The sequence below is a fragment of the Amblyomma mixtum genome, chromosome 1, assembly GCF_055824585.1.
Source record: "Amblyomma mixtum isolate Tamu chromosome 1, ASM5582458v1, whole genome shotgun sequence".
Classification (NCBI taxonomy): Eukaryota; Metazoa; Arthropoda; class Arachnida; order Ixodida; family Ixodidae; genus Amblyomma; species Amblyomma mixtum.
In genome coordinates, this window is record NC_143012.1 from 99,432,667 (window position 1) to 99,503,935 (window position 71,269).

The 71,269-nt window shown below is 49.7% G+C and overlaps 2 protein-coding genes across 2 annotated transcripts; one reads left to right on the forward strand and one right to left on the reverse strand.

Moving 5' to 3' along the window:
• Positions 1-319: 319 nt before the first annotated feature.
• Positions 320-16,285, reverse strand: LOC149367326 (zinc finger protein 367-like). Its single transcript, XM_089555002.1, has 4 exons — positions 15,092-16,285; positions 11,595-11,714; positions 8,169-8,328; positions 320-3,193 (listed from the first exon to the last, which is right to left on the reverse strand). The coding sequence occupies exons 1-4, from the start codon at positions 15,438-15,440 to the stop codon at positions 2,890-2,892; spliced, it is 933 nt and encodes a 310-aa protein (XP_089411128.1). The 5' UTR covers positions 15,441-16,285; the 3' UTR covers positions 320-2,889.
• On the forward strand, positions 15,810-56,932 carry LOC149367327 (intracellular hyaluronan-binding protein 4.S-like). The gene is made up of 7 exons (XM_089554991.1): positions 15,810-16,196; positions 23,833-23,998; positions 25,531-25,725; positions 28,729-28,800; positions 31,763-31,862; positions 36,056-36,301; positions 54,255-56,932. Exons 1-7 carry the CDS (start codon positions 15,932-15,934, stop codon positions 54,558-54,560), a joined length of 1,350 nt encoding a protein of 449 aa, XP_089411117.1. The 5' UTR covers positions 15,810-15,931; the 3' UTR covers positions 54,561-56,932.
• Positions 56,933-71,269: the final 14,337 nt, after the last annotated feature.

Sequence of the window (71,269 nt, forward strand, 5' to 3'; positions counted from 1 at the left end):
CATGTGTCTGCTTGCATGGCAGGCGGGGACACATGGGGTCCTTGTCAGCTTTCGAAGGCCTTTGGGGTTTCCCGAGGCTAAAAGATTTGAGAAGCCCTGATGTAGTCGTTCCGTGGCGATCTGTATTCAGCTGAAATGAAACCACTCTTTGCAGGTGTGTAGCAACTGTAGTGGTTTCTTTTTGTCCTAAAGTACACAGCTCAAGAGAGCATAAATCTGTTTCGTGTACATTCCTGTTGTGTGAAGAGAGGAAACCATGTGGCAGTTCCTACAGGAAACGAGAAGGCGCATGACATTGTTTCATTTTTATTAACTTGGAAAACAATAAATTTTTGTGCCCACTGGACGGTTTGTTTGTGCATCGTGCAGCACAATACAAAAAGGGCACTGCTGTACGTAGTCGGCTGCAACACCTTGAGATCTCTGTGTCATATATATAACTATGATGATGATGCTTTGTACAATGAAAATGTGAGCCTATGCACAATGCATTGTCAGCAAGGCTTAGTTGAGCACAAGAACAAGCTTGCAAGTCATGCTGACACTTTACAACAAAAAAACAAAAAAATCAGCAAGGTTTCATCCCCGACAGCAGAGAATCTGTTTGGGACAGCCTTGCTGTGTCAAAGGACACTATTTGTTGACAGAATTACGAGGAACTCTACATTTGTGGCAGGGATAGCTAGGTCACTGTGACGGTACTCAAGGGACACCGGGAGGAAATTGAAGTTGGCCTGTATCGATCACTGCCCTCTTTCTAATCACTGAAAATGGGGCTTGGTCAAAATGGGGCTTGGTCAAAATGGGGAAAGGCCGAAAAGATGAATACAGGCTGTTTTCACTAGGAAACTGCCAAACTCTGGACAGAAACTCCCCAGTGTGTCCCTTCATGCCAACAGCGACTAAGCATTGAGCAAAAAATAATGAACAATGGAAAGACTCAAAGATCTCCCAGTATGTGTGAGGCTGAAGCAACAAAAGAAATATGCAACAAATGTGCACAAAAGCAACACAGGCTTTAGGCAACCTTTTCATAACAGGGACAGTGCAGCTTGCTATTCCATTTGCAATTCCAGCATTTGATCCCACCAGCAGCTGCTCTTGCGCTAATCACACACCTTTCTTCTCTGCATGGATGCACTTGACGATTCTCCTAGCGTGTATCCCGTCGTTTAGGCCTGACCGATGTCACTAGCATCATCCCTGCTTTCCCACAATCGCAGCGAGACTTGTCAATGAAACTGCATCTCCTTTCTATATATTACACTGTGTTGAGAGGAATTCACCATTGAGGCCTCTCCCATTCCAGGTGCATCCTGTCAATGATACAGACACTGCACCGATAAGGTTGTGCAACCTGCGAGACGAGACGGCCACTCTGGCCAGACATGCAATGAGATCACAAGGGTGCAATGCACTGCAAGCCCTACAGTTTCACACTGGGAACACCAGAGAGTGACTTGGCACTGCTATTCACCTTTTTCACAAGGCTCCTCTCCTCCTTTTCTGCCTTCTCTCACACTGAAAACAAAGCACAAGCTTTTAGTGCACACGCACAGTCTGCATCTGTGACAGACGTAAGCAGCAGGTGCAAGTGCACACCTACCACTCCGCATGCACAGCTGACGCTCGGTGAAACTGGACTGCACCTGCGGTGTTCGTGTGCACATGCTTTGAGCCAGATTTTTTTTTTTTTTGTAGCAGACGATTTTGGTTTTACGGGGGTTTAATGTCCCAAAGTGACTCACGATATGAGGGACGGCGTAGTGAAGGGCTCCGGAAAATTTGACCACCTGGGGTGCTTTGCTGTGCACTGACATCGAACAGTACACGGACGGGCCTCTAGCATTTTGCCTCCACTGAAATGTGACCGCTGCAGCTGGGATCAAACCTGCGTCTTTCGGGTCAAAGTCTATCACCGGTTCATCATCATCAGCCTGACTACGCCCACTGCAGGGCCTCTCCCATGTCTCTCCATTAACCCTGTCCCTCGCCAGATGTGGCCACCGTATCTGCACAAACTTCTTGATCTCATCCGCCCACCTAACTTCCTGCCGTCCCCTGCTACGCTTGCCTTCTCTTGGAATCCACTCCGTTACCCTTAAGGACCAGCGGTTATCTTGCCTTCGCATTACATGCCCTGCCCAAGCCTATTTCTTCCTCTTGATTTCGACTAGGATGTCATTAACCCGCGTTTGTTGCCTCACCCACTCCGTCCTCTTCCGATCTCTTAACGTTACACCTATCATTTTTCTTTCCATAGTGCACAGCAATGACGCTGTCCTTAAAAACATCCAAATGCCATGGATGCAGAAATTACCATCATTATGGCTTTAGATTCCACGTCTGGTTGATATGGTATGCCCCATAATTAAAAGCCGCCTTTTACCGCATGGCGCACTAAGTCTACACGCATGGTGCGATCGCACCGTTGAATGCAATGCACAGAAACGTGCCAGCCAGCATCAAAACTTGGCCAGGCCGCTGACGATTCACAGATAACCGTGTAGACAGCACGCGACTAGAGCCTGTCTTGTGGTTTTCACATACATTATGAAGTCCAGTTTTAACGAGCATGACGATCAAATTTGTTATAAGCGGGTTCGACTCTACCTGTTGACATTTCATGCCACAGTAGTGTCGCCACCAATTTTGTTCATGAATAGCAGGCAAGTTTGTTCTTTACGGTATTCACTCCCACCCCTTAAAGATGCCCTCCATTTGGGGGTCTTTTCATTAATTAAATGACTATGTTGAACGAGGTGGCACAGTGGCCGCTCCTGCAGACAGTAGCGCCGCATTTCACCCTGGTGTTCTCAGTGTGAAACTCCATGTTGCAAGCCAAGTGCATGGCCCGAAAGCTCTTTCGCACCCTAACCCCGACAGCAGCTAGAGGTCATAGGTGCAGTACCGCGAGGTGGTGAGGTCGAGTGGCCGGTCGTTGTCAATGGGGTAGATGGCGCAGGCGGGGATGGCCTCGACCCTCTTCGGTGCAGAAGGCGCTCGCTCGCTCTGGTGCAGTTCAATGAGCGCCAGGGCGCCCATCATCTCTTGCTGCGTGGAAGAAGGCGGCTTTTTCTTCTGCAGCAGCTCCTCAGAGTCGATCTGAGCTTGGGCGTCCAGTTCGCGCTTCAGCTGCCGAGCTTTGGGCGCCCCGGACGACACTTCGCTGGGGCTCTGCTGCTTCAGGTGGCTGCAGGAGGGAAAAAGAATGGAACGATAAGGCAGTGCGCTTTTATTGATGTTTATTTGCGTGCTTACAGATGAGGGTAGAACGCATGGAACACTTTTTAAAGGTGCACTGAAGAGGAATCTGAACTAGTGTTTTTACTGCTGGAACTCGATCTACACATTCTGAGCGCTGTTAGAAACTTCGAATTACTGCGCTGTGCAGCCGATTTCCCTAATTTAAATCGGATTAACTTCGGGCTCCCGCCTTTTCTTTTTTTGAATTCCCCGCAGACGGTGGGAGGAGTCGACCAACCTTCCACCCAGTCCCGTGGCGGCTTTCCGCTCTGCCATCGGCGGAGTGATACGTGGTGATCGTCGAAAGCAAATAGTCCACGCGTATTTTTATTTCCGTGGGCCTAATTTGCAGCAATGCAGTCTCTATTTATTCACGGAAACCTAAAACAAAAACAAAAAACAAATAAAAGCGAAAGCAAAGCTGCCATGCGAATGCCTGAAAGGCACTCCATGAGTTGTCGACTGCTCCCACCATATGCGGGGAATTAAAAGAAAAAGTGGGAGCTGGATGATAATCCGATTTAGTTAGGGAAATCTGCCCCACCGGGCAATAAATCGAAGTTTCTAACAAGGCTGGGAATGTGTAGATCGAGTTCCCGCAGCAAAAAGACGAGTTCAGATTCCTCCTCAGTGCACCTTTAACAAGAAATGCATAAAGCATACTTGGAAAATAATGTACGGAAAGAGGCAGTTTCAACACGAGCAAACCAGAGACCCCCCTCCTTGAGTTCCACCAACTCAGTTCTACAAGTCTCGGACCAGACCACTGAGGATGATTAGAGCCTGGTCTCTTTACGCCGCTTCCTTGACTTTTGATGCAGGTTTTTCAAGCAAACAACCAGAAATGTTATGGAGGTGTCGATTTCGGTCACAATGGCTGGTTGAACTATGGAGGATATCGAGAGACAGGCACTTGGCACGTTCAGTCCCCACCAAAAGTTGTTCCTACGTTATGTAGACGATAGCTTATGAGTGATAAAAACGTCGCTAGTAGAAATCCTTCTGTCCCATCTCAGTTCCACCTAAACTCCACCACACTGGCCATACAGTATACAGCTGAGTGCAAAGAGCACGGCAGCCTTCCTTTTCTCGACATCAGACTCAACAAGCAATCGTTTTCTAAGGCCAGAGAACTCGAGAAGCAAAAAGAGCACTTTCTAGCCAAACTGCCAAATAAAGGCTCAACTGCAGACAGCCATGTTTTCTATATCAGTTCTGAATCCGACCTATCCATTTGAACCCAAGATTAATCATTCTTTTCGCATTATTCGTATCCATTTTCATGGCCTCACCCTTTCCGCCTAGAGACGTAAAATCTCATCTTTATACTTCTTGCAGATCATTTATTCTAAGCTTAAGAAAACATTCATGTGACATCATTAAACCTACATCAGCTACCGAACATCAATTTTCAGTAATCTGCGTCAGCTAGACTTGACTGCTAGATGCTGATAAAGGACCACACGTTTCCCTCATATCACACTGAACACTGCCATCGTCGAGATAACACTCACGGTGCCGACTCGATCTGGCACTAATGGAAAAAAATGCAACCAAGTATGGAGAGAACCGAATGAATCATTCCTGCAAGATGCATGACTTGCAGGCATGTGCGAATATTCAATAATTTTGAATATTCGGTCGGATGGTTAAAGGTGCAGTGAAGAGGAATCCGAACTCGTCTTTTTACCGCAGGAACTTGATCTACACGTTCCGAGCATTCTTGGAAACTTCGAATTACTGTCCTGTGTGGCCGATTTCCATAATTTAAATCCGATTAAACGTCCCGGCTCCCACCTTTTTTGAACTCACCGCAGACGGTGGGAGTAGTCAACCAACCTTTCACCCAGTCCCGTGGCAGCTTGCCGCTCTGCCATCGGCGGAGTGATACGTAGTGATCGACGAAAACAGAGAGGCCACGTGTATTTTTATTTCCGTGGCTCTAATTTGCAGCTATGTAGTCTCTGACTGGATCTATTTACTCATGGAAACCTAAAAAACAAAATAAAAGCAAAAGCGAAGCTGCCAGGGGACTGCCTGAAAGGCACTCGACGCGTTGGTCGACTCCTCCCACCGTAAGCGGGGAAGTAAAAAAAAGGCGGAAGCCCGACGTTAATCCGATTTAAGTTATGAAAATCGCCCGCACAGGGCAATAATTCGAAGTTTCTAAGAATGCTCGGAATGTGTAGATTGAGTTCCCACCGTAAAAAAACAAGTTTGGGTTCCTCTTAAGTGCACCTTTAAAAGCAGCAGCTATGCAATGACGCAGTCACAATTAAGAGCAGCAGTTAGAGGACCCACATACAGGTCGAGTGATGCGATTGGCCGAAGTCACTTTGGAACAGCTTTTGGAGCATCGCAAAGTGCCTTTTGGTGCAGAAATATGCCATGTTTAACAGTGTATATATAAGTCATTTTTTTTAAAGATTATTTTTCGCCAGTACAACTTATATATGATGAAAAATGACATTCCATCAAACACCATAATTTGCTGTTTCTAGTAACTACCAATGGAAAAAAAAAATCGACAAGTAAAAGTAAAAAAGAGAGTTATTGAAGTTTTAGTGTCGTGCAGTCTGCTACCATGATCCGCTTCCGCGGGGACCGAACTTAGCAGTGGCACGTGTGCACTCTTTAGGGCCATCAGCAGCTCACGGCGGATGTGGTTCATTCCAGTAGAATGCGGATCGCGCTATGCCAAAGCTGTATTTTTAAAATGCTACCCTACGGCTACAATCCCATAATCTCGCAACAACCAGACTGAATATGGCGGCGGCACGAACTGCACGCCGCTGCCACATCCAGTTGTCATAGTCCTGAAAGTTTCGATTTCATAGTCTCTAAAGTTTCGATTCATACGGCTTCACGCATGCCATGCGTCCTCCTTACCCAAAATGACGTCGCCTGCAATTTGAAGAAGCTACGAAGCAAAATTGAAGTGCGCCTTTGAAAATGCGTTGAACAGCATGAACAGCGCAGCAGAGAGACTGTTCGACACGAGTGAAAAAAAAATTATCCGGGGCTATCCGTTTCTTTCAGATAGGGCAACAAAGTGAACGCCAGAACCGATGCCCATTGAGAACTTCACGGTGGTCAACACCTGTGCCATTAGCAAATGTCTGTGGCATGCGTATTTCCCGCGTGCCCTTCAAGCCAAGGGATGACAACACGACCGGCCAGCGTGATGCCTGCCCTCATATATACATTACATAAGATTGAAGTATGCGTGAAATAATTGCGTTCTCCACTAGTGGTGCCCAATGCAGAGCTAATGTAGGATAATGCCTAATGTAATGCCTAATGTAGGATAACAAGCGCTGCCCGAGAATGTTGTTCGAATGAAATCGAAGTTTTAGTGGAGATTACTCGTAATCTGTTGTAACGTAGCAGCATGTACTAGTAGGCTTTGCCTTTTGGCCCAATTTGGTGCAGCCCTCACATCAGTGCAGGTCTCGCATCGCGCAGACACATCGGCTGCCAGTTTTTTTTTCGAGATGTTTATTGTGCCATTCAAACCTTGCGTGCCAGAAGCATTCGAAATATTCACATATATTTCTTCCAACTTAAGGGGGGAAGCTGGTCTTAGAAAAAAATGTTTGTTTGTGAAGTCACAATAACGGAATCTTCAAGAAACATGTATTTTTGCGTGCTGATTCCAAATGCGTAATTCAATTTTATGTAAAATAAGTCTCTGTGCTAATATGTTATGTAACTTTTTGCCGAGAGCTTTCAATAAATTTTGCTGCAGGAAACTTGCTAGGACGCATGCCATTGGCCTCTCTTGACGTCAAACTATGCCATAAGGGCAAAATTATTATCCTGTTTATCATAGAAGTCGAGTTACAGGGTTTTGAATTTGCCACTTCACAAATGGGAAGAAACTGATGATTTCAAAACCCTATAACTCACCTGCTATAACAGGCAGGATGCTAATTTTACCTTTATTGCATAGCTTGATGTCAAAAGAAACCAATGGCATGCGATCTACCAAGTTCCCTGCAGTAGAATTTTTTTCAAACTCTCGACTTCATAGCTGTGACTTCATTAATAAAAATTTATTTCTAAGACCCTTTTACCCCTTAAACACCAATCCCCATCATCATCGGCAGCAGCCACCGTACCCTGTGGATTTCAAAATTTCTTCTCCTTACCAACCACCCATTGTTTGTTGCTGCATAACATTTTTGCAGCGTCCATTCATAGTTAAGCAGCTGCCATTTTACTTGAATGCGAGTTCATTACTAGCACAACAGAAGCGGGGTGCACTCCCCAATGCAGTGTGCCACATAAATAGCCCACCAAAGCTTGGTTAGTTATGTGGCATCATTCTGTGACTGCCCTTTGAAGGCGTGCCCTAAAACTGCTCTTGCCGCTCATCATACACAAGGAAGAGAGCCAGCTAGCGTGGGCACTTGATGTATTATCGGGGACAAAAGTGGTATACTCCACGCGGCGGGAGCCGGAGCAATGAATAACTGCGTCGCAACGCCACCTACAGGCAGCATCTGGGACCAAGACAGCCAATGCGCGACCTTTATTATCAGCAGGCATGTCGCTTGGCTAGTTTCAGTGTTTCGTGCTTTAGCTCGCCGAAATGCTGCAGTTTTCTGCTGCTCCGTCTCCCGCCACGTGGAGTATACCACTTTTGTCCCCGATAGTACATCAACACAACACCAGCCATGAAAGATGTGAATTCAAAATAAATAATAAATGAAACAGGGACCAGTCAGACATAATACCCAGTGGGTACTAAAATTCCCCTGGATGTCCGGTGGACGTTTTGGACGTCCATGTACTGCCTAATGTTCATTGAAACTCCACTGGAGATCCCATGGACGTCCAGCGGAGTTTCGATGAACATTGGGCAGTGCGTTTCTGCACCCCCTTTATGATTCCTGGCGCCTGCAGTTGTGAGCACTCACTTCTTCAGCCACAGTGCCACCGCCTCACTCCGGTTTTCCGAGTCAGCCTCCCCGTCCTCACCGACCTTGGTCACGGCAGTGGCGGCCTCGTCCCTTCGCAGTGCAGCAAACGGGTGGCGGCTGCAGCGGCGGTTTGAGTGGGTGTACCGCTGATTGCACCCTGCACCAAAAGGCAAAAAAAAAAAAAAAAATCAGGGGGGCACTTTGTTGACCTAAAGTGCGGTGAGGCGAAAGCCTTGAGCGCGGTGTTGCTGCTTGTGTCACTGATGTGTTGTTAAGATGTTAAGCTTCGCCTCTGAGAGTGGAACGCGAGAGCGTCTTGCAACGCTGCCAGGGAGTCCAAAGAACGCCATCGCCCGTTTGGCTCTACGCCTGTAGGAAAGGAAATGTATCTCTCTCGCATATCTCGGTGGCCACCTGAACCTCGCGTAAGGGAAGGAAGGAAGATGGGAGTGAACGAAGACACCATGCTCACTAGACGCGACTTTGTTCATTCCAAACCATCGAGCTGGCATGGCGGAGTGGTTAGCGTGCTCGTATCGCACTCCGGTGACCCAGGTTCGATTCCCCAACTCGACCAATTTCCTACTCGGTTTTATTTATTAATCTGGTCTGACTACAAGCGTTAATTATGCTTATTGGGTAATTAAGCAATTAACTAAACTCATTCCCAATTACTTGGAGCATCACTATACCACCCCCTTAATTGGTTGCATGGTTACTAGGCAAAGTACAATTGGCCCCGTTTGAAATTCGCGCACAGTGACGTCACGACCGTTTTGACCAATTGAAACAAGGTCAGCTTAGCTACGGCGTGACGACGGCCACCCAAGGTTTCGCTTTGGCTGTCGGGGTGTTGCTTTCTCAACAAAAGGGCTTTCCAGCCACGGCAGAAACAAGAACATCTGTCCCCCGCAGTTAAGTCTACAATTCGAAAAGGGTGCTTCAGCACAGTGCAGAGCCCTCATGCCGAGATCTCCTTTGTCTCGTGCTCCGTTGTTGGTGCACCAAAGCATACTTTAAGAATGAACTACCAAATGGCCTTCAACACACCACCGCTGAGGCTCATCATCAACTGCAAACATAATGGGTCTCCTTGATTTGGCTGCACTTTAAGCACTAGTTCACAAAGCGTTTATAAGTTTCAGCACTGCAGAAGGCTGTGGTGATCTGAACCAATCAGACGGCTTGCGCTGCAAAACCTGTTCCTCCACTTCCCTCACCCCCGTGACTGGTGGCTCCATCCCTGGGAAGGAAACAGCACCAGTATCCTGTCCTAAAGTTTCATTGCTCTAGTAGTACGCTAAAAACCACTACTGTTGCGTGAACCATACCGGCTATGCATTGCGGGAAATGCTCGAACAATGGGCGCTTTTCACTGGGACCACCTCTACAGATCTGTTGCACTAGAATACGCCTATCGAAATCTTTTCAGGGTCACTTTAAAGATGCGGCGCGATTAAGGTTAATGAGAACGTATATTTACAACTTCAACGTAGATCGAGTGCCAGCTTAAATTGCCATAAAGCAATGTGGCCCAACAATCATCTTTCATTCCTTCCTGCATGAAATAGACCTGTGGGAGAAACTGCCCATACCACTGAGAGATCCAGTGTCTCTGCATTTGTGAATGCACTTGATCACTATTTCTAGACAACTAATCCTCACTGGAACATGTGTTGTGCATACGAGCCACATTATTTTTGACATGAATTAGCTCCACATTGGTGCGCATTTCCCCTGCTGTGTGTGTGGACCTGCATTTCATGTTCAGAATGTATGTGTTTATGTAAATGTAAATTGGTTTTTGAGGAAAGGAAATGGCGCAGTAACTGTCTCACATATCTCGGCGGACACCTGAACCGCGCCGTAAGGGAAGGGAGGAAGGTGGGAGTGAAAGAAGAAAGAGAGAAAGAGGTGCCGTAGTGGAGGTCTCCGGAATAATTTCGACCACCTGGGGATCTTTAACGGCTTATTGTTGCGCATACATTTTCAAAAACTTTCCAGTCTCTGTAATAACCATCAAGTGAAGTTTAACAGCATCAGTAAATGAAGACAGCATTTTTCACGTACACCCCAGAGGACTTGTGACAGCGGTCACAAGTCCTTCATCCTGACATCAGCAATTTGAACCCAATAGAGGGATATAGCGTTCGTTGATTACGAGAAAGCGTTAGATTCAGTAGAAACCTTAGTCCAATATCCCTCAAGAGAAAAGTATACAACAGCTGTATCTTACTGGCGCTCACCTATGGGGCAGAGACATGGAGGCTAACAAAGAGGGTTCAGCTCAAGTTAAGGACAACGCAGCGAGCTATGGAAAGAAAAATGATAGGTGCAACGTTAAAGGTGCACTGAAGAGGATTCTGAACTTGTCTTTTTGCTGCGGGAACTCGATCTACACGTTCCTAGCATTCTTAGAAACTGCAACTTATTGCCCTGTATGGCTGATTTCCCTAATTAAATCGAATTAACGTCCGGCTCCCGCCCTTTTTTTTAAATTCTCCCTCGTACGATGGGCGGAGTCGACCAACGCGCGAAGTTCCTTTCAGCCAGCTCCGTGGAGGCTTTGCTTTCACTTTCTTTTGTTTTTTAGGTTTCCGTGAATAAATAGTTTCATTCGCAGATAACATAGCCGCAAAATAAGCCCGCAGAAGTAAAAATATGCGTGGACTATTTGCTACTACGGACTACTACGTATTACTCCGCCGATGGCAGAGTGGCAAGCCACCACGGGACTGGGTGAAAGGCACTCCACGCGTTGGTCGACTCCGCCCACCGTACGAGGGAGAATAAAAAAAAAAAGGGCGGGAGCCGGACGTTAATTCGATTTAATTTGAGAAATCGGCCATACAGGGCAATAAGTCGCAGTTTCTAAGAATGCTAGGAACGTGTAGATCGAGTTCCCGCGGCAAAAAGACAAGTTCAGATTCCTCTTCAGTGCACCTTTAAGGGATCGGAAACAGGTGGAGTGGGTGTGAGAACAAACGCGCGTTAATGACATCCTAGTTGAAATCAAGAGGAAGAAGTGGGCTTGGGCAGGGCATGTAATGCGAAGGCGAGATAACTGCTGGTCCTTAAGGGTAACGGAGTGGATTCCAAGAGAAAGCAAGCGTAGCAGGGGGCGGCAGAAAGTTAGGTGGGCGGATGATATTAAGAAATTTGCGGGGATATGGTGGCCACAACTGGCGAAGGACAGGATTAGTTGGAGAGGCATGGGAGAGGCCTTTGCCCTGCAGTGGGCGTAGTCAGGCTGATGATGATGATGATGAGAGGGAAAAGTTCGAAATCAACTTCCTGTGCCATAAATGAGACAAACATCAAAGCAGCTGGAAAAAGCCATGCAAGCAATCGCAACAGGGTTCCTTAGTGTCCGCTTAACAATTCACATCCTCTTCAGCTTTTCCATCGACCGACGAAACTCACCTGGTTCGGAGCAGACGAACGGCTTCTCGCCCGTGTGCAGGCGCTGGTGGGTCTTGAGCTGTCCGCTCTGCGCAAACGCTCGGCTGCAGCCGGGGAAGTCACAGGTGTACGGCTTCTCACCTGCACCAAAGATGTGATGGCTTCGTCATCTGTGTTCACACTCCTCTATCTTTCCCGAATATCATCATCATTTTATTCCAACATCAACATTACAGATGCTGAGGACCGTGAACAAAAAGCCTCTAGCTGGGCTTGACGGGGTTCACGGCCCCTAAAAATCATGGCATTGGCAACAAAACTAGAATACAAACACAACGCATCAGACATGGGAGGATGTGGCACAAAATCAAGACATAAGCAAAACAATTACAAGATTAGTAGAGTGTTTAATGAAGTATACAATGTACGGTGCAATACAAAAAAAGGTTATAAAGTGCAATTATTGTGGCTATGATATATTTACAAAAAGAAACAGTATTGTGGCTATGAAACAACTCGTTTGTTTAGAAGCGACGGGAGCATATTAGTGCGTGCTCGAGGTATTTCCCACAGTTCAGTACTGCGGGTATTCCGTGTTTTTCGTTTAGGTGTCAGGTTTGCTATGCTGCCTAGAATGTTTTTATTCTAGGCGGCATAGCATATATGTACCAACAAGCCCAGCTACAAGCACTGCCCATCAGTAAAGCTAGCAAATAAAGAATAACACAAAAAAATATGCAATCCAGCTGGTTGTGCGCGTGGTGCTTCAACAATAAGCGCTCTTCTGAAATTGTCCACGGACGGTACATTAAAGGGCAACTGCGCAGGTTTTACACCCGTGCCACACACGCACAAGAGATGGCGGTAAATGCTTAAGGCCTTAAGTTTGTTAATGCCATTATCGAATGTGAGGATGACAATAACGCTTGCAAGGCAGTCAAAAGTTTCATCTGAATGTAAACAGTGCTAATGAGTGCAATATATCGGGAATGTTGTTCAAATGCAATGTAAAAGTGATTTTCGAGAAAATACTGTTGTTCCTGCTTTACAAGTCAAAAAAGAAGCCATAAACTCGCACGTCGGCATACAAGTCGAGAGTACCTGTCAATAAGGCTGGTTAAAATGGTGCTCTTCGCATAGAAAACGTGGCATAGATACATGCTTCATCTGACAGGTTAGGAATAAACCATTTGCTACTGGTTAGGAAGTTGTGACTCATACTTTTCCACGTGTGGAATGGGAATGAGAGTACGCATTGCACGGGCGAATGAGTTGTGGTGAACTCAGTAGCACGCGAATGGCAGTAAGGCTAATGCCATTAAATTTATGTGTGTGGCACTGCACGAATGCCATTAAATCTTAAGGCAGTAAGCACTCAATGGCATTAAATCTGGCCATGTGGCACGGGTATTAGAAATCAACGAGCTTAAGAGGGTCCTTTTGGGCTAACATTTTGACTGGTGACGTTATCGCTGATTGAAATCCTAATGGCCTTCAAGCTTCCCCGCAGCGCCCAACGCTAAGTGGAGGGCGCACGATATGATGTCATCTAAGGCATCGGTACATTTGCAACACATAAACGCCTGCTTTGAAAGAAAAAACCAACACCACCGAAGGCAATGCCCGTCGAGCGTTGCTTGGCAGCATCCAACGAGGCACGGCAGGGTGTGGTTGACAACAGCGGTAATTTGAGTTCATACCTTCCGTAACGTCACACTGAACTTCCCCACATTCCTGCGGTGCTATGAGGAGAAGTGCAAAATTCAATCCCCGATTACGTCACCAATTTAAACGCTGGTGTCAAAACACTTGGCATGCTTCACCAAGAGCCTGTATAGATATGAATCCTTCAATATCGTGAAATTCTGAAAAAGCGTTGCAGTTGCTCTTTAAGGCAACAGTTTACCAAATCAGAGTGCCCAGTGTTCTGTCCGGAAGGAACGACGTGACTGCTGCTAGGTCCAATCCATACCAGACCTCTCGCTCCTTTTTGGACGAATTTCTAGTGTCATATGTCCCACCAGGTTTTGATCAGGCTAGCATAAGTACATAACGTATCACAGCATGTATACCCTTCGCATCTAAAGCAGTTAGGTTAAGTTTGTTAGGTTAGGTTCGCTGTCACAGAGCTGTTATTTCTGGATATAACTCCAAGAGCGGTTCATTTTTTTTTTTCAGAATTCCTCGCGTTTCACCAGACGGACCACTAGTTATGTCTACACGTACCAGTGCATAGCATCGCAAAATGTTCAAATATTTGCTGCTGAGTGGTTTTAATTTTGGCAAGTTTGGTTCCTTGTTATTGCAAGTTTGGTTCCTTGTTATTAGGAAACTTAAGTGAGAGCCATTATATCGTGTGGACGTAACTGAGAGCGATTTTTGTAACTCCCGGACGGAACTCTAGCCACAGCCTTTTGTAATGCAGTATGTACATACATAGTTCCGGTGCCAGAAATAGGGAAATAAATGGCAACAACATTTGCCCATAACTGCTACCGGTCAGCTGTCAGACCGAAGGCCAGAACCTCGGCAAAGGCCGTGCAGTGAAATGTCGAAGGCCACAAAAACAATGCACGCCCGGTTAAGTTGCCGATGCACACAGTGCTAGCCCTAGCCAGGCTTTTAACACCACAGCATAAGAACGGACAACCGACTGTGCGAAAAGAGGCAAAAAAATTAAACGAAAGCAGAAGGACTATTCACGATGCGAAAACAAGCCCACACTACAACTCGGACATGGCGCGCCTGTTAAAGGGAGCGCGGGGTTTGCCGCGAAAAAAAAAGAAAAAAAAGCGCGCGCTAACAGCAGCCACTATGTGGGTCAAACGCACCATTCTCTTACGTAACGCGCGTAAAAAAACGAGACAGTACCTCTGGCATTTGTCGAGAGCGAAAAGAAAGAAAGCAGTAGTAAAGCGCGCACTGTTTTTTTTAAAACCCCAGTCGTGCGATATGTTTTGGCGGGCATGTGGGGCCGCCTGTTAAAGGGCCGGCAAAACGTGCCCTGACACGCAAAGCGAGCAGGACGCATTTAAACATTCATGCGAGCGGCAAAATTTTCAGCCTTGGGAAAAAGAATTCGCAGAATAACTTAATGAGGTGCGATTCGATGTTCCTGCGCCCGACGATTAAAAGACATGGCTGCATGCAGACTCGAGCGGGTAGCCCTCATCCACAGAGTCGATTGTCCAGCACCCAATGGAACAAAGTAGCGAGAGCTCGTTTCACGCGGGGCTACAGACGAGATGAGCAATGTAAATACTGTGACAACTACGTTCGCGAGTTCATCCTATACGTACGCCAAAACAGCCTGCCACAAACCACGGGACGCGTCCCTCTGCAACACAAGTGATCGAGCATCAATCGCTTTATATGGCCTTCATATACACGATAGGCGGTAAAAACGGATACATTATCGAGAATGCGAAAGAGCGCGTAGCTGTCAGGTGGTTTTCTGGGCTTCGTCACGGCTAAAAGCGGGCGCAGCGCCTGCAGTTAAAGCGCCGCAAGTTGCTTACCCGTGTGCGTTCGCATGTGCGCCTGGAGCGATTTCTCTCGAGGGAACACGCGGTTGCAGACCTTGCACTTGATGCTGCTGGGTGACGACGAGCCTTCCCGAATCAGCGACGTGATCGCGTCGAGCCTTGGGCGTCCGCGGCGCTGCCCGTCGCCGCCGTGCGGAGTCGTCGGCGTGTCCGGCGACGCGGGCCTGCCTCCGGCGGCGGCCGCGCTACCAGCACGCGGGCTCTTGAGGTCGACGGCTTCGGCGACTTCGTGCCAGTTCCACGGATAGAAGGCTTGATCTCTGATCGGCGGGCTACAGGGCGAAGGCGACGAAATAGTCGTCGCGAATGGGGCGCACGACATGATGGTACGGGACGGCGGAGAAGGCGCCAACGCCGTCGGGGCGACAACGCTCGAAGCGACACGGTGCCCAATCAATGTTCTTTGAGCGCGAATGACCGCAAATTTCGCGCCAAATTGCGCTCCGCGCGCGCTTTCTCGCGCTTCCAATGCATCATGGGTAAGCACCGACCGCAAGTGGCGATGCGGCGTGTTACAACACTGTTGTGCTTTGTCTAATCAAGTTTACAACAAAATATTTGTATTACTTTAACCAAAGACAAAATATTAGTGCTACTTGGTTTCTAAAATTTTTTCACTTTAGGAAAAAAGTTGCAGTCAAGATAAGTGGGGGAGAGAAAAGGTGGACGGAAGGGAGAAAAAAAAAAAGTTCCCTTCCCGGCGTGCATCGCGGTTCGTTTACCTCGCCATTTTGCATGAATTCGCGGGAAGAGCAGTAAAATTGGTCAGATTTTAATCCAAAGGCATCCTCCGACCGGAGAGGCCATCTGACCATGGAGAGTTCGTACGGTATCGGCGTGAAGAACAGGTATGAACTCTTCTACGATGACGAGGGGGACCCGACAGAGCTGCTGCGACAGCAGGAAGAAGAGAAGGAACGACGGAAGGCAGAGAAAACCACGGCGAAGGACAAGACCAAAGGACCCGTCGGCGCCCCGCAGAAGGGCGTCAAGGCACCCGTAAGCACGACCGGCAAGAAGACCACCAAGGAAATCTCGGCGAACAAAACCCAGGAGCGGAGCATCGCGCCCAGAGACGGTGAGTCCAGGGCCGCCCGGTCCAAGTGCGTTGTAAGTCGCGCACCGCTGCGCCGTAGGCCTAAGCGGCCGACACGGCCCCGAGAAAAAAAAGCGTGCGTCTTTCACGGGCGTTTGCGTGACAAGGCCGTGGTGTCGGCTGCCGGTTCCGCGACAGCCCCGCGCGTCGATGCCCGTGCGGCGGAGCGGCGTGCACGATTTCGCCCAGACCACGCCGGTGCCGAAACCGGGCCCCGCTCTCTCCAAACATGGCAATGTGTATCGAGTCATAACTAGGTTAGCGCGGTCACGCATGCCGGCGCTTTGATTGGCGTTTTTCTCCGCGGCGCCCGCCAGATAATCGCCCGTAGGCGTCGGCCGTTTTCTTTCCGGCTCGAAGTTGTGCCGGCCGATTTGCAGGCGCGCCGTGTTTTGTCAACCCCGCGATGCCGTGGCTGCCCGCCATTAGCGACCGGCGGCCGGCTGTTGTGCTTCACGCACGTCGAGATCGCGCGCAGCTGGATCGCGTTTTACGGCGCGGCTCGGTTTTTAACGCGCAGCACGTGACTGTTTTCGCTCTAGCGCATCGGTGTGCTGTGGCAATTCGCGGACCCGCGTGCGCCTTGTTCTCGAGGCAGCGCGACGTCGCTCGTCTCACCACGTGCTCGACCGTTGCGTGCGCTGCCGGTCGCCCCCCGACCGACTTCGCACGACGCGTTTTGGTTTGTTTACGCTCGCGACGTGCGGGCAGTGGGAGGAACGGTCTGTCGACGAGCGGGCCGCCTTGAGTTGCGGCCGCGTGACACCCCGGTTAGGCCTGCCCGCCCTAAGCCTCTCCTGCGGTCGCCGGGTTTCGTTTTTGTCATTCGGCGCGCGTCCCACGACTCCTGGCACGCGCGGGGAAAGTCTTGCCGTCGAAGCCGGCTCTGCTCCGTCCTTGGGGCGAGGCTGTCGGTCGCGGCGATCGCGACACGTGATCGCCGCTGGTCACCCGGGCATTGTTCATCGCCTCCGCATCATCCTTCGTTAGAGCCGAAAACAGCCCATGCCGGCTCCAGTTTTCAACCGTGGGAGGCAAAGTGGGGACTGGCACGAGTGCATTGCACCGAAGCAGACATCCGATCTTGTGTTGCAGCGAGGCAGATAGTGGGGCGTGTTGGTGCTTCGATTCAAGTATCTCGGATATGCCCCGTTTGTATTGTCACAAAGAACTAAGCGTTCTGGGTTCCCTTATAAACGTGTTAGCAACCCTTTCCTCGTCGGGTGTATTGCACCGAATTCCATTATATATATATAAAATACACACGATCATGTTTCAGTGATACGTTTCTTGGCGTCAGGCGTTGAGCCAGATGTCAGTTGAATAACACCATCTGCCGGGCTAGTTGGTTGCGATCCATATGTATCAGCAGCGCAAACACAACACAGGAAGGAGAACATAGTACAGAGTGCTGAACTTCCAACTTTTATTTGAACAGAACTGAACCCGCACCAGCGCTCTGTACTATCTCCTTCCTGTGTTGTGTTCGCGCTGCTGATACATATACATACAAATGTCAGTGTAGTTTATAAATTGAGCCACACACATTTGGAAGTGCGCCTGCATTTTGACAAACCATTCTGGTGATCGTGGGAGGAGTTGATGTAGGCGTTCTTTTGTGTCGGTAAAATATCTGCCCTTCAGTGAGTTGTTTGACAGGCTTGACGTGAACGTCACAGGTTGTTTGGTCAGAGCGCTGTTTTAGCTTTCTTTGTATGAATTTCACTTTAGCTCAGTGTTGGCATTGGCACTTGCAATTTGATGGGGTCCGGAGGTCTGTAGATGAAACGCAGATGATGCTCATTCACCCTGAGCTTATCGGACGTCAGCATGTCATAACACGCCGTCCCCTGTGAAAGGTAGTGTTAATACAATGTGGTTGCATGGGGTAACATACTTTACAGTGCACGTGTGCCAAAAGCTATTTCAAATGGGGCCATGACATACGCTATTTACAGAGTTTAGCAAGTACTGCGCTTGCGTACTATGCTAAAACAGCTTTTCCAACATGCCGGCATGCTTCAGAGCAGGGTCTCTCAATTTGTTGTGAATTCGTTGTTGCTGCTAGATTTTTCAGTACCTTCATCAGTTATAAATTTTTACTGGGTTTTTCTTACGTTCACTGGCCATAAATGTGGCATTGGGCTTTCGTTTGTTGCATCTCGCCTGTGGCGAAACTTCTGAGCAATAAATTTGTTTTTTTTTTGTTTCAAGTGACAATTCTGCTGCTGCTAGTCTGAGAAGCGTTCGTTTTTGGACAAAAATGGTTTCAGTTTTAAAAGCCAGATGGCGCTGCTAGGATGCACATAACACCTAGGGTTCAAAACTTGCACCCACTGTTGCGAAAAATGGGATAGCCATATCGTCATCATATCATTGAGTCTGTGGCTGCGTGTGCGATGTTAACATCGCACACAATGCTTGCATTTGGCGGATGCAATCGTGCATGCACTATTCTAAAACTGCCCAATATTCCTTCAGTGTTTGGTATGTACATAGCATCCGTTTATTTACCCTTTTCCAACTGCAGTCTTGCCTCGTTGATATGGACACCTTGGTTCCTGAGCAAAAGTGTCCATAAAATGAGACGTCCGTAGTAAGAAATCGTGATGAAAACCAAAAATAAATATGGATGACAAAAAAAAAACTATGATTTTGGACTGTTTCTCTGTGTAGCGGTGGGCATTGAAGTGTAAACGAGCAAACGTAGAAGCTGCAGGTACATTATTCGTGTCGCCATTATCCTTAAAATCATGCGGTGCAAATTTTAGTGCGTTTGGAGCACCTAGTGGTCAACGAGGCGTGCGATGGTGCCTCTTGAAGTGATTGATTGATCAAATCAATCTTGGAGTGACGAGGTGTCTCCTGCCACGACCGTTCACATCCCAAGAACTCGGTACTGACTCGACTAGCAGCTGCTGAATGAGGTTTTAAACGTAGGACAAAAGGAATTTTTTTAGCAGCTGTTCATGAAATGCGGCAAATGGTGAGGCACGTGGGTATTGTAATTCATGAAACTGTACACATGCAAAGAGGCCTTTATTGGGGCATTCGCATTTTCACACTGCCTTTCGTTTCAGAGGGGTCTTATTTGGTGCTTTAGGGTCTTCGCAACATACTTCAAAGACATTTTACCAAATGCGCCCACAGATTTAAAAAAAAATATGTCTAGGAAGGCCACGCCCCTTTTTCACCCATACAGCCCAATCGCTACCCACAGAAAAAAAAGATAGAAGTGGAATCGCAAGCTTGCAACAACAAAAAAAAAAAAAAAGGTCTGAACAAGTGTAATGTGCTGCAACACATCCCATGTCTACCTCCATTTCACGTCCTCATGAGACAGTTTTCTGTAGTGGCACACAGTAGTCAGATTCCCTAAATTAGAAGGCCATGGAGAATGCAGTATATTGTTTACAAAGCTTAACCCTTTCAGGTGCTTTGTACAGAACTGCGTAAGCGGCAAGCTTGCAGCTTTTTCTGAGAAACTGGAGCACTTAACAGTGATTTCAATATTTCAGACAAATTGAGCCCCCTTCTTGTTGCAAATAAGTTTGTGCCATGTAGCGAATGCAGTAAATAATATTTCACACGAGAGTGAGCTAGGTAGCACTTTTCCCACCCTTTTTGTGCCGATAGATTTTGTCGCAAGTGTTTTTGCTCAGTTTCGAGCGTAATGTGGAATTTATAAACGCAAAGCGATTTCACGATCCCTAGGGTGTTTACCTGACACACGAGAACATTTCGATGTTGCCATTTCTAACAAATCTGACACTTTGTGCGGAATTCTCTGCATCGTTGTAAAACCTTACCTGCTTGTCATTCATGTTTGAAAACTAACAAATTCCCTTTCTTGAGGCCTGAATATACTACTTAGGTGAAAAAATAGGTTTCAGTGAAAACAAAAAATGGCGCCTGGAAGGGTTAAAATCGCAAGAATGGTAGCTGTTAACAGGTACAACGTTTTGTGTGTTTAAATTCTTCTGTCATCAACATCTGGCTCAGTGCAGTGGCTTATTTGTGTTTTGCTTATATTCATTTGCATTGCCAGCATATTTTCTAGAAGTTTTGCTCACATAATGTGTTATATTGATTCAGAAGTGTAACCAATAAGCTACGGTTTGATGTGTTGCAATTAGCAGCTCATTTGGCACTTCTTGAAGAAATAATTTTTATTTTAAAGCAGTAAAAAACTTTCTTTTGCTACCGAAAGGGTTAGACTGCGGGGACACTGGTCTTTGAGACCAAAAAATCAATTTTCAAAAAATGGCATTTGTGGAACCTACAGCTGTTATTTTCCAACTGTACCAATTTTTTCCTTCAAGAAATCAGCATTTTGACCATAGTATTAAGATCATCGTCTGAGCTGAATTTATGCAGGAGCAGGTAATTTAATGGCATGGAAATTTCGGACATCTGGCTTTCATAGTGTGTCGATGTCTCAACATCCAGGACAGACAGATGTCATACTGTTTGCTAAGGGAAGCCGAAGGCACAGTGTGTGCAAAAACGAAGTAGATTTGTTCAACTGCACTTCAAAAATTTATAAGTATATCGGTGTATTAGATTCACACCTTGAACATTGATATTCAAGTGCTATAAAATTACTAATGAGGGTAAAATGAAAAAATGGTTTTGATTATTTACTCACCATACTATGTAGCCATAGATTGGAAATGATTTTTGATTGAGCAGCTTTTTTTTTGCACCGTAATGAATGATAATTAAAATTACCTTGGAGGCCGACTAATTTATGAAAAAGGTAATTTTCATCGTTGAAATCAGTGTAATAAACTGAGCAAGGTGTGTGCAATAAACGAAGTAAGATTTGTTCAATCGCACTTCAAAAATTTATAATTTCGCAAAGTTTATCGGTGCATTACATTCACGCCTTGAACATTGATATTCCAAGTGCTATAAAATTACTAATGAGGATAAAATTCATTAGGATTGGACTGGTCCCCGCCCCCCTACATGAAAACGATGGGTGGCACTTGACAGCAGAACACTAAACAAGAAAAAGCAGATCAGAAGAACAGTCCTTTAAAGTACAAATCCCTATGGTAACAACACATGGCTACAAAACATGATACCAAACGACTCTAAGGAAAGTAAATTTACGCCATCACAAACAATGACGACTCACCATTCGATATAGCAGTGCACTTTCATTTGAACATGGTTACCGAAACAGGAATACATCAGATTTCAGGATTGACAACAACACATCTGTTTATGAATTATACAATATTAACTGCCGTTACATACAGTTTGCGTTTTTTTGAAAAATATTCTTAAGCTGCCTGAAATTCAGTGCTAAAATGTCTACACCTTTAGACAAATAAGAGTTTAAGACCGAAGGAAGGCGGTGTTTTAGGGTTGGTGCAGCGGAATTTGTTCTGCAGGAACCAACTTTCCAGTATTCGGGTTTCCTTGTGAAGTGACCTGACGAGCTTCTAACGGCTAGCTGTGCTAATTTTTTAGGATATTGTTATTTTGCCTCCTTTCTCGAATTAACGCGAGACGTAGGTTGTAATAGGGGACATTCAAAATTCCGCAAGTGTGCTTTCCCGCATAACAATATTTCCCAAAACTTTATGGCTGATCATGCGTTTCCAGCTGAAACAAAGCAAGAAAGATTGGTTTTTTGTTTGATTCTCCCAAAATACGTTTCTTACATTCTATCCACACCTTTAGCTAAGCCTGTCCTGAAGCCCACGTAGTTCCTTTGTAGCGAAGTCGGCCATCTTGTTTGGGGCAACATTGTTATGTGGGAAAGCGCACTTCCGGGATTGTTAATATCCTTTATAATAATAATAATAATAATAATGGTTTTATTTGCACCTAATGAATACATACATACATCTCTTTAATGTGTAATGGGCCAAGCTTGTGGAATAATGGTTGTACATTAGAATCATGTGCAGAGTGTGTAATGATTGAAATGATTGAGTGTGTAATGATTTTGAATATCCCTTATATTAATAGTAATAGTAGTAATAATGGTTTTATTTGGGCCTAATGAATACATACATACATCTCTTTAATGTGTAATGGGCCAAGCTTGTGGAATAATGGTTGTACATTAGAATCATGTGCAGAGTGTGTAATGATTGAAATGATTGTGTAATGAGTGAAAGTCAGCGCTGTGTGTTTCTCGTCTACTTTCCTGTCCCTGTGTCGCCTGCGCTGTTCTGCCTTGTGATGGACCAACTAGCCCACGATGTGTTTATTGAAGTCTCCGAAGGAACCGGGCTTAGCAGAAAGCTACACTGAGGATGAGGGAATACCTTTATTTTCGTGGCTCCGCCCCACGTGTAGGTCCCTGCAGCACAACTAATGGCCCAATATTGGAATCCCATGGTAAAACCGTCAATTTCTAATATTGGGCCAGTTATCTGTGCTGTTTGGGATATGCTCTGGTAGCTGGTGAAGGCAGTTCTTTTGGCAGCCGTTGCGGTTGGGATGCGTGCTTGCAAGCCCTCTCCGAACAGAAAGGTGTGGGCCAAATGCTTGGGCCCAGGCCTGAAACACGGGGAGCACATTGAAGGCCAGCCGGTCTAAGGAGGCGTTGGACGCACTGAGCCCCGCCTCCTAAGCGGTATGTGGCGACACAGTACCCTGCAGAAAGAAGCGCTTGATTGCATCAAGGGTCCAAAATACAGGGCGGCACTTTGTTGACCTAAAGTGTGGTGAGGCGACAGCCTTGAGTGCGGTGTTGCTGCTTGTGTCACTGATGTGTGGTTAAGGTGTTAAGCTTCACCTCCGAGACCGGAACGCGACAGTGACTTGCAACGCTGCCAGGGAGTCCATAGAACGCCAGCGCCCGTTCGGTTGTACGTCTTGCTCGTGGGTAAATTGGTTTTTGAGGAAAGGAAATGTATCTGCCTCTCATATCTCGGTGGACACCTAAACCTCGCCATAACAGGAAGGGAGGAGGATGGGAGTGAGTGAAGACACCATATTCACTAGACGCGCCTTTGTTCATTCCAAACCATCAAGCTGGCATGGTGGTGTGGTAGCGTGTGCATCTCGCACTCGCACACCAGAGACCGGGATTCGATTCCCGAGCTCGGCCAATTTCCTACTCGGTTTTATTTATTTATCTGGTCTGACTAGAAAGGTTAAAATTAGACTAATTGGTTAAGTAAGCAATTAACTAAACTCAGTCCCACTTACTTGGAGCATCACTATATGATCCCTTCAATTGCTTGCATGGTTACTAGCCAAAGTACAATTGGCCCCTTTTGAAATTCGCGCACTGTGACGTCACGACCATTTCGACCAATTGAAACGCGTGCGTGACATTTCTGTCGACAACTCCTGCTTACAACGATGAGGCACTAAAAGCTTCTGCCTTAATAGAAAAAAAAAGCTGGCGTAGACGAACAGAATTGAATGACAGTATTTTTTTGACCAAAGTAGCAATTTGTCATTCCACTCCTGCCTTCAGAGAGACTCCTCTCACTGTGTTCAGAAAGTGTTGATATTTTTTTTCCTGGTACTGCAATAAATAAATGCAAGGCATGCTTTATAAAAAAAGTAATGATGGCATTAGATCTCCTGTTGTCCCCCATGGTTAGTGTTAGTCACCTGCCTCTCTGTCGTCTCCCTGGTGCAGACAACAAGCAGCAGCTGCAGCGGACGGCCAGGCCTGACCGGGCGGTGAAGTTTGCGCCGCCCAGTGGCCGGGAGAACCAGCAGGACTTCGAGGAGCGCAAGAACAGGCGGAACAGGGACGAGCGCATTCCGACGGGAGGCTCGGAGACCAGGTTTGACTACGGCAGGTGAGGAGGAGCAACTTTGCGTTTGGGGGGGGGGGGGGGGGGGGGACATTTCTGTGAGGAGTAAGTCGTGACACAGGGATTAATTAGGCGGTCTTCAGAGGGTCCTCCCTAACGCTTCCAACGAATGCCTCTCTACGGCAAAGTGGTGTTTTCAGATCTAGTGTATATAATGTTCCGAGCAGCCAGGCAATCTCGCTTTTGATTTGTGCAGCAAAGGCAAGATAACCGCTGGTCCTTAACGATAACTGAGTGGATTCCAAGGGAATGCAAACATAGCAGGGGCTGGCAGAAAGTAAGGTGGGAGGATGAGACTAAAAAGTTTGCAGGGATACGGTGGCCGCAGCTGGCGCAGGACAGGGTTAATTGGAGAGAAATGGGAGAGGTCTTTGCCCTGCAGTGGGTGTAGTCAGGCTGAGGATGATACAAAACTGGGCACTTCGGGAGCTCACAGGGTTTACAATCTTTTTTTTTCCGAGTTGTTGATGCTCCATGAAGATTGACGCAAACACGATGCCCTGCTTTCCCTCATCGCACAGGACACGGGCCTCTAGAATGTCGCCTCTATCGAAATGCTAGAGGCCCGTGTGCTGTGCGATGTCAGTGCACGTTGAAGAACCCCAGGTGGTCGAAATAGCCGTAGCCCTTCACTACGGCGTCCCTCATAACCTGAGTCGCTTTGGGACGTTGAATTAAACGAAACCTCTGTGCTCTTGCCGTGGCTTTGCTGAACCTGCAAGGGATGCGGCAGTTGTGGAGTGTTGGATGTGTGCATGTATGTAAAGAGGCAGTGTTGGGTGGGGGGGGGGGGGGATCCCTCCTGAAGCACACTGTGAGGTCTGGCTGGTCCGTGTCCTGACCCCTGACCTGTGCATCTGCGGGAGTACACTGAGTAGGAGCCTGCTAGTGTAGGGAGGCGACCGCACACCTTGGTGGCCTCCCAAGGGAAACGCAGGTACAAGGGGTGTGAAATGAAAACAACGCAGCTGGGCTGTGCACACACACTTGACTCCGCAATAAGTGAGTAATCACTCACTGACATCCACCTGAGTGCAGCCATACGGCTACAAAGAAAAGCTGTACAGCTTTCTCAGAAACTTAGCAGTCAAAGAAAAATTTGTCCTGGTCCGGGGTTCGAACCCGGGACCACCGCTTCACCGGAGCAGTCGCTCCACCAATTGAGCTGTCCGGGACGGCCAGCTTATGATGAAGCGGTGGTGAAGTGGTGGTCCTGGGTTCCAACTCTGGACCAGGACGAATTTTTCTCTAACTGTGAAGTTTCTGAGAAAGCTGTATAGCTCTCCTCTGTAGCCGTATGGCTGCGCTCGGGTGGATGCCAATGAGGAATTACTCCCTCATTAAAAATCTACTCTACCTTGGGGGATTCTCCTAAACTTCTGACCAACACTTGACTCCGTGTTTAGTGTCACTGCTTCTTTCTCCCGCGAGTTTTTCAGTGTGCCACTGCCTTTCAGGGGAGAGCGGCTGTGTCCTAGTGATCAACTCTGATATACTTTTGGCCGGTCTCTTTGCAGCAGGGACCGTGGAGACGGCGAGGTGAGGAGAGGCGGTCGCGGAGGGGGCCTTGGGGGCCGGGGTGGCTTCCGTGGCCGGGGCCGTGGGGGCTTTGCTGGCGGTCCCGAGGGGGGACGGCCCGGATTCGCCAGTCGGGGAGGCTACGACGGACGCGGCAAGCGGGAATTTGAGCGGCAGAGCGGCAGCGATCGGAGGTGGGTCTGTGCAGGCTTTGTTGCGCAGAGTTTGCTGCTCACCTTGGGAGTTGGCTAGCTGTGTGTGTTCACGATGTAACAATAGCGCAAAAGGAAACGACGCAGACAGGCGCTAGATAGATATCGTATTTACTCGCATAATAGGCGCACCCCTAGTTTGGTCGCGAAAAATCAGATTTTTTTATTTCCGCGCATAATAGGCGCACCTCGAACTTTGCACTGTGATCAATACTGTATTTACACGATTTCACGCCGATGCCTCGCCGCCCCCCGCTTCCCAATCTTTATTTTAACAAAGTTTTCGCTGAACTGACTACTAGTCCTCACTAGTGCTGCTGCGGACCCACAGCACGTACAACGACATCGCGTAGAACAGCCGCACACAGTTTTCAGGGATGCTCACTTTAAACGTCTGTTTGGAAAGCTTCATCTCCAGCTGGAAACGTTCCCGACTTAGGCCCGCGAAAACCTCTGCGCTTGGAGTGCGTACGAAAATTTAGGGACGCCTCAGTCGCAACTGCCGCACTTCTCGGTAACGTCGTATTTTCCAACCTGCCGCACGCTAGCCGTGTTCGAGAGCAAACTCCCAGCCGTGTAGCTGTTAAGGTGCTTGCCCGTCGAGCTAAAACAGCAACGCTCCGCGGCAAAGCCATAATCCCATAAACCACGATGAACTATCGCGCTACCGCAGATGCCACCGGCACTTGACAGCAACAAAAAACAAAACAAAAAAAAAAAACGAGCTGGAGATGCTGATGGCGATATAGATAGCGAAAGCTCGCGGCGGAGGAACACGATGATGATGACCTTGGCCTTGGGCGCCCTCCGTGGGCGGCGTCTGGAAGCTCCTGTGTGCGTGTGTGGCCTCCGCGATCAAGCGCCCGTTGCGCGCAGCCGGAGCCGATCGCGGAGGCCTCGGCGCATGCATTTCGAAGGCGATTCCCGCGTGGGTCGTGGAAAGTTTCGGAGCGGCCCTTACACGGATCTTTTTTTTTTAATATTTTCTTCCGGAAAACGGGATGCGGCCCGTACACGAGTGCGTTTATGCGGTATGTTCAATTTTGCGCGTCGAAAAATTTCCGGAAATTTTACCCCGCGTAATAGGCGCACCCCGAACTTTGAGCCGGATTTTCTGGAAAAAAAGTGCGCCTATTATACGAGTAAATACGGTACAGAGAGGGGGAAAGGCAGGGATGTTAAGAGGGATGAGGGTCTTGAAAACGTTTTTTTTATTTGTGAACATATCTTTCTGAAACTTAGCACCTGGGTGTATCATTGAATGCTGATTTCGAATATGCATTTAGATTTCAAATATCTCAGCTGGAAGGAAATATATGGCAAAATAAAATATCCTAATTAGGTAATTTCTTACGGGCTTTTATAGTAATTTATCAGTTAAAGAATGTTTTTTTAAGAATAAGCAGACATTTGCAAAGGCCCAAAGCACATCCTAAAGCTAACAGAATGTCTACAAACTAATTTTGTTGATCATAAATAAACAACAAAGTTGGAAAGAAAATGACGTGGCAGTAATTAGCCCACACTTGGCCTAATTGCTCATATATCATGTTTAAAGGAAAAAAGAAAGCTTTAGGATGTGCTTTGGGCCTTTGCAAATGTCTGCTTATTCTTAAAAAATCATTCTTTAACTGATAAATCACTATAAAAGCCCGTAAGAAATTACCTAATTTGAATGTTATTTTGCGATAAATTTTCTTCCAGCTGAGATATTTGAAATCTAAATGCATATTTGAAATCAGCCTTCTATGATACACCTGTGTGCTAAATTTGAACAAGTTATGTCGAAAAATAAAAAACAAGTTTTCAAGACCCTCATCCCCCCTTAACCAGAAAGGATTCCGGTTGGCTATCCTGCACAGGGGAAGGGAAAAAGGGGAATTAAAGAGGGAAGAGAGAAGGAACAGGAAACACAGTCACAATCTGTCAATCAAGGCAAGTCTCTCTCAAAAAACAAAACAGTGCCTTGTAAGCCTTGGAGGCAGTCGACTGTTGTGGCCGCGGACCGAGGATCCTGGCCTCTGTGAAAGGGCGAGGATCAAGGCGACCCAGAGCACAGCGCAGCCTAGACAGCCGCGAACTTGCAACTGGGGCTTATTCCTGAAACACGCAATTTCTAGAAGTCACTTTAAAAATGCAACAAACTTAAAACACGCAGACCCCTCGTCCAATAAACCCCAGTTGCGAGTTGGCGCTTGTCTGCGTCGTTTCCTTTCTGTCCCTCGTGTTCCCTGTGCGCTATTGTTGCATCATGAACGTATATCCAAGTTGCCCAACTTTCGGCTTTGCTTAGCTGTGTGCATCTTTTTCTTTCTTTCAAGAGGGGACACTGCTCTTTGAGACCAAAAAGTGACCGAAAAATCGGTTTTCAAACAGTGACATTTGTGGAATCGCCAGCTATTATTTTCCAACTGTACCAATTTTTTCCTTCGAGAAAACATTTTGACCATAATATTAAATTCAGATCATTGTGTGGGCTGAATTTATGCAGGAGCAGATAATGGCATGAAAATTTTGGACATCTCGCTGTCTTAGTATGTCGATATCTCAACATCGAGGAGACAGAGATGTCATACTGCTTGCTAAGGGAAGCTGAAGGTACAGTGTGGGCAGTAATCAAAGCAGATTTGTTCAATCCCACTTCAAAAATTTAAAATTTTCACAAAGTTTATCAATCCATTACATTCACACTTTACTCATTATACTATGTAAATGTGGATTAAAAGTGATTTTTTATTGAGCAGTTTTTTTTGCACCAAGGTAGTAATGAATGACTAATTAAGATTATCTTGGGAACCGGCTAATTCATGAGACAGGTAATTTCATTGTTGAAATCGGTATAAAAAAAACTGAGCAACATTTTCATTAGGATTGGACTGAAAATAAGGAAAATATAGGTCTAAGGCCAGTGTCCCCCCTTAAGGCCAGCAGTTTCTTGTGTCCCAGCAAAGTGCGCTCACTGGTGTGTCCCCTGTGGTGTTCCAGCGGAGTCAAGCCTGTGGACAAGAAGGGTGGCGAAGGGGCCTACAACTGGGGCACTGTCAACGACGACTTGGAGTGAGTGTGTCTGATGTCCCCTTCCGGGCAGGTGATCTGAACACTGTGAAATCCTTGCGTGTGGCGAGGAATAACAGCAAAGCGTGACGGCAGAGACAGCACGCACCAGTCCGCGCGCAAATGTGGCTTGTCACACTCGCAACTCAAAAAAAGCAGCTGCAGCGTCAGTGTAGACATGGCGGCAGTTACAGCACGCACCAGAAGTCGAACGCAACGGGCAGCCATCTTCTGTTTCGGGCGGCGATTCAAACGTGGCCAGGAATGACTTCGACGCAACCAACTAACACATACAACCAAATCCGTTGGCAGAACTTATGGGGGTCTATTCTTGTAGTAACGCTCAAAGGGCTAGAAGCAGTTGTCGTTCTCTAGCACCAGCGTGCCAGCCCTAGCAGTCAGAGCTGTGACCCCCAACCCGCGGTGCGGTGAGTCGCAACCACGGCGGGTTTGGGCCAGAGGGGACAAACACGAGTATGCTACTCGGATGAGCGTTTATTGCTCCCGAGCAATACAATGCAGCAGCAACAATACAACCGCCGTAACGAGGGAGAGAGTTCTGCTCGCGTATGGGGGTGAAAAGCACAAAGGGCAGAACGCACGCAAAAATGTGGGGGAAGAAGGTTCCGCTCACCTCGCGTGGTTCCTCGCTCACTGCCCGCGGCGGTCAAGTCACACGCGGTGGTCGGGCGATAAGGGCAGCGGTCTCCGTGGATCTCTGATCCGTGCGTGTGCATGGCTCCCGCCAGAAGACAAGTGAGCCTCGGGAGAAGCGCGCCTTCTCCCGGGCTGTGGAGAGGAGGTCTCTCCGTTGTGAAAGGGGAAAGAGGGAAGTGTCGCGGCGGGGCGAGGAAGGAAGCGGGGGCGGCGAGAGTGCCCATCCTCGCAACCTCCCGAATGGCGCGCGCATAACATCGCGTGATAATTACGCGCGGCCGTTACAATGGGGCAGGGGATTCATGTGTATCCCCACAAACTGCACAGAACGAGGGGCGAGCGAGCAGCAGGCTGCAGCATTGTCCGCGTGTTCGCCAGGTTCATTCGTGTTTCGGAGGGTGGAGCGGTGTAGAGCTATGGACGCAGCCCATTTGTGTTCGGAGGGTTGGAAGGGTGGCGCGCGAGGCTGCCGATGCAAAGAAGGCTGGAAAGCAGGTTCTATTGATGAGCGCGCTCCGGGGAGGGTGCAGCGGCTGGAATTTTTCTTTTCAAGGATTTCGCATCCCACTACCTTTTGGCACGAGCGTTCAGGAGCCAGACTTCATCGTTATAACCGATAATGCGGCATGGGGGCATTGTAGTAAGCGGGTTATTTTACCAGAGAAAACACACGAAAGTGGACAGTGCAGTAGCTTTTCATTGTTGTAACTGGCATATTGTTAAAACCGGTATCGTTATAAGTGGGTGCGACTGTAGTTATTACTAGGCACAAGTCATGACTAAGTAATCATTAACCTCTTGTCAACTAATTAGTCATGACTAGTTATTAACCAGTCATGATTAGGCAGTCATTTGCCATGACTAGCCAATCCAAGTTGCTGTAGCAGCCAAAGTTGCGTGGAACCTGTCATGACTAGGTAGTCATTTGCCATGACTAATTAGTCATGACTAGCCAGTCCAAGTTGCTGTAGCAGCCAAAGTTGCGTGGAACCTATCATGACTAGGTAGTCATTTGTCATGACTAATTAGTCATGACTAGCCAGTCCAAGTTGCAGTAGCAGCCAAAGTTGAAATTTTATTTGTCGCTCTTAGTGGTACAAGTATCACTGAGAGAGAGAGGACTCAGTGAAAAAAGCTGCCTGAATGCAGCTTGAGAGGCACCCTGCGCCCACACTGCTGAGGCAACGTATGGCCGCAGTTGTTAGTTTGCAAGACAGCTACTGGTGAGGCACTCGAAAAAAACTAAACAAAGTATCAACATGAATGGAATATTTGCGTTGCGTGGAAAGGCCCTTGCGCACTTCAGATCGTCAAAGTGCCTCCTGAATTTTTTCTGCCTGTGCTTTTTGCTGTTGCAAGAGTTTCCTCTGGTGTTCCATCAGGACTGACTTAAACAGGATGCCCTGCTTTCTGCCTGTGCCCTTACCGTGGCACTCTTGAGGGATGCTGCCTTTTTGGTGGAGGGTTGGGTGTGTGCATGTATGTAAAGGGGCAGTGTGGGGGGGGGGGACCCTCCCGAAGCACACTGTGAGGTCTGGCTGGTCCGTCGCTTGACCCCTGACCTGTGCATCTGCGGGAGCACACTGAGTAGGAGCCTGCTAGTGTAGGGAGGCGACCACACACCTTGGTGACCTCCCAAGGGAAACGCAGGTACAAGGGGTGTCTCAGTGGTTACGGCGCTCGGCTGCTGACACGAAAGACGCGGGTGCGATCCCGGCCGCGGTGGCCGAATTTCGATGGAGGAGAAATTCTAGAGGCCCGTGTACTGTGCGATGTCAGTGCACGTTGAAGAGCCCCAGGTGGTCGAAATTTCCGGAGCCCTCCACTACGGCGTCTCTCATAGCCTTAGTCGCTTTGGGGACTTCAAGCCCCCATAAACCAAACCAAGGGGTGTTCGGAGCAAACGAGAAATGTGAGGCGACTGTGGCTGCTGCTGCTGTCAGTATGATGCTATGAAACGTGTTTCCGCATTCATGTCTTCAAGTAACACGGCGGCTTGTAGTGGAAATTCTCAGGGTTATATTGTCTACATTTATTATAGTCACTCGCGTAATTTGCATAGTTTTTCTTTAAATTAAGGGGTCAGAAGAGGGTGGGGCGTGGGCAAATTACACTCGCGATTGATGTCTCATTAGCAAGAGTAAACCTAATTGTCATCATCACGTCCAAGCTCGCAAATGTTTAAAATGGCAGCCAAGTGAATGCATAAAACGTGTAGTGACATGGTTTTGCAGGCATTGTGAAGCGGAGTGCCTTGGCATGTGTCTGGTTGGTCCTGACTGTTCTCCTGTCCTCTTCCTCCTCGCAGAGTCCAGCTGAGTCCCTTTGGTGAAGAGAACGCGACAGAGACAGCGGACAAGAGCGGAGACGAAACGGCGGCCGGGGAGAATGCAGCGGACACAAGGCAGGTCCCCTCTCTCGCACTGGGGGGGGGTCGTGTTATCTAGGCTCCCTTTCATACATAGCAGGCAACGCCGCGGAGGCTGCTGAAGTGGAGCGTCCGGGAAACCATAGTAATCCGCCACGTATATCATTCGTTCTTATCGAAACTCCGGTCATTGATTGGACGAATACAGAGAGCGGTATAAAACGATGTGGCAGCATTGACAATGACGGTCGGAGCTGTCAGGCGCTCACGTGTTCAGGCTCTCTCTGGCCATAATTTTCACGGAGGGTGAACTACTTTTTGGACGCGGATTGAGTGGGAGCGATTTACGGTACCAACTGTGTATCATACCGCCACGTGAACTTTTGGCTTCTCGAAATCCTGACGAGCCACAGGTGAAAATATGCCAAGCGGTAAAATGAAGTTCGGGACTTGCCAGTCACGGCACTTAAGATTTGTCGCTACGAAATATGTTTGTGTTCGGTTTGGTTGTGTGGCGAACTACTTTTTGCGCGCTGACTTAGCCTGCGCAAACAGTCGTTCTAGCTTTGGCAGCGTCGCCTGCTATGTATGTAACGGAGTATAGGCTCGAGAAATTGTTGAAAAGAAAGTAACTGATTTGTTAGAAAAAGATGTAGGTGGCCATGCATGACAATGAATAGGGGAGGACATTTTCTCACAGGGTGCAGTTAATCTTAGTGTTCTGTGGCACACCGCTGTTGGTGGTTGTAAGCTGCACCCACAGAAAAAAAAAAAGGGGCGGTTGTTTGGAGGAATGAAAATTTTTCCGATGAGTGACACTCTGTTCTCTGAAACTCTGTTAGCTGCAGTAGTTGCTCCTTTTCACTGCTGCGTGCAGGCTCCGTTTGCAGGGGAATCTCAATTAGATGAGTGTCATGGGATCGCAGTGGTATTTGCATAATCCCGAGCAAACAGAATTCGTAAACAGAAGCACGGGAAATGCAGTTGTGCAGGTCTGTTTGCAGCTGACGGGGTTTATGTATGACCTCGTGCCACCATTCACTGCTGGTGTTTGTTGTGTTACCGTGAACACGATTTGCAGCCCATCCTTGGCGCTTGCGGTTTGTGGTATGGCTGCAACTCGTGCTCATGTCATCAGTGCATGGAAGGGCATTGAGAGCACCCATGTCTGCAGTGGACTCTGGCCGAGGAATTTTCTCATTTTGTATCAGCTGCGTTCATTTTCACTGAGGTTCTGCTCTCTCTCACAGAGTGTAGGCTCGTGCCGTGCTGTGCCCTGGGGGCTGGTTGGTTTGCTGTCGAGTGCGGGCAGTTCGTAGCCAGTGAAGGCAAAGCAACAATGAGTCGCATTCGTGTCCTGGTGTTCTTCTCACCAGTGGCAATGGTTTCATCCAGGCTGTGTAAACCGGTCCCTGGGCTCCACAAGGTCTCTCTGGATGGTCTTGTGTGTCCCCAAGGTGTGGGCCGGACATTGATGCAGGCACATAGTGCCCCAGTGTCTTTCGTTCCTTGACACTGGTGGTCTCCTCGCTTGCTACACGAGAGTTCAGCTCAAGTTTTGTTTTAAGGGGGGACATGGGTCTTAAAACATTTTTATTTACAGACCAAATGCAATGAAACTGCACAGCCTTATTCAGTTTCTTCTGCTGATTTCAAATATGCAATTTGTTTATTTCTAGGCCAATTAGTTTCTGAGATATTAATATATATCATGCCATTGTCTGCTCAAACAATAGAAAAAAAATGGGCCACCAGAAATTTAATTTTAATATGTGGGTAGATACTACAATGTGTGAAGAATGCAACGCTGGAAGCAGTATTCAGTTTTTTGTCCGTGTGGACAAATGGGCTTAATGGTTAGTTTTCAAGTGAGTTAACCAGACATACAGTGCCAGAAAACACGACACACATGAAACTAACTATTAAGCCCATTTGTCCACACGGACAAAAAACTGAAAACTGCTTCCAGCGTTGCATTCCTCACACACTGTAGTATCTACCCCACATATTAAAATTAAATTTCTGGTGGCCCATTTTTCTTCTATTGTTTGAGCACACAATGGCATGATATATATTAATATCTCAGGAACTAAATTGGCCTAGAAATAAACGAATTGCATATTTGAAATCAGCAGAAAACACTGAATAAGTCTGTGCAGTTTCATTGCATTTGGTCTGTAAATAAAAAAAAATGTTCTAAGACCCATGTCCCCCCTTAATGGCCATGATGTTGTGCCTTGCTCTGTTGCGCACTGGCTGGGAGCTGTACAGTGTGCCTGCTTTGCTGGGGGAGCCTGGTCTTTGGCCAAAAAATAAGCAGATTTTTAAATGAAGTCAGAGCTATGAAATCTCAAGGGAGCTTGTGTGCCGATTCCAAATGCCGTATATACAGTTATACACTAGGATATAATGAAATTGAGACAAGTCCGTGATTTTTCGTTACATCCAGGTTTTCGTTATGTGCCGTTTTCGCGAGAAGAGTCGAAATTACCTTGCAAAATGCATGCCTGATATAAGAAATGAATGTAGGTGGAGTCACCTTAAAAATGCTTATAGAAAACTCCGTTACTGGAATGTAATAAATGTGGAGGAACGCTTGGTGATTGCGCTGATAGACTTGCCACCCCCACCGCCGCGGCTTGTGCAACGTCCGGTAGTAGGCATTCCTTTCATGCCAGTTCATGCTTTAGAGTCGTGAAACTTTTCTGCCATATTTCGTAACTCTGTGTAAGCTAGCAGATATTTGGCGTAGCACGATATCAAGGTCAACCACCGCAATACCTTTGTTACATGATGGTCTCAAATACACGCGCTTCAGTGGGGAATTTGTAGCATTGAGGAATTCGCTGCGTAAAGTTTCGTTGCATCCAGGTTTAGGCTGCACTTGTGTGAGGGCCTCGATTCTGAGGAAGCACAGAAGTGAATTCCTTTGCATTCCTTTGCTTTCCTTTGAATTCCTTTGCTTTCCTTTGAATTCCTTTGCATTCCTTTGAAATGCATTTTTTTTTTCAATGCGAAATACACTGGACAAAGAAAGGAGCACGCGGGACGGAACGCTGAATTCCTTGGCAGCGAGGGGAAGCTCACAGCCTTATTTAGCTTATCAATCAATCAATCAATCAATTTTATTTTCACCAAAATAAGATGTACATGGCGAAAAAGGGGGGTAGGAGAAAAAGCTGCACAATAGCAGCTTGACAAAGCTCGAACCACCCTGGCAACAATGTCAGCTCTGGAACAGCTTAATTTCTGTTCATTTCACAAGGAAAAAAAGATCACAACGAAAAGGAAAGTATCTAAGAATAGCGTCTAGTTACACTAATGGTCGCTAACAAACAACTGCATTGTGTCGTTTTTGTTAAGTGCCGTAATGTCTATATCTTGCTTCGCGAAGTCATTGAGTGTGTGGGGGAGTGTGTGTATTCAATGCGTTGGCGGCCATAACTTGTGTGTGTGACAGGCACTTTCCAAGGCAGTTTATGGCGATGAGGGTATACGTATTCTTGTTTGTGGAGATTAGCGAGTGAGAGGAGTGTATCTAACCTGCCCTGTATCGCTCTAGTGTAACTTTTTATTAGTTACACTGCCAGACATGTACAGACAGGCATTATTTGTTACGTATGTCGTCCGGATCATGAGAGGGAAATAACTAGAAGAATAAGAATGGGGTGGAGCGCATATGGCAGGTTCTGTCAGATAATGAATGGTAGCTTACCAATATCCCTGAAGAGAAAAGTATACAACAGCTGTATCCTACCGGTACTCACCTATGGGGCAGAAACGTGGAGGCTAACAAAGAGGGTTCAGCTTAAGTTCAGGACAACGAAGCGAGCCATGGAAAGGAAAATGATAGGTGCAACGTTAAGAGATCGGAAGCGGGTGGAGTGGGTGAGGGAACAAACGAGGGTCAATGACATCCTAGTCGAAACCAAGAGGAACAAGTGGGCTTGGGCAGGGCATGTAATGCGAAGGCAAGATAACCGCTGGTCCTTAAGGGTAACGGAGTGGATTCCAAGAGAAGGCAAGCGTAGCAGGGGACGGCAGAGAGTTAGATGGGCGGATGACATTAAGAAATTTGTGGGGATACAGTGGCCGCAACTGGCGAAGGACAGGGTTAATCGGAGAGACATGGGAAAAGAGGCCCTTGCCCTGCAGTGGGCGTAGTCAGGCTGGTGGTGATGAAGTGATTTCTGGCCAGTGCTGTGAATTTCGCCCCCTCTCCCTTGCAGCAAGGACAGCAGTGGTGCAGCCGGTGAGGAGGGGGCAGCGGCGGCGGCGGAGAGTGCGGAGGCGGACGCCCGGGAGATGACCCTGGACGAGTACAAACGGGAGCAGGAGCAGAAGCGGTCGCGCGCCAGCTTCAACATCCGCAAGCCCGGTGAGGGGGGCGAGGAGAAGGCCGAGTGGAAGAAGATGTACGTCCTCAAGAAGAAGGTCACCGACGAGGAGGGCGACGAGGAAGAGGAGGAGGAGAGCGAGGTGGGTCTGGTTCCCAAGGGAGCGTTGGAGGCGGCATGGCCAACAGGGGGCTCTGTGCGTCCCTGGTTGTCTCCAGAGCAGTCCCGGTTATCGGCCAGACACGAACCTGCAGGCACATAGTGCCCCAGTGGCCCCTTCCTGTGGCCCTGGCGGTCTCCTCGCTTGCCACAGGCCTGGCGGGGTGAAACCTTGCGGCCAATAGGGGATATTCAATATTCCGCAAGTGCGCTTTCCTGCATAACAATGTTGCCCCAAACAAGATGGCTGACCATGCGTTTCCAGCTGAAACAAAGCAAGAAGGACTGGTTTTTTTGTTTGATTCTTCCAAAATACGTTTCTTACATTCTATCCACACCTTTAGCGCCTGTCCTGTAGCCCACGTAGTTCCTTTATAGCGAAGTCGGCCATCTTGTTTGGGGCAACATTGCTATGCGGGAAAGCGCACTTGCGGAATTTTGAATATCCCCTATTGTAGTTGTGTGAAGGGGCGGGGATCCGCCGTTTCCACCGCTGGTCCTCTCGTCACCTGGTGTGTGAAGCTTACGGACAAGGCTGCTGGCCCGCTGTGATTGTCTCAGTGGCAGCTTGGTGCTGAGCTGCTGTTTCCAAGGCCACGGGATTGAATCGGAGCAAAACCGTGACCTGAGCTAGTTGGTACATCTTCACAGCTTCACCAGCGCTGCGACGAGGAACAAGGACAGAGGAGGAAGGACAAGCCGTCTTTTTGTCAACCAGGTTCCGCAGAGCAGTCCCCATTCGCTTATGGACATGGTTGATACAATCTTTCTTTTCAACCTTTATGAAGCCATACACTTCTGCTTCTGATAAAGCATGAAAAGTCCGGCTGTCTCCATCAGAGAGGACGGTCGTGTAGCGCAGACCATGCTTAGCTAGAGACCTCTGAAACATGGTCAGCGCAGCCTCCACTTCCATGCGGCCAGAGTTACAGTCAATGTTTCGCTGGCACTCGTGGGTGGTGAGCCAGTCACAGTACCCATCATCTTGTGGCTGTGGTCCCACGGCACATCCGAGACAAAAGTTGGAATAAACAACGTGGTCGATCACCAGACCAGTGTAGAGCTCAACAATGCAGCCCACACTTATGTGAGAGCTACGACCTCGGGTCATCCACGAACCATCAAAAATAACGTCAATATTCCCAACTGGGTTCAAGAAATCTCTGTACAGATCCTTGATGACTGCCACACTGGCAGCTTCACTTGCAGTCGCTGTGCTCTCGCAGGCTTTCATCAAAGTTTTCAGGTGTCCCTGAAAGGTCTTGTGGTGCAGACCTCGGTGCGACAGGTTCATAGAGGCGCAATAGTCGGCAAGGGCAGTCACGCCTTTGCCTATCGTCTTTATGCCCTTCATGGCCCTCATGTTGACTTCGAAGGGAGTAATGTTGGCAGTTCCACTTACTCGTGGGGAAGAAAACTGCTTCTTCTCGAAGTTGCAACTGCCGCAGACGAGCTGGAGCTTTACAGCTAAGCCGTACTCCTTGTCTGCTGCCTTGCTCAAAGTCAAACTTCCAGTGCCGCAGGTTCCGCACTTCGATTGCGCGAAAAAGTTGTTCAAAACTTTCATATCCACAATCACAAACTCAGTACCAGCATCACCGGTCTGGCACTCCGCGCTGACGCCAAGAAGTTCGAACTTTCGCTGGGTCGCTGACTTTTCCGACAGTGCAGACTTCGCGTGCGCCTGCTCCGCCGCTGAGTAGTACGTGGCATCAACACGAACTGTACCGTGATCCAGGATGCAGTTCGTGGTGGAACTTGGTCCCGCGGTGTCATCAGCGAGCAGCATGGCTGACGTTCCCGGCAGATCCAGCGAGTCCGGCACCGGCTCCAACGCAGTTCCCGACGGCGCACATGTGGCCGACGCCTTCGGCTTTTTGTTCCACGCTCGCTTCTTACGGCTTCCAAAAGCTCGTTGCGTGCACGGTTTAAGTCTGCTGTCTCCCGTCATCTCGATCGCATGGAAAAACTCCAGGCACAAAGCAGAAATGCGGCGCGAAGAGAAAAAACAAGCGCAAAAGCAGACGCGCACGAAGCGGCAGCCACGGCAGCGAACGCAAAAGAGAAAGCAAAAAAATGACACGCTGGTCACGCCAGCCAATGGCAGGCGCGGAACGGCGCGCTTTTCAAGCGCGCCGTGCGCGAGCCAATCAGCGACCCGGAAACGGCCTTCGGAAAACCGGCCAGGGCAGCCGTTTCGCTTGAGCGACGCCATTTTGAGAAGTCGCGAATTGCGCACAAAGAAAACAGCTTCAAATCAAGCCCAAGATGGTGGCGATCGGCCGGCTGCAGCGTCCGTGGTGCGCGCGGGAAGTTCGAACAAATTTCGCCCTTTTGAGGGCATTTCGTGGCTGCCTTGGTATATTGAAAGCACATTTTATCGCATTTCCCGACCGAATTTAGCGTTAATAATTTGAGAATAGGGGCTCGAAAGGTCAAACTTTCCGAAAACGAGTTTTGCTGAAAATCGATTTTTTGACCATTTTTGACTGTTCTAAGACCCGCGTCTCCCCTTAAAATACGTTGCAGGCAGGGTGTCGAACCGGCATATTTTCGGGTTCGGTTCGGGTTCGGGTTCACGCCTTTCGGGTTCAGTTCCGGGTTCGGCTCCAGAGGGCCATTTCGTTCCGGTTCGAACCGGTTCGGACCATCTCGAACCGGTTCAAACGGGTTCAAACGGGTTCAGGACAAAAAAAAAATTATAACGCCGAGGGGTTTCAGTCAACCTTGCTATGCGTTTTCTTTTTTCTTGCACATCACGGTACAAAATAAAAAATCCAAAGATTTGTTTACAAGAACATAAAACTGGGCTAGTTTTTAAGGGTTCATGAAAAAGGACAAAAGGAAGTCTGGAGACTACACAGACGCTGACTAACAACTGGTGATTACATTCTCGGAAACATATATGAAGGCGCAGGACACCGTGAACAATCCAAAAAACAGAAGAGCAAAGATTAAAACTAAAGAAACCATACTGCGCATGCACATCATAGTCGAGTCATGACATCTTTTTCAACAAAATTCGAAGACTATATTCTATAGTAGACGGCGCTCCCCTATCTCCTAGAGCTCACGCAGTTGCCAAGAAAGCCTGGCTCCTTATCAATGAAATTGATGTATGGTTAAGCAACACGCTCATCTGCTTCCTTCCTGATCATAAAGGCCTCGACCATCTCCCTACAAATTCGATCAGGGTGATTAAACAGGAGACTTGTCTTCCTAATTGGGGAAGCAATGAGCAATTGTTCGAACATCACAGATGGGTGAAAAAAGTAGCGGTGTCTACAACTTGGCTTTGCATTGCAGCGAGTGCAACGATTGCTTCCCCCAGTAGATAAGACAAGTGTCCTGTTTAATAACCCCGTTACATTTGTAAGAGTTGGTCGAGGCCAATGGGATCTGGAAGGAAGCCGATGAGTGTGTTGCTTCACCATCTATCAATTTGGTAGATAAGGAGTCAGGCTTTCTTGGTGTTGTGTGAGGTCCAGGATATAGGGGAGTGCCGTCTGCTGTGGAAGATACTCTTCGAATTTCGTTAAAAAGACGTCAGGGTGTGATGTGCATGCGCCACATGGTTTTTAAGTTTTAACCTTTGTTCTGTTTTTTTGGGGTTGTTTCCAGTGTCCTGCGCGTTTATATACTTTTCCCAGAATAAAATAACCAGTTGTTAGTCTGCGCTCGTGTCGTCTCCCGTCTTCCTTTTGTCGTGTTTACTGCGTTACTTGAGCATGAAAAAATTGTTTAATGTGAGATGTTCTCACTTTACCTATTTTATTTATTGTCCGCGGCAAAAAGACGAGTTTACGGCAAGAGCCGCAAAATGAAATGAACTCGAAATTAATGGAAATCGGCTATGTATATACGCTATAATCCACCTTATGAGGTGTAGGACGAAAAGCCGATGGATTTTGCATCTACAAGACCCTCCTGTTGGGAGACCCCGTAGCGCGAGTAATAGGTCTCCCTTGAAGCTTTAGTCAGTTGGTACTGTCTCGTACGCAGTGTACTTACGGGGCACCAGAATTTCCGCCGCACGTGCCCTCTACGTTCCCGCGCACTACTGAGAAACGAAACTGTCATGTGTTGGCACGTATACATATACAGGCAGATACCATTCCGTCACCCCGAAACCGACTTCCCAGTCCCCCCCTCCTTTACTACATGGTAAGAATATGTTCGAGAATCCCTCCACCGCCCATCCCCCACCCAACGAGAGCCTCGTGGGAGCACTGGCTCTCCCTAACATGCAGAACTTACCAAACATATTCTATTTAAATCACCTACTCGTCATCGCCTTTGTGGCTCACATTATATATTCTGAGCCCCTATAGCGCAGTATCTTCTAAAACTCAGTTAATCGTGTCTTCTCGCTATTGTAAAGTAAGAAATTTGTTTGTGATAGAATGTTTGTTACTTTTCCTGGGGCGCTATCAAATGCAACCTTTGCGTCCACACAATTTTTTCCGCCACTTATAGACTGAGACGGAGGGGTTAATCTGGCATGCACCATTTGCCCACCAACTTGTTTCAGGCATTTATTTCCAAAGCCACAAACAACCCCTTTCTGGCAGCTATGCTTAATAGGTGACTAAGTGCTCGCCTGTCTTTTCTGGACATGCTCGCGAGTGTTGATTCATTCGGTTTTCTCACTCTTCGCTTTTACTTACCTGTACGGCCTCTCCACAAGGCAGATGACAAATGTTGCGATCGGGCATTACTTCCTCTACCCATACATATACAGCCTTACCTAGACTTTCTTGATACTGGTGTATTAAAACAAAGTCAGCGGATGTACAGTGGAGCCCACTTTAATGGCCGCAGATATAACGAACGCTCGCTTATTGCGAGCGGGTGTGGTGCCACTATGAAAATATGCATAAGGGCAACGGAAATCCGTCGCACATACAGCGAGCAACTCTGGCCACACCACTCGGTTATAGCGAACGAGGTGGCGCGGTGAACTACCCCGAGGTTGTAGAGGTCGTCCTTCCGCTAAGCACGCAAATGAAATAGCGCCCCTCAACCTTCACGACGCCGCCCCGGAAAGAACATGTCAACCCAGAAATGGAATTAAAAGGCGGCACTGCTGTGCGCAGCGCTAACCGCTAAGTCCGGCGTCCGGTAACACTGTAAACGCTAAAAAAGGCACGGTTAAAATAGTAAGTAACCGCCGGCCAAACCCGCGTCGATGGCCAACGAGGGCAATCATTGCGTACGTGTTCGCCGGCTCGGCAAAGCATCCCGAATGGAAGAAGCGCGGTGCGCGTGAGAAAGGGGCATCGTCAAAAGCGAAGCTACTGACCATTGTCGCGGATCAACTCACAACAGCGATTCGATAATTCTGAAATCCTTGCTGGCCATGCTAGTCGCGTGGTATGCATTGTGGGGACGCCTTCGTCCCCTGCGTTCACTTTCCCGCACTGCACCCCACTGTTGTTAGCTGCCCCCGAAAAGCACTCCCTTTAGTTTGGTTACTCTAGCTAACAGGGGAGGGCGCTCGCGTCGCAGCGACAGCAGCGCCACGGATGGCGTGTTTGGTCGCTCGCGCGCAGGGGAAGGCAACGTTAATGGAACTAAACTAAGTTGCCAAACTCTCCGCCTTCTCCATGCGGCTGAAGCGGCCCGCAAATTTTAGCGCGAGGGGGCGCTGTCGTCGAAACAGGCTCCCGCTGGCCGCCGCTAGCAGACGCCGCAGGCCCGGCCGCCCAGCGTCGTAGCATGCAGCCTTCGGGAATGTCGAGCAACTGGCGTCCAAAATATCGCACTTACCGATGTTTATCGTAATAACACCAGTCAGTTCTGAACCTTGTGCGGCGAGTATGCCACAAATCTTTGCTGCAGCAACTCGAGTGATAGATCATCGCTGCCTATAGCCAATGCTATACCGTTGGCCGAAATTGCGGGCGGTCATGATTTTTGAAAGGAGCGTGGTTATAAGAGTTTCTTCACCAAAGTAGCATATTAGACATCTACTTTAAAGGTGGAGATCAGATGATCGCAAGGCTAATCGTAAGTTCACTTACCAGCTTATCTAAACGCGAATGTCTGCCTGCTACTGTGCGTGCATGTCGTAGAGTGCTTTCGCGACGCGATTGCTGCTCTGATCGTTGTCTTTGGGCTACGTGCGCTTGCATGCAGAGCTTCAGGTGTTGTATCTGCCATGCCGACGTGCTGTGTGCCGGGCTCCACGAGCGGCTACAGAAACAACAAGACTGCGAGGCATTTTTTCGCGGCTCATCGTTACGCGGATATCCGTGCGGCATGGGATCGAGCCATTCGCCGTGTTGACAGAAAACTCTACGACAAATCACGTGTGTGCGATCTTCATTTTCACGAAGAAGACATACTGAAGACGTACACCCATGTTATTAATGGGGAAGAAGCAAAAAACGAGAGGGGTAAGTGGAGCCTCGTCGAGGGATGCATGCGCAAAATGTGTTGTGAATAAAATGTAAAAGTATCTCTGTATTTCTGTCCAGCAGTAGTGCACTGCGTGAAGGATCGAAAAATATTGTTGGAACGGCAGCGCACGCTAGGATCAATACACTGAGAGCGGTAAACTCAAAATACTGAAAATTCTTGTCTGGAATTGGCGTCAGACATCCTCGCTGTTGCAGGGAAAGAGAAACTGACGACACAGGAACCCGAGGAAGTTCACTGCCTTCGCAGCTCGGGTTGTGAGCAGCGCGCGGAATCATTCACGACGCTGTGCGTAAAATCTGCTTATTTCGGAAAACTGCACCACAGAAATCGTAGGTACTTGTGGTCTGCTTTTGAGTGCCATAAATGCGGGACTTTGCGCTCTGAAGCTATTGCTAATTTATGTTTAAAACACACTGCACCAATGCCAGCCAGACATTCGCGTTTAGATAAGCTGGTAAGAGCGATGATCTGATCTCCACCTTTCAAGTAGATGTCTAATATGCTACTTTGGTGAAGAAACTCTTATAACCACCCTCCTTTCAAAATGGAAATGAAGATCGCACACACGTGATTCGTCGGAGAGTTTTCTGTCAACACGGGGAATGGCTTGATCCCATGCCGTGCGGAGATCCGCGTCACGAGGAGCCGCGAAAAAATGCCTCGCAGTCTTGTTTTTGTAACCGCTCGTGCATCCCGGCACACAGCACGTAGGCATGACAGATACAACACCTGAAACTCTGCATGCAAGTGAACGGTAACACAAAGACAACGATCACAGCAGCAATCGCGTCGCGGAAACACTCTACGACATGCGCGCACGTACAGCAACTGATCGGACCGGCTGAAGCCTGGTACGACTGCAGCGCCACTCAAAGCAGCCAGTGGTGGCGGCGCCGCGAAACCGCTCTGGGTTTGGCAACTGAGTTTAGTTCTATTAACGTTGGGGGAAGGCTAGCTCTCTTCTCTCTGGGATCGGGAAGCGAGCAGACGTTTCGCTCTTCGTCGACGGGCGCCTCTCGGTCGGAACTTACTCCCGCCGAGCCCGTCCCGCTCGACCTCGGAGTTCCCTTTGCCCTACCGTGGGCGGACGTTCGCTCGTAGCCGTGCTGGTGAGTCGGACATCCTAGATTCCTCAGTGTATTTTGTTGCTAGCTGGCGTTATTGTTGCTATAGCAATAAATGCCTTGTTTGTGTCAGCCAGTGTGTCGTTCCTTTGTTCCCGCAGAGCAAGGCCCGCCGTGGTCGGCGTGCGCTCAGTAGCGTACGCGACCACGGGGTGGGGTCAGCGCGGTTTTGAACTGTGTCAGCCGCGCTTAAACGGGGAATACATGTTTATCTCCCCCTTTTAACCCCATAGCATATGCATAGCATGTGCGGGCGGAGACAGGGAGTTATGGTGGCATGCCTTATGCCGAGATCGCTGAAATCGACACGGTCAAGTAAGGCATGAGGAGGGTCAGAGAGGTTCCAAATATTCCATGCAACAACCATAAAAAAAGCCTACAAGATAGCCGAATAGCTTAAAGCATCTGTAAACAAAGTTTTCTGTTGCGCCGCCATTAGTACGAACCCCGCTCGGAGTCAGAGGTTAGACTATGCATACTCTTTTAGTTATTCATTTTACTCCGTTAGCAGTATAGCCTGCTTTCCCAAAAATAACTTCGCTGCGTACGTGTAGCCTCCATCCTTGATTCACACTCCGGTGGGCGTACATCAGAGCATTCACTGGTAAAAATGCACCTTAAAAAACTCACCCATCTCTCCACCCACCTGTACCCGATATAGCCGAGGCAGATTGTTGCGAAGGCTCAACGTATTCAGTCGCCCAAGCGTTGAACGCAAAAAACTCCAAAAAAGCATAAGCCTGTCGTGTCAGACACTAAGAACGGCAAATATGACTGCGAGAAGTAGATATAAGTCGCCAGACAGAGAATTCAAGATCGAGCAGTGCGAGAACAGCGGATGGAGCCGCGCGCTGGCGACTGGCAGCAATTCTTAAAAGCAGAACGATTTCAGCGAATCGGCATAACGAAATCACTTCATCGTAGTTGCATTTCATCGCAGTAGCATCTTTCTGGGCGGAATAACTATCGCATGCCAGCGAGCGCATGTATTTCCGCATTGTCCTTTGGTGTAATCGGTATTTATTTTTTTTTCATTAGTACATCTCCACCGTTGCCAAGAGCCCGCCTTTCGTTGCTTATTTCCGTCGCGTGCAAACAAGAATATGCGGATTCTAAAAGAAAAAGAAGCTGCACCAATTTATACATCCTTCTTTTGGTAATACTAGTAGTAATATCTCGGGTTTAACGTGTCGAGGAGACATTGGGGCTACATGATTGACGGTGTAGTGGAGGGCTCCAGATTAACTAAGACCAGCTGTGGATTTTCGACGTCACGCTGGTTTTTGTATTTTTGGAATCAGCAGCCGAGCTCCACAGCCATTGAGCCATTTTTTTTTCTTTATTGCCCTACAGACCCATCGTGAGGGGTTTTATTCAGGACTTGCTGTCTCAGACAATGAGCGCCCACAAAAGTAAATGTTGCACTATCCACTGCGGTTGCTCAGTGGTTAGGGCGCTCGGTGTACCCGGGCTCGAACTCGGCTCCGGCGACCACGTTTTGTTGAAGGCGAAACGCAAAAGGCACCGTGGGCTGCGCGATGCCAGTGCACGTTAAAGGGCAACTGCGCCACTTTTCGAGAATTTCGCGATACTCAAGGATTCAAATCTATATAGGCTGTAGGTAAAGCATGCTAAGTTTTTTTGCACTACCATTTAAAATAGTGACGTAATCGACGAATAAATTTTGCACTTCTCAAAGCAACAGTGGAGTGCGGCGAAGTTCAATGTGACGTCACGCAAGCTATGATTTCAAATTACTGCTGCCTTCAGCCACGCCCTGCCGTGCCTCGTTGAACGCTGCCAAACAACGTTCGGCGGGCTTTGACTTCGGTGGCGTTGGTTTTTTTTCTTTCAAAGGCGTTTTTGCGTTGGAAATCTACGGATACTTTCGATGACGTCATCATGCGCCCCCCCCCCCCCCCCTTAGCGTTGTGCGCTGCGGAGAAGCTTGAAGGCCGTCGCAATTTTAATTGATGATTACGTCACCGTTTCGAATTCTAGGCCAAAAGTACTTCGCATACTTTACCTGGAAGTTTCACAAATTGACCCTTTTAATCTCGTCGATTTCTATAACCTATGCAGTTGCCCTTTAAGGATTCGCAGCTGGTAGACATTATTCCGGAGCACACCCCTACTGCGCCTGTTTCTCTTCTTTCTTTCATCCCCACCTTCCTCCCTCTCTTACGGCGCGGTTAAGGGGTCCATCAAGAAGTGAGACAGACTGCGCCATTTCCTTTTCTCAAAAACCACCATCACAACATTGCACCATCACAACATTGTTGGGTCCTCACGCTAATATTTCGTCTATTTGTGGGAAATGACGCAAAGAAAAGGAAGGCATTCTCAATCGGTACTAAAATGCCTATAGACACCCAGTTTATTGCGTGTTTTCTCCTTTCAAACGACGCCATAGATATTAGAATGCATGGATCACCGTGTGGTATTCGGCTACTGCCGGTAAATTATTTAGAAATGAATTTATTCTTCCGTGATGTTTCGGTTTCATCAACCGAATGATGGCTGTTACGTGAGTTCAACATTAGGTCACGTGAGGCACGGGAAAACTAATACAAACGCTGATGCGTTGTTTTGACTCACTGTAGCACTTAAATCAGCCGGCTTCAAGACCTATCATTACAACGAACGACGTATCAGCAGTTACATTGCCGTTTTATAGCCCCTCACGTGACCTAATTTCCACTACACGTCACACCCATCGTTATGTTGGTGAAACCGAAACAGGGTCAAGAAGAAATTCAAATATAAATTATTTATTATGTGTTGGTGAACACCACGCGGTGCTCTATGTACCCCAATGCCTAACGCATTGTTTGAAAGAAGAAAGCACGCAATCAAAAGTTTGGTGTCTATAGTACTTTATTGATTGGTTTATGGTTTATGGGGTTTAACGTCCCAAAGCGACTAAGGCTATGAGGGACGCCGTAGTGGAGGGCTCCGGAAATTTCGACCACCTGGGGTTCTTTAACGTGCACTGACATCGCACAGTACACGGGCCTCTAGAATTTCTCCTCCAAAGAAATTCAACCGCCGCGGCCGGGATCGAACCCGCGTCTCTTGGGTCAGCAGCCGAGCACCATAACCACTGAGCCACCGCGGCGGCAGTAGTACTTTATTGAGTTAGAGCAGTCCTAACAATTTGATTAAAGATTGACGCAAATATGTAAAAGGGGAGGAATACTAACTCAAGATTTCACATAAACCTGACGTACAGTACGGTCCATTGTTAAAGGGTACATGCGATCGCGTGTTCTCTGCGCTTCAGGAAGCCCTGCCGCCTGGATGCGGCGAGAATAGGCGGCATCAGGCGCATGCACGGAGTGACCAGCCGTCATGCTTACTGCACATGCGTCTTGTGCCGACAATTCCCACAAGTTCTCGGCGGCAGCGCCCCGCGAAGCGCGGAGGCCACGCGATCGCATGTTCCCTTTAACAGTGGACCGTACTCTATAAGTGTTTAGAATTGGCGGTAGTACATTACAGAAGGGTCAATTAGGCTTCTTCCCAGGCACCACATCTCCTGTAAGTTTGCTGTCGCATATACTGGGTACAATTTTCTCACTTCCCAGCGCAGACAGCTACGGGTGGGTAAATCTATGCCATAGATCATCTCATTTTGTCGGAAAACAAGACGTAGGCCGGGATGCAAAAAAACTGGGGCTGAACCGGGTCCCGAACCGGTTCGGAACGGTTCCTTTGAATCGTTCCGGTTCGGGTTCAGTTCCAAGATGGCGAAAAAATTATGGGTTCGGTTCGGTTCCGGTTCCGGGCGAAAATTCGGGTTCGGTTCCGGTTTCGGGTTCGGGTGCAGTTCCGGTTCGACACCCTGGTTGCAGGGCTCATAAGCAGCGAGGCGCCTCGGAAGCTCACTCCTCCAATCTTTCTCCATGCTTGCATCCACTGCGGAAGACCAAATTATGCCTCTTCTTGAAGCGGTCAAAACACCCTTCTGATGCACTGAAACCTCCAATGTCCATCATTAGGGCGTATTTTTCTGCTTGTGCACAGATGAGAGGTCCGCTCAACGGCAGCTGCGAGTTTCGCGCGTACGCAATCCATCGAAGCAGTGCTTCTTCCAGCTTCGGATGTGCTGCCGTTCGGAGTCTCTTCTGCTTGTCTGAGAACTGCTGCCCATCGTAAGCTTGCAAAATCTGAGCTTCATTCTTGACGTACGAGCTCAGCGTGCTCCTCTTCAAGTCAAACCTTGCCATGATGGCTTGTCGCGGAATTCCCTCCTTCACAGCCTTCAATATTTCGACTTTCTGTGCCAAGTCCTTCGCCACATACTTCAGCTGCTTCGCTGGGGCCTCGGTAGCCATTGCAGGAGCCGAAAAGCGCAGCGTTATCAAGATTGTAGCGGAGAAAAACGCTGAGCACGCACACACCTCGCTCCATGGCGCATACACAAAGGAAAAATGGCGAGACGCAGCGGCGCGGCAGGGCAACAACAAAAAAGAAAAAAAAAAACAAGAAAACCCATCCTCTGCCTTCTTGGGTGATGTCTACAGCGATGCGGATGGCGCCTCTACATTTCGGTTTAACACCAGTGCCGCTCTCGCTGTCATCATCATCTCACCTCCACTGCGCTCATGGCCTCCCTGTACACATGCAAGCTCCGCCGCCTGTCCGAATTGACCGAAGGACGGCCAAACTTGTCCAAATTGACGGGAGTAAATTAACGGGAGTAACCGTAAACCATATGTGCTTTACGGGACCGGATGGGCTGTACGAATTATCCGATTTTCCGTATTAACGAGGGTCGAATTAACGAGGTGTTACTGTAGCTGCTTATCAGCTGCCGCAGGCAGGCGTGCCTGTGGCTGCCTGTGTTAGGACGCATGATACAAAATTTCGACCCCCCCCCCCCCCCCCCCCAAAAATAAAAACATTTTCTCCGTGTAACAAACCCTTACATCAAATTGATGTGAACTTTTTGGGGGAAAAAAGTCGGTTCCTTACACAGGTATATATTGATACGTGGCGGCTAGAAGCAGTAATGGAAACAGCAGAGGTAATCTGCTACGCAAGGGACCGACGGCTTGGAGTAGTCTCACAGCACACAAGCTCGCACCTCAGCGTCGTCTTCTTAACAAAACCACTTCGTCGTCCTCCCAGCGTCCGTAGCATGACCCCCCTCGCGGCAAAAGCACCGTCCCGGTGCGCACTACACAGGCCAGCTAGACGGCGAGTTGTAAGGTTTGAGGCGGGACACATGGACGATGTCGGTGCGGGGAGCAGCGGCCGAGGATGGCGGATGTAGCGGGGTGATCTCGTACGTCACCGCGGTCACCGGACGTACGACCCGATAAGGGCCTGTATATCGGGGAAGCAGTTTTTCACAAAGGCCCACACGGCGGGAAGGGACCCAGAGTAAAACGAGAGCCAGGAGAGTAGGTGACTTCACGACGGCGACAGTCATGACGTCGTTTCTGATTGACTTGGGAGGCTGACAGCCGCTGGCGGGCGACAAGACGGGCAGCGTCGGCGCGAGCGATGGCGTCCCGAGCGTAAGGACTCGTGGAGGCGGTGGCGGGCAGCACACTGTCGAAGGGCAGCAAAGGATCGCGGCCAAAGAGCAGATAAAAAGGGGAGAAACCGGCTGTATCGTGACGCGTAGAATTGTAGGCGAATGTAACAAATGGGAGGCTAATATCCCAGTCGCGGTGATGGTCGGAGACGTACATGGAAATCATGTTGGTGAGGGTACGGTTCAGACGTTCAGTGAGCCCGTTCGTCTGCGGATGGTAGGCCGTGGCGAATTGATGACGGACGGAGCAGAAGCGGAGCAGTTCGGCGACCACTTTGGAAAGAAAGCAGCGGCCGCGATCGGTGAGCAGGTGACGGGGAGCACCGTGGTGGAGTATGACGTCGTGCAGGAGAAAGTCAGCGACATCAGTTGCGCAGCTGGTTGGGATCGCTCGGGTAATAGCGTAGCGCGTGGAGTAGTCCGTCGCGACCGCGATCCATTTGTTTCCCATAGCAGACACCGGAAAAGGGCCGAGCAGGTCGAGGCCGACACGGGAAAACGGGTCTTCGGGGATGGGAATCGGCTGAAGGTGTCCGGGAGGGAGAACCGAGGGCGTCTTCCGTCGTTGGCACAGCTCGCAAGCGGCCACATAACGGCGGACAGAACGGTATAGACCGGGCCAAAAGAAGCGGCGGCGCACGCTGTCGTAGGTGCGGGAGACTCCAAGATGACCGGCCGTGGGAACGTCATGAAGCTGCTCAAGGACGCTGCGACGCAGGTGTTGCGGGACCACGAGCAAGAGGTCAGCGCCGTCAGGCCGCATATTGCGCCGGTAGAGGACGTTCTCATGGAGCACAAACGGGGCAAGGGACGCATCACAGCGGTTGGCAGTGAGGCGGTCGATGAGGGAACATAGCGAAGAATCCAAGCGCTGTTCTTGCGCAATGTTGCGGAAGGCTGAGATGGATAAGACGCAGGCGTCAGCCTCGCATTCGTTGGAGGTAGGCGCATCGACAGGGTAACGGGACAAGCAATCCGCGTCCTGGTGCAAGCGGCCGGACTTGTGGACGACACAAAATGTGTACTCTTGAAGGCGAAGAGCCCAGCGCCCCAGCCGGCCTGTAGGGTCTTTGAGCGAAGAAAGCCAGCATAAGGCGTGGTGATCCGTGATAACAGAGAAAGGGTGCCCAAACAAGTAAGGGCGGAATTTGGCAATAGCCCAAACCAGGGCGAGGCATTCCCGCTCGGTGATAGAATAGTTGCGCTCTGACACAGAAAGGAGACGGCTGGCGTACGCAATAACGCGAAGCTTGTTGCGTTGCCGCTGAGCAAGTAGGGCACCAATGCCATGGCCGCTCGCATCGGTCCGAAGTTCCGTAGGGGCTGAAGGATCAAAGTGAGCCAACACAGGCGGAGCAGTGAGGGCATTGATAAGGGCTCTGAAGGCGTCAGCTTGGGGGGGTCCCCAAGAGAACGGGATGTCCTTCTTGAGGAGCGTGGTAAGAGGTCGGGCTATTTCCGCAAAGTTCTGGATGAACCGGCGGAAATAGGAACATAGGCCGAGAAAGCTGCGCACATCACCGGAGGAGCGCGGAGTGGGAAATGAACGCACGGCGCGGACCTTGTCGGGGTCGGGTTGGATCCCAGCAGAATCGACCAAGTGGCCAAGGACCTTGAGCTGTCGGCGGCCGAAGGTACATTTCTTCGAGTTCAGCTGAAGACCAGCGCGGCGGAAGACGGCAAGGATGGCTGAAAGGCGATGCAGATGGCTTTGGAATGTGGACGAAAAAACAATCACGTCATCTAAGTAGCAGAGGCATGTCGTCCACTTAAAACCGCGCAGGAGGGAGTCCATCATGCGCTCGAAGGTGGCAGGGGCATTGCACAGGCCAAAAGGCATGACTTTAAACTGGTACAGGCCGTCCGGGGTGACAAAGGCGGTTTTCTCCCGATCCCGTTCATCGACAGCGATCTGCCAGTAACCTGAGCGAAGATCGATGGAGGAAAAGTAACTGGCGCCGTGCAAGCAGTCGAGAGCGTCGTCAATTCGGGGCAAAGGGTAGACGTCTTTCTTCGTGACGGCATTCAGATGGCGGTAATCGACGCAGAATCGCCAAGTTTGATCTTTCTTTTTAACAAGCACGACAGGGGACGCCCAAGGACTAGTCGAAGGCGCGATGATGTTGCGGGCCAGCATCTTGTCCACTTCTGCCTGAATAACACGGCGCTCTGCGAGGGAGACCCTATAGGGCCGTCTGTGAATAGGGCGGGCCTCGCCGGTGTCAATGTGGTGGGCGACAACAGAGGTTTGACCCAAGGGACGGTCCCCAAAATCAAAAATATCACTGTAGGAGGACAAGAGGCTGTGAAGAGCTGAAGAATCAGCAGAGGGTAGATCGGCCGCTATCATCTGGGAAATAGAATCCTCACTGGAGGGCTGCGATGTAGGGACATTGGATACGGCAGTCGTTGGGTCAGGAGCCAGGACAGAGACTGTGCAATCGGTCAATGGGGACAGATCAGCAAGTGAAATGCCGGTCGGAAGTACCTGAGGGGACAGGCTGAAGTTGAGGACAGGGAGGCAGGTGCAGTTTTTGGTGATGTGGACAATGGTGTGGGGAAAGAGGACGTGACGATTCAGAATCACAGCGGTGATAGGGCAGGCGACGTAGTCTCCATCAGGGACGGGAGGAGAAGGCGACATAGGGATGTAGACAGCAGCTTGTGGCGGGAGACGAGCAAACTCGGTGGATTGAAGGCGAGGTGAGCTGGTGGAGTCGTCATTGCACAGGGGCAGATCCAATCGGAGAAGGCCTGAGGAACAGTCAATAAGAGCTGAATGGGCGGTTAAAAAGTCAAGGCCAAGGATTATGTCCTGAGGGCACCTGGTCAGGACGGTGAACAGAACGGGTATATGACGTCCGGCAATGCTGACTCTCGCAGTGCACATTCCAATCACGGCAGCGGGGCTGCCATCGGCGACGCGAACCATGGACATGGCGGCAGGCGTTAAAACTTTCTTCAGACGGCGGCGCAAAGAAGAGCTCAGGACAGACACTTGGGCGCCAGTATCAATGAGGGCAAGGACCGGGACACCATCCACGAGAACATTCAAGAGATTACGTTGGGCAGCGGGGGTCAAGAGAGGATTTTCAGGCCGGGTCAATGATGCAGCGTCACCTCCGGGGGCTGCATCGGCTAGTTTTCCGAGAAGTGGCGGGAGGTCGAAGGAGAAGGGCTGCGGCGTGTGGTAGGAGAACGGGAGCGGCGGCCTAATGGGGAAGGTGAGCGGCTGGACCCACGAGCTTGCGGAGCGGGCTCGTCACGGAGCGGATCGGGACGTGGGGTGAAGCGGCGCGGGCCGTAGTCGTTGCGGCGATCGACGAAGGAGTAGGGGCGAGGTGGCGGGGACCAACGGCTGCGGCAGTGACGGGAGATGTGTCCGACGCGAGAGCAGGTAAAACAGATCGGCCTGTCATCAGAGGTACGCCATTCGGCTGGATTGCGATATCGGTACCGAGGCGAGAAGCTGCGACTGTAAGTGGCAGCTGCGATCACTGGAGGGTCCGGGCTGGCATGAGCGTTGTCCACGACGCGAGAAGGGACGGCCATGTTCGCAACCTCCTGTCGAACGACGGCTTGGATGAGGGCCAAGGGGTTGTCCGGCAGTGGCAAGGAAGAAACAGCGGGCGTCATCGCCTCCAGTTCGCGGCGCACGATACGGGTTAAGTTAGCAGGGTCGGAAGGCTGCCGCAATGTTGGAAGATCTTCACACGAGGAGCTAGCAGCAGTGTTCGGCAGCCGGTCAAAACGGTGAGAAATGCGCCGGTGTTTGGCTTGCTCGAAACGCCGGCACACCTCAAGAACAGAGGCGACCGTGGAACAGTCTTTGCATAGAAGCAGGTTAAAGGCATCGTCGGCAATGCCTTTCAGTATGTGGCCAACTCGATCTGCCTCGGACATGTCTTTATCCACTTTACGGCACAAGGCGAGGACGTCTTGGATGTACGCTATGTATGGCTCGGAGGATGTTTGGGCGCGTGACGCGAGGGCCTTCTTGGCGGCGAGTTGGCGGCCGATGGGTTTTCCGAAGAGGTCGCGGAGCTTCTGTTTACAGATGTCCCATGAGGTCAAGTCCTCTTCGTGGGTTTCGAACCACACTCTCGCAGTGCCGGTCAGATAAAATATGACATTAGCGAGCATCAGCGTTGGATCCCACCTGTTGTGCGTGCTGACGCGTTCGTAAAGGGCCAGCCAGTCGTCCACATCAACGTCGTCGGTACCGCAGAACGTGCCCGGTTCGCGGTGGTGGGCGACGACGACCGCTGGCGGTGTTGACGGAGAGGGAGATGGCTCGGACTCGTTAGACATGGTGGCGAGACGGCGGCCACGGCGGAGAGCCAGCTTGAGGTCGGGGATCGAATTTAGCAACCTCCACCAAATGATACGTGGCGGCTAGAAGCAGTAATGGAAACAGCAGAGGTAATCTGCTACGCAAGGGACCGACGGCTTGGAGTAGTCTCACAGCACACAAGCTCGCACCTCAGCGTCGTCTTCTTAACAAAACCACTTCGTCGTCCTCCCAGCGTCCGTAGCAATATGATATGTGGCCAGACTATTTTTTGAGGGCCCTTGGCCTAGCGTCACACTGGCCGTTGCGTGCAAGTCAAAAGTGTGTTTAGGGCACCATACCATGCAAGTCTGCCGGGGGGGATGGTATGGCAGTCTCTTCCTTTTTGGTGGTCACACCGGCCCCTGTCCATTTTATGCACTTGCAGATTCGCATGTCATTTCTGGGTCATTAAACTCTTGTGTACCATCTTGTGGGGGCTGCAGCCTCATTAGGAGAGGGATCCTTCCTTCTCATACGTTGTGCTGAGCCTGTGCCCTGTCCCATGTCGCAGGAAGAGGACGAGTACATGCGCCGTGGCCGCCAGCGCCAGGTGGTGGACATCGAGATCAACTTCGCCGACCAGCGGCGGGGCCGGGGTGGACGTGGCGGCCGCGGCATCGGTCGCGGTGGACCCGGCCGAGGCGGCGGCTTCGGCGGGCCCCGCGGACCTCCGCGCGAGGGCGACCGGGCCGGAGATCGGCCCCCCCGCGGCGGCGGCTACGGGCCCCGCGGTGGTGGCGGCGGCGCCGAGCCGCCCAAGCAGTCGGCGCCCAAGGTGGACGACTGGAACGACTTCCCTTCACTCGTGGCCGCCTAAGCGGACAACCGCTACCACCGGCCGCCGCTGCCTGGCGCGGCCGCGGGAGTCTTCTGGTTTTTCGTTTCTTCCGTGTGGCTACTACCGACATCCCGGGTTTCCCCCACCCCCTCTCCCCCGCCTTGTTTTGGAGTGTGCTGTGTGCTGCGAGACGGATTCTTCTTCCTCTCCCCCTCTTTGCCTGGCCTGCTCGACTGACCAACACCGCCGCCAACCGGAGAGGAAGAGAACACGGTGTGACAGTTACGCGCGGCCTCGTTGCTTCCTCCCCACCAGGAGGACACTGGACACGTGTGCGAGTGAGAGGCAGATTGGTTGCCGCAGGTGTGCCCCCCCCCCCCCCCTCCTTCATCCACCTCCTCCTCCTGCCCTGCTTTCCCTTTGAGGCCCTCTTTGCTTATCGTGTGGCTCCCCTCGTACATCCATTTGCTTCCTTAGCACCTTCTTCCCTGGTTTTGTTTTTTTTTCTTTTGCATTCATGTATGTGGCCTCATCTCGTCTTGTTGTGTGCATCTGGCGAGCGACTCTGCCTGATCGCAGCATTCGCACAAATTTTTTGTCTGCGCTCACAGAGCCGGTTGCATGCACCGGGAGCCAACACGGGGCCTCTTGTACCCCCGCCTGTTATATGACTACAGCTTGAGTCATGCCTTTCATTTCCTCGCTGGAGTTGTCGTCCGGTGTGGATCACTTTCCCCCCTACCGCTGCCTTTTTAGCAGTGCTTTCCCCCCTCATTTTTTTTCTTTCTGTTTTGGTTGTGCAGAGTGTGGTTTTGTGTGTGCGTGCGTGCATGTATGCGTGTGTGTGTGTGCGCATTTCACTTGAGCGTGAGTGACGGGCGCCTTTGCCCATTGTACAACTGTTCTACAGGTGTTGGCAGGGGGGGGCGCCGGCGGGCACGTCTTTTCCTTGCCATCGGCCGCCTCTCCTGTGTGGCATCCATTTAGGAAGATTTTGCTAGTTGTTTTTTTTTTTGTAATTTGTGGCACGTCAGGTTCAGTTTTAAATTAATTGTGCTGTGAGAGGCTCTCGTTCTGTGTTGAGATGGTGTCGATGACAGTTTCGTGGTGCGTTTTGCACCTCACGTCAAATTTGCCGCTTGCACTTTTGTCTATCGGTTGATGTGGTGGTCGATCACGCACAGTGACATCGGTGGCAGCTGCGCGGCGTGTACGTGATGTCACACCATTGGCAGTCTCCCGAGGCATGGAATCTGTGTAATAGGTGCAAGATATTGGCTGTGCATCAAGCCCGAATGGCACAATGGGTTTGGCCGATCTGTGCAGTTCAGGGATTGCCAGCGATTGAATCGGAGTGGATGGATTGAGCACCCCTGCTTGGGCTGCTCTGTGATTTTGCGTATGTGTATTGCATTTGGCAAAGCATGGATCTCGGTTGCTCGATTCGTCCTCTGGTGTTCACCGAAATGTCTGCTGCTCGAGTGTGACCTACCCTGCCCAGTGTTTGTCATTTAGGCGGTCCGTCCCGCAGCGTCCCGTGGCAAATTGCTTCCTTTTCTTCATTGTGGCGATTTGGGTGCAAAGCTTTGGGTATCTGGCCACCCACCTTATTGACGGCCGAGAATCGTTCCTCAAAAGCAGGTGTAGTGACTGGAATCGCACTGTCCTGTTTCACCGCCCTGTGCTTTCGGTTGAAAACAATGCCCGTGTTTGTGTTGCTGGCTGTGGCGTGCAACGCCGATATACACATGGACTTCTCTTCACACTGGTCGCGTGTGTGCGTGCGTGCGTGTTGTGCGGTTTGTGAGTGGCAGGCAAAGTGTCATTCTGTTTGGCTCGCAGTTGTTCCCACTGCGAGGGCAAATCATGGAGCCAGAGTCGCGGACGGGCTGCGTTGCTGTCAAATGGCTGGCACGTGCTCGTTTGGTGGATTCTGCTTTTCATACTGCGAGCTTTTTTTTGCTCTTTTTTTTATTTCCTTGTGTGCCTGTCGCGCTCTTATGGGCGCGAGGTGTCCGGGTCGTCATGCGTTTCTAGCTTTGCGACTTTGTTTTTTTTGCCGCGGCCTTAGAGCGTCTTGTAAATGCCACACGTGTAGCAAACGAGGCCCCTTCCTACCTCGGGCCACGTGGGGAGGGAGCTGGTGAGGAAGTAATGTAAACACACATAAAGCGCCCACACATACACAAAAATGATTGCACGTGTGTTTTTTTGGCACGACGTGAAGAAGCTATGGCAACATGAAAAACGGGGAAAATAAAAGGCATGGCGTGTGCGTGATGTCTTTCCGATTGCCATGTAGCCTTGTATTTTTGTGGGGGTGCTTGAGGGGTTTTTTTTTCTCGCTCCCCAACAGGGTTGCAAACTGTGGGGGAGTAATGTCGTTAAATAAACGTCATAGACAGTTACAAGTGCTGCCGTTGTGGTTATCTTTGTGTGTTGTGGGAACAAGCCATGCAAGAGGCCTGTGGTTCCTTGCTGCACCGATGGGACCACGAGGAGAGCCAGTGGTGGAGGTTGTTGGTGCTTTTTTTGAGCCTAGGGTGCTCTCAACTGCGTGCTAAGTGCTTCTGTAGCATGCTTGGCGTGCAGAGCAATCCTGCGTGGAGTGGTAATAAGGTTCTCATGGCCTTACATGCACCTGTAAAACAGTAGCGGGTTAGGTCCTCTCGTTTTACTGAAACACTGTCAAGCACACCTGCGAGTGCTCACTTGGGCTCATTCACAAAGCTTTGGTCAACCTGTGGGCTCACTTAGACTTGCACTCGCAGAGGCCTGGGCTCTTTTGAACTCGTGAACTCAAAAACACTCGCGATTCACTCAGGCTCGCGACTCGTGCAGACTCCAGGCCCATACTGCTCCCTACCGTGTTCTTCATGCCATCCACTCCGATCAGCTTCGCTTCTCCTGTAAGCTCTGCGGGAAACCGGGAGACTTTATTCACATCCTCCTCAAATGCCCTAATTTCCCACACCTTCCAACCCCAACCATGGTGGAGTCATACTGGGCAGCTCTCCTGGCCAGCTCCGCTGCTGCTGACCAGTGCCACTCATTTCAACTCGCGTCTTATTTGGTCTCGTTCACTCATTTTAACTCGCGACTCATGTGGACTCATCTAAGCGCAATAAGTATTGTGAGTGCACAAGAAACTACCGGACTGACGACGATTAATTATAATCAATATGAGCCCGGACTCGCCACGACTCGGATGGCGATCTGAATGTTAGCCCGTACTCTACTCGGATCATTACCTGAATGTGTGTCCGAACTCAACTTGGATCATGATCTGAATGAGAGTCCAAACTCATCATGACCTGTACTTGAGTCCGGACTCAATCATGACTGATGAAGATCCACAGTGAGCGTGAGTCCTCTCATGTACGAGTTGGACGACCTATGCGTTCGAGGGAAACGTGTGTAGAAGCCAGCATAAATTATGGGTCGATGGTAGCTACGAGCACTGGTGGTATCTGTGCACGAGTTACATGCTTGTGCCTTTCTAATAGCGGGCTGGCAGGTTTTGTGGAGCGGGACCTGCTGATTATGAGCATCACTATATTCAGCCAGTGTACGTGTAAAACGAACACCGTGGGCTGTGCGGGCTCTTGAGATTTACCGGGCTCGGTTACCGTTTACCGGGCTCGGCTGGCGACATCTGCGCATGCGCGCCCATTACCGGGCCGGTAACACTTTACGGAAACTCTTTAGCATTGCGGAGAGAGTTAGCGTTCGCTTGTAAACAAACATGGCGGCGCCCTGCTCGCCCGCTTCGGAATAAATGCATGTCACCGCTGGATTATAGTGCCTAGAATACAGGCACTATAGCTGGATTCTTTGATGCGACAGCTCACTCAAATGGTAGCGGTTCGCTTTTATTTCGCATAATCTCACCCATACGTCGAGGTTAAGTGACAACTAGCCCATGTTGAAATAATTCTGCGATTTTCGAGCACTTAAGCCTAACTATCCGCGTCGCAAATTTTCCTTCCTCCAAGCGCGTAGCCAAGGAAGCAACAACAGTGTAGCTTTTATGCCAGCTTTAACATTTTTCTCTCTATTTTCATAGTTTTCTTCCTGGAAAAACAAACACATTCTGGTAATGCTTGTCATATTCACCACTAAATTCAGAAAAAAAAAAAGTTTCTCCAGTCCAGAGTTCAAGCGCTTTGACTTACTGTCACCAGATGGCGCCACTACGTTTACGTCCAGCCAGGGCACCTTTGGTAGGCGCCCGCCCGTTACAAAGGGAAGGCTACATCATCATCATCAGCACCAAGTCGTGCATCCAAACCATGGAGGAAAAAAAACAGGAGGGAGCGTCCGGCGAGAACCTTGAAGCCTAGTCTTAACAAGTAAAGATATAGCAAAAAAAAAAGTGTGTCCCCCCGTGATCGCACCACGTGATAGCGTGCGGTAAAGTCTAGCCCCGCTGCGCGCGCGCATGCGCTGATTAGCGCGGCAGACTAACTGTAGATCAACTTCCTTGCTGTAGACGCCCGCGCCGCGGGTCGCGCATACGCGCGCACTAAAACGTACCGGAATCAAAACAAAGGACCGGCTCGGAGAGGGAAAAACTGAGGGAGAAAACCATGGAGGAAAAAAAACTAAGGAGGGAGCGTCCGGCGGCAACCTTGAAGCCTAGTCTAAACAAGTAAAGATATAGCAAAAAAAAGAGAGTGTGTCCCCCCGTGATCGCACCACGTGATAGCGTGCGGTAAAGTCTAGCCCCGCTGAGCGCGCGCATGCGCCGATTAGCGCGGCAGACTAACTGTAGATCAACTTCCTTGCTGTAGACGCCGGCGCCGCGGGTCGCGCATACGCGCGCACTAAAACATACCAGAACCAAAACATAAAGGACTGCCTCGGAGAGCGAAAAACTGAGGGAGAAAACTACTTCAAAACAACTCGGCTTGCGAACGCTGGCCGCGTGACGTCACGCTCCCTCCTCAGTTTTTTTTCCTCCATGGAGAAAACGACTTCAAAACACTCGGCTTGCGAACGCTGGCCGCGTGACGTCACGCTCCCTCCTCAGTTTTTTTTCCTCCATGGAGAAAACTACTTCAAAACAACTCGGCTTGCGAACGCTGGCCGCGTGACGTCACGCTCCCTCCTCAGTTTTTTTTCCTCCATGGAGAAAACGACTTCAAAACACTCGGCTTGCGAACGCTGGCCGCGTGACGTCATGCTCCCTCCTCAGTATTTTTTCTCCATGATCCAAACATCCAGAGAAGCGACGCTGCGCGCGGCAAACAGAAGGTGTTGTAGCTGCGTTTTTACAGCATTGGCAACGCAGTAAGCGCAGCGTACACAAGCTTAGTGCGTTCTGTGTAGTAAACTTGTCTACTGGCCAGGGTACTTTTGAAGCCACTGAGCCAGCCGTTAGCAGAATAGTGAGCACGTCTTTATATACAGAGAAAAAGATGATTAAAGAGCATGTAGCACCTCACTGCAAAGAAATGTTTTCAGTGCATGCGTATTTCTGTTTGTAATTAATGCTGGGGCATCTACCATCATCATCATTCGTTTTCGACTTACGGTAACTTGTTACGGGAGAGACGGTATGCTAAAACGTCTTCTAGCGTGCGCAGCGCTAACCGGAAACTCCGGCGTCCGGTAACACGGTAAACGGTAACGTAAACACGGTAACGATATGCTATAACTCTCTTATATCTCTCTAACATAGACTTACCGTAACGACCCCGTAACATCTTTTGGTGGAGGTCGCGGGTTCGAGCCGACGGGCCGAACCGGCGAGATGACTACCGACCCGGCCCCTCCGTCTGCGCCTGCCACGCCAACTGTCGTCGTAGCCCACCCTCGCGACCCGGGCACATTCCGCGGTACAGATGGCGTGGACGTCGAGGACTGGCTCTCGCTTTATGAGCGTGTTAGCCAGCACAACAGGTGGGACGCCACGCTGATGCTGGCCAATGTGATATTTTATCTCGCCGGCACCGCACGCGTCTGGTTCGAAACCCACGAAGAAGAGATTGCCACGTGGGATGTCTGCAAGCAGAAGCTCCGCGACCTGTTTGGGAAACCAGTTGGCCGCCAGCTTGCTGCCAAAAAAGAACTTGCAGCTCGCGCCTAAACGGCCACTGAATCATATATTACATACATCCAAGACGTCTTGGCACTGTGCCGAAAGGTCGATCCCAACATGACCGAAGACGATAAGGTAGGCCACATCTCTTGCCACTGCCGCAGCCGTTGGTCCGCACCTCCCCGACCTTTGTCCTACGTTGACCGCCGTTATGACTATGGACGGGACAAAAGAAAGGCACGAAAACACACACACTTTTGTCCCGTCGTCTTCGAACACTTTTGTGTGTGTGTGTGTGTGTGTGTGTGTGTGTGTGTGTGTGTGTGTGTGTGTGTGTGTGAAGAACAAAAGTGTTTGAACGAGTTTTGTTTCGCTCTAACTATGAAATGACTATGGACCCCGTCGCTTCACGCCTCGGAATGACCCACCCAGCGCCGAGTCCCCCCCGCCTATATCATCCGCCAACAGAACACTAGGATTCTTAAAGCGTCACCTACGCTCTGCACCTCAGCATGTCAAGCTCCTCGCATACAAATCATTAGTCAGATCAAAATTAGAATACGCATCTCCCATCTGGTCTCCAAAGCAAGCATATCTCTGTAATTCAATTGAAGCAGTTCAAAACCGAGCAACTAGATTCATTCATTCATCGTATTCTTTTGATATCAGCATATCATCCCTCAAATCACAGTCCAGCCTACCTACCCTTGCTCATCGCCGCTGCATTGCTAGTTTATGTTTGTTTCACAAGTTTTTTTACTCTGAGCTACGACAGGAACCCTACATCTGCGCACCACCACCACGCATCTCCCTCCGCACCGGCCATCAGCAGCATGTGTCACGACCTCGCGCCCGCACCACTACATTTTCTTCATCATTCTTCCCCCGGACCGCGAACGACTGGAACGGCCTTCCCCGAGAACTTGCTGCTATCACATGCCAATCATTGTTCATCGAAGAAATCACGCGTGTACTTGCTCAGTGATAATCTTATATTTGTATAACTTTCAACTTATTTGTTAGTCATTCTGTTTTTCATTTCTGTGTGCCCCACCCCTTATGTAATACCCTCTAACGAGGGTCTTTAAGGTATTAAAGTGAAGTGAAGTGAAGTGAAGCCTCCTCATAGAACCAGCCGCTCTCTCTCCCCGACAGCCCACCGTTCCCGCTCACCTCTTCCGCACCGCAGTTACTCACCGTCCTGTGCAGGCCGCCTCGCGGGAAACTAACCAGTGCAGCTCCCGGAGGTGATGCTGCATTGGTGCCCCGGCCTGAAAATCCTCTACTGACCCAGCCTTCGCCCTGTAATCTGTTCGATGTCTTTGTGGACGGTGTTCCTGTTTCTGCCCTCATTGACACTGGTGCCCAAGTCTCGGTTCTGAGCTCATCCTTTTGCCGTCGCCTCAAAAAAGTCCAGACCCCTGCCGCTTCGCCCACCGTTCGCGTTGCCAATGGCAGCACTGCTGCCGTCACTGGCCTGTGCACTGCCCGCGTCATTGTTGCCGATCATCACATCCCAGTTTTGTTCACCGTCCTAGAACACTGCCCTCACAATGTGATCTTTGGTCTTGACTTTCTAACCGCTCCCTCTGCCCTTGTCGACTGCTCCAGCGGCCTTCTACGATTGGACCTGCCTCTCAGCTCAGCCGACACACCCTCAAGCTCCAAGCCCCGCCTTCGCTCCACCGAGTACGCTCGCCTGCCCCCGACTCTGCCGTTTATCTGCCTGTGTCACCATTTCCTGCGGTTCCTGATGGGGATTATCTCACCTGCCCACTCGCCGATGTCATCCTCTCCCGCAATGTTGTTCTTCCGCACCTCATCGTGAGCGTCACCAAGAATAGCACCTACCTTCCTGTTCTCAACTTCAGCTTGTCAACACAAGTTCTTCCTGCTGGCATATCGCTTGCTACTTTGTCTTCTCTCACCGACTGTACCGTCACTGCTCTCTCACCTGGACCGCCTTCTACTGTCTCTCAAGCGCCCGACATCCCGGCCAACGTTCCGCAATCCATTTCTGCGATGATTGCTTCTGACCTGAGCCCCGAGCATGCACAGGATCTTCACAACCTTTTGGTGTCCTACACCGACATTTTTGACTTCGCTTCTGTTCCTTTGGGTCAAATCGGTAGTGACACATCGCATTGACACCGGCGATGTAAGACATACACCGGAGGCCTTATCGTGTGTAGCTACCAGAGCGCCAGGTCATCCAGCGCGAGGTCGACCAAGATGTTGGCCAACGATATCATCGAGCCTTCCAACAGCCCTTGGGCCTCTCCTGTCGTGCTCGCGAAAAAGACCAAAGTTGGCGGTTTTGCGTCGACTATCGTCATCTCAACAAGGTCACGAAGAAAGACGTCTATCCCCTTCCGCGCATAGATGATGCCCTGGACTGTTTACATGGCGCCCGCTACTTTTCTTCCATCGACCTCCGTAGCGGGTATTGGCAAATCTCTGTTGACGCAAGAGACCGCGAGAAAACAGCTTTCGTCACCCCTGATGGCCTTTACCAATTTAAGGTCATGTCCTTCGGCCTTTGTAACGCCCCTGCCACATTTGAACGGATGATGGACTCGTTACTCCGCGGCTTCAAGTGGACGACCTGTCTTTGTTACTTAGATGATGTAATTGTTTTCTCGCCCTCGTTTGAAACCCACCTGCTTCGCCTTTCGTCCATCTTGGCACTTTTCCGCCGCGCAGGTCTTCAACTCAACTAAAAAAAATGTACTTTTGGCCGCCGCGAACTCAAAGTCCTCGGCCATTTGGTGAATGCGAGTGGCATACAACCTGACCCTGATAAAGTTCGTGCCGTCAGTGCTTTTCCCTGTCCCCGCTCGCCCAGCGATGTCCGCAGCTTCATCGGTCTCTGTTCCTACTTTCGCCGGTTCGTCCCGAACTTCGCAGCCGTCGCTCGCCCTCTCACCAATCTGTTGCAGAAAGGCGTTCCTTTTTCCTGGGGACCAGAGCAGGCTACTGCATTCTCGTACCTTAACGCCGTCCTCACCAACCCTCCTGTATTGGCCCATTTCGACCCGTCTGCCCCGACTGAACTTCGCACCGATGCAAGTGGTCACGGAATTGGCGCCATCCTTGCTCAGCGACAACGCGGCCAGCACTGCGTGATTGCGTACGCAAGCCGTCTTCTTACTTCCGCCGAAAAGAAACCAATCTGTTGCAGAAAGGCGTTCCTTTTTCCTGGGGACCAGAGCAGGCTACTGCATTCTCGTACCTTAACGCCGTCCTCACCAACCCTCCTGTATTGGCCCATTTCGACCCGTCTGCCCCGACTGAACTTCGCACCGATGCAAGTGGTCACGGAATTGGCGCCATCCTTGCTCAGCGACAACGCGGCCAGCACTGCGTGATTGCGTACGCAAGCCGTCTTCTTTCTTCCGCCGAAAAGAAACCAATCTGTTGCAGAAAGGCGTTCCTTTTTCCTGGGGACCAGAGCAGGCTACTGCATTCTCGTACCTTAACGCCGTCCTCACCAACCCTCCTGTATTGGCCCATTTCGACCCGTCTGCCCCGACTGAACTTCGCACCGATGCAAGTGGTCACGGAATTGGCGCCATCCTTGCTCAGCGACAACGCGGCCAGCACTGCGTGATTGCGTACGCAAGCCGTCTTCTTTCTTCCGCCGAAAAGAATTACTCCATCACAGAACGCGAGTGCCATTGGAAAATTCCGCACATACTTGTTCGGCCGACCATTCACTGTTATAACCGACCACCACCTCCTGTGTTGGCTCTCCTCTCTCAAGGACCTTACTGGCCGTCTTGGCCGGTGGGCACTGCGATTGCAAGAATACACCTTTTCCGTGGTTCACAAGTCCGGTCGCCTCCATCAAGATGCAGACTGCCTGTCACGCTATCCCGTCGATCCTCCTCCTACAGACTGTGAGTCGGATGCCTGTGTCCTCTCCATCTCCGACCTCTCCCACATTGCCGACGAACAGCGCTTGGATCCCACCCTCACCTCTCTCATCGACCGCCTCAGCACAGACCGGCGCGACACTTCTCTGGCCCGGTTTTTGCTGGACCGGAACACGGTGTACCGCCGCAACATGCGACCTGATGGCGCTAAGCACTTGCTAGTTGTTCCCCGACACCTACGCTCCACTATCCTCGAACAACTGCATGACGCACCTACGGCTGGTCATCTTGGTGTCTCCTGTACGTACGACCGCATGCGCCGGCGTTTCTTCTGGCCTGGTCTGTACCGCTCCGTCCAACGCTCCGTGGCCGCTTGCGACCTCTGTCAGCGCCGAAAGAAGCCCGCTGTCCTGCCGTCTGGACACCTGCAGCCAATTCCCATCCCGACCGACCCGTTTTCTCGTGTTGGGCTTGATTTACTTGGGCCCTTCCCGGAGTCCTCCTCGGGGAACAAGTGGATTGCCGTCGCCACCGATTATGCCACGCGGTACGTGATCACTCGCGCCATTCCAACCAGCTGCGCCACTGACGTCGCTGACTTCCTTCTGCACGACGTCATATTACACCATTGCGCTCCCCGTCAACTCCTTACCGACCGTGGCCGCTGCTTCCTCTCCCGAGTTGTTGACAAAATCCTTCGTTCGGGCTCTGTTCGTCACAAGTTCACCACGGCTTATCATCCTCAGACGAACGGCCTTACGGAGCGTCTCAACCGCACTCTGACAGACATGCTCGCCATGTATGTATCCGACGACCACCGGGACTGGGACATCAGCTTGCCTTTTGTCACCTTCGCCTACAACTCTTCGCGCCATGATACCGCTGGTTACTCGCCCTTCTATCTTCTCTTTGGACGAGACCCCTTACTGCCCTTCGACACTCTGCTGCCCACAGCCGGCCCTGCCACTACATATGCGCGTGACGCTATTGCCCGAGCAGACGCCGCCCGCCAGGTTGCTCGTCACAAGCTCTCCGCCTCCCAAGAGGCTCAAAAACACCGCTACGATGGCCTGCACCGTGATGTGCGCTACCCTCCCGGGTCTCTCGTCGTGCTGTGGCTCCCATCCCGTCGTGTGGGGTTATGTGAAAAACTTCTGCCGCGCTACACAGGTCCTTATCGTGTATTTCGGGCAGTGACCGACGTAACGTATGAAATCACGCCGCTGCACCCAAAGTCGACGTCCGCTCCACTGACATCCGAAGTCGTTCATGTGGCTCGCCTCAAGCCCTATCACCCGCCCTCGACATCGCACGCCTAACACGCACCGGGACGTTGCCTTCAGCCGAGGGGGATAGTGTTACCGGTGAACTGGTTACTAAATAAGTGAACGAATCGTGAACGAAGAAGTGGCGGTGCGCTGGACGACGACGACGTTGACAGTGGGTAGCTGGGGCAAGCGCCAAGGGATATGCCCTGAAACCAGTGTTCGATTCTATTCACAATTACATAATTTCATCTGGTAGATTCCTCTGCTAGAATGTGAATTCACAACTTTTCTTTCTCAGTATTTTTTGTATTGTACAAATTCTAGCTCTGTGTCCCAAATTTTAGATTTAATTATACTCCATTCCCTGTACATGAGTGCGTTTGTATCTGCTATGCACCCTGGCCAATCCCCCGCTGTGGGTATGTGCCATTCAGCCCGAGGACATCATCATCATCATCATCAGCTGGGCTCTGGAGTCTGAGCTGAGTGCTGGCCATCTCAGAGCAGCCGCCAATATAGACTTACCGTAACGGTATTACCGTAACATCCCCGTAACAATATAGTCAAACACTAGAAAGCTGATTTACTTTACTGCTGCGATTGGGAAGCGTAGTAATGGTGACATGACCATTCATCGCCGGCCTTCGGGCCTGCTCGTTTCGACGGCTGTCGGCGCGCTGGTGCCCGGCTGCAAGACTTCTCCGGCTCTCACTGTGGATAACGAGCTGCCGGACGGCGCAAAATATTCGTGTGAGTCCGCGTAGAACGTGTTGGTGCTGAAAAATGTTTTCTTCAACCAGCTCATCTACTCGTCTCCTTCAGACTGCCCGCATCGGCTCGAATGTGTCAACAGACCGCGGTCAGCTGCCTATTCACTTTCTAACGCTATTGGTGAACTGCATAACTTGTTTTCGAACTGCAGATGAAAAGCGGGCCAATGCCTGAAAGCGTGCTTTTTAGAGCTCGATATTTTTACCGGATGGAGGAATATGTGTTCACAGCTATCAAGAACGTTCGCTGCTCAGCACTGTGCACGCAACTTACAGCCGAACGGCTGCGTGCGTGTGATCGCCGCCGATTGTCCAGATATTTACTTATAATCCGTTAACATTCCGGCTTCCAAAGGAAGAGTATGGATGTTTTTCAAGGACCGCTTCAGAAGCAGAGCTACGTTCGACCGTGCTCTCTTGCTAAGTAAAATTGAAAACTGCTTTGGAGTTCAGCCCCCGCAGATGTAGTAGCCGGAGATAGCGGAAAAATACAAAGTCCTGTCATGATAAATTTCACCGCTGCTCCATGCATTAGCGCACTTTTGTAGACCTTTGCACTGGGCGACAGAATTGCATGTTGAAGCGCCTCCTTTGAGGACTTTTGCAAACGCTGAGTTGCTGCTTCCACCGTACTAGCGTTATGTACGCACGGCAGTTTAGTGAGCGCTGGGCCGACGCTAAGGAAGCACTTATTGCAAAGGTCTAAAAAAGCACTGATCATCGATGTATTGGATCAGTGTTTGTCGAATGTCAGAAAGGTTACAGCATGTATGCTCGTTCCGCTATTCACGCAGCTACTGCTGGCGTTGAAATAAGCTGGCGCGCGGCGTTTGTGATATGTTTATTTTTTTCGTGGAACAACACATTAACGTTCTGTTCTGCTTGGAAGCAGCATGAACTCGCAAGACAGCTCCTCCAAAAATGGCGGTAATTGTTTTGGCAGTTTCCTTTATGTAACAAGCGCGTCTATTTTTCCGACACTACACCACAGGGATATTAGATCTAAGTATTAATTCAACAAACAGCTAAATTCATTCACAGCTAAATTAATTCAACAATACGCATGACATCCGTATCACAGCTGGCTTGTTTAAGAGTCACTTGACGTTCGTACACAAGCTGCGCAACGGCATTTCGCACAGCGCGGCGATGCTGCTAACGCCGGCTTTGAAGGCCAGAAGTGGCGGACTGGATATATGCTACCAAAGGTAGTATATGCTACGTTTGGTAGCATATACTACCAAACGTACAGAGCAGAGCAAACTGGACGGACAGAGCAAACTGCTCTCTGTAAACAGTCTAGAGAGGCATCTGGCAAGTATTGATGCAGCGCTGTTGGTCAGTGCAATACTTCCGTGGTGAAATGACATGTGAGCGCTTGCTGCAAGCCAGTATACCACACTTGTAGGTCCAGGAATAGGAGTCCTTGTGTGCTGTGGTGCTGGCAACCTCGTCACAGGACTACAGAATGCCTAATTTTAGCTGCATGTTTTCGCTGTAATGAGACGGAGCACGTAAATCACCACGTACTATCGCCTACGACTTAAGTAAATTTTGATTGAATTTACCTCATGCTGTTTCATCAACTGTGTGATGGGTGTGTCGTGTGTGAATCAAAGAATTCATAACAGCTGATGTGTTGTCTGTTGTCATTTCGGCTCTTAAAGGGCTATTGACCACCATCTGGTCGAAAATATTTTCTACCTCTCTGGTAGAGAGGCATCGTTTTGAGAAGGCGCGGCCGCAAATATTTTGTTGCGAAAGCAACACTGTGCCAGCCAGCTCGGCTCGTCGTGTGGTCGCACTTCACTGTACTTCAGCCGTATGCCGTGACTCACGAACGACCTCGAGCCGCCGTTGCCTAGCAACGCCGCAGCCGCGCTCCAACAGATGGCGCCGCCGTGGACGCCCGTCTAAAGCCCCTCGATAACTTGAAAGTAGCGACACTCTCCTCCACTCCGGCGTTTTCCTCCTCGAATATCCTCGCCCGCCGGCTGCGCGCGCTGCACACGGCGCGCTTTTTTGGCCATCGCTCGCTCGCCGTCCGGGTAGGTGGCTGACACATACGCGCGCTCTTAAGTTCGCGCTTTTTCCACGCTCTGTTATTGAATAAAAACACGAGAAAGACATGCGACACGCGTGACTACCACGAGCCACATAAATCAGCGTCTCGTACGCGCAATGAAAGTGCCAATTACGAGCGCTAGCGGCACGAACAAAACCACTTGCTGCATACATCTCACATTCTTTTTTACTTTTCAATACCGTCTTCTATGAAGCATAATATTTACAATATATTTCAACATTCCTGAATATTTTGAGCATACCAATGTTTACTTAAATGTAGATTCACTTCGAACTAATTATCGCGAAGTTTATGAAGTTGTTCACGAGTGGAGTTTCAGAAGTATAGATGGTTGCTGGGAACAAGCTGGGGCATTTGCTTCGATGGCCGTCCTAAAATTTTTCATTAAGGTTCAGTCTGAGTTTGGCACCGCGCAGTGCACATGCAACGGCTTAATCGTTTTTGTAGTTGAGAATTTTCGCGGCGTCTTGAAAACGAATGTGAACTTTTTTCTATTAAGCATGAAACGACTTCAGCTCCCTCTGTCGGCGACAGTAAAGTTTCACAGGTTCTTTCGTCTTCCTTATTGCACCAGCGGTGCCCCGCCAGAGACGGTTTATCTAACTTGAAGATTGAAGCTCTTCGCACCTGGGATGCCACGTCAGAGACGGTCTTGTGTTCAGTTGAGACGCAGGGGTAAGGCGAACACTTCAAATTTTATGTACAGTATTTACAATAGACACAAGTTAAGGCACTAGACACATTAAGCAGCAAAAAAAGGACAAATCAAACAACAAAAAGGTGGATCTGGCTAATACTAGGGGGGGCCCCTACTCGGCGTTGCCGAAGATGCGTTGCATCTCACCTTAGCGCAGACCCTCGCTTTCGGCTCCGGGGCCCGGTTTTAAAGACCCAAAGGCCCGGCCCACATTTGGTGGCTTCCAATCATGTTGCGGTCTTAACATGATTGGTTCATCCAGGGCATGGCCAGCCCTCCAGCTTCCGTAAGGTAGAGCACTCTCTCCACCACAAAATAAAAACAAACACAAATAGACATTCGTGCCAGCACGTGCGCGTATAGGTACCGCGGGCGGGGTGGACACCCGCACTTCTTGGCGCGTTCCCGAGCGGCCGCGTTCCAAATAGGAGACGCTTCGCTTTGAGCGCCCCCCAGCCGCGTTCCGATGACCCCCGCGAACGCTACCGATACCTTACAGCGACCTTGAGGTGATGTCGCGCCGAAGCCGAGAGCCAAAGATCCGCGCACCGATTTTCCGTCATCCAAGGAAAGTGTCCGCACCCCAAAATTTGGCCCTCTCAACCACCGAAATTTGACCTTGTCCGAATTTCATCAAAATTGGTGTCAAACCTAATTTTAATATGACCAATTCAGTTTTGAGCTCCAAAATTAGGTGGGCTATCCCCAAAATTTGTCTCTCTGGAACCCATAAATTTGACGTCGTCCATATTTGACCAACATTGAGGTCCAACCTAATTTGACTATGGGAAACTCAGTGTTGGCTTCCAAATTTAGGTAGACCACCCCCAAAGTTTGGCACACTTGGGCATTTTCCGCCAACATTCTATTCCTTTTTAAATCCGCTTAAAGAGATGTTACGCTAGGAAAGAAAAAAATTACTGATAGCAACGACCGTGACAAAACCCAAGAGAAAGTTATAGGGTCTTAGCAATTTGGTCAGCCACAGTCAAGGCTATACTGAAGCAAGTGCCTGACTAATATAAGTCTTGAGTATAAATACAGTCACAATATGACACACAGTTCTTCAGATGCAATGTTTATTACAGATGAGTCGTGTAGTTTTTCGCCGAAAATATACATAAAAACCACGTTATAAGCCAGCTGTGGACATCTGTCACCCGTTGGGTGCAGTCCTCAAAACAAAACACAGAAAACAAAAACATACTTAGGGAAATGAAACAGCTCAGATGTAGGCCTATAGTTTTTGAGCGGATGATGTATTCAACAAAAGGCTACGCGACCATGCTCAACTAAAGCTAATGGTCACAAACTGTAGCAATGAACATACAAAAATGGCATGCATTGGATATTTACAATACTTGAGTACATTCAGGTAACAATGGAAAGCACTGAAGTGATTAAAAAATGAATTATTTATGTGAATGCAATATAAGATCTTTTCCGAGAATGTGGCATTGATAATCTCACCTGGTAGAAGCGTAACGGTTCAGCAAAACAACAAATAAGCGTAGATCGTTAGACAAGTTGCATTCATAAAAAAAATCTACGTTAAATCTCGCTCGGGACATGCGCCGCATTACTGCGATGTGCACCATTAGCAAAGGTTCGAAAAATTTACCGCACCGCGGATACCGCTCCACGCATACCAACACTTTTGCTTCCACACTTGCTAACACATGCACACACATTGTATGCATCAGCCGCCACTATTATAGCACGTTGAGGGGAACCATGAAGGGACAACAATAACACGCATAACGACGCAAAATGATCAGTGAATTAAGTGAGGTTGTTGGCTTTGTGATGCGCATGCATGCAGTTTCAGTTTACACAGTCGCTTGGAAGAAATGCACAGTTGCTCGCAGAGGTGGGCAGTCTTCGTGGGGGTAAAGTTCTTGCGGCCGATGTGGTGCAGCCGCTTTTTTCTTCTAATGCTGTCTTTCTTGCCGCTCGGAATGGCGAAAAGAACAAAGGCTTTTTCACGCCGGCTTGTGCACTGAAATGCG

Coding starts and splice junctions, on each gene's coding strand:
- LOC149367326 (XM_089555002.1), bottom strand. CDS start 15,440: ATGTCGTGCGCCCCATTCGCGACGACTATTTCGTCGCCTTCGCCCTGT. Junction 8,329..11,594: donor GTTCGTCTGCTCCGAACCAG/GTGAGTTTCGTC, acceptor CTTTTGGTGCAG/GGTGCAATCAGCGGTACACC. Junction 3,194..8,168: donor GTGGCACTGTGGCTGAAGAA/GTGAGTGCTCAC, acceptor TCCCTCCTGCAG/CCACCTGAAGCAGCAGAGCC.
- LOC149367327 (XM_089554991.1), top strand. CDS start 15,932: ATGGAGAGTTCGTACGGTATCGGCGTGAAGAACAGGTATGAACTCTTC. Junction 23,999..25,530: donor ACCAGGTTTGACTACGGCAG/GTGAGGAGGAGC, acceptor GTCTCTTTGCAG/CAGGGACCGTGGAGACGGCG. Junction 25,726..28,728: donor CAGAGCGGCAGCGATCGGAG/GTGGGTCTGTGC, acceptor GTGGTGTTCCAG/CGGAGTCAAGCCTGTGGACA.